Source organism: Chamaea fasciata, unplaced genomic scaffold (genome assembly GCF_029207755.1).
Source record: "Chamaea fasciata isolate MVZ Bird 193981 ecotype frontalis unplaced genomic scaffold, bChaFas1.0.hap1 SCAF_10, whole genome shotgun sequence".
Taxonomy (NCBI): Eukaryota; Metazoa; Chordata; class Aves; order Passeriformes; family Sylviidae; genus Chamaea; species Chamaea fasciata.
The window spans coordinates 31,627,262-31,695,040 of NW_027094095.1; the positions used below are offsets into that span (position 1 = coordinate 31,627,262).

General features: G+C 50.5%; 5 protein-coding genes and 1 long non-coding RNA gene across 9 annotated transcripts in view; 2 read left to right on the forward strand and 4 right to left on the reverse strand.

The window, feature by feature from the left end:
* Positions 1-15,801: 15,801 nt before the first annotated feature.
* LOC136294838 (biotin-dependent 3-methylcrotonyl-coenzyme A carboxylase beta1 subunit-like) lies at positions 15,802-25,613 on the forward strand. Of its 2 annotated transcripts, XM_066193017.1 has the most exons (12): positions 15,802-16,202; positions 18,104-18,300; positions 19,175-19,353; positions 20,093-20,173; positions 20,350-20,528; positions 21,243-21,435; positions 22,401-22,492; positions 22,676-22,832; positions 23,333-23,455; positions 23,844-23,986; positions 24,353-24,434; positions 25,390-25,613. In XM_066193017.1, exons 1-12 carry the CDS (start codon positions 15,802-15,804, stop codon positions 25,471-25,473), a joined length of 1,911 nt encoding a protein of 636 aa, XP_066049114.1. In that variant the 3' UTR covers positions 25,474-25,613. The 2 variants fall into 2 exon arrangements, with proteins under 2 accessions (XP_066049114.1, XP_066049115.1); XM_066193018.1 differs by lacking the exon at positions 23,333-23,455.
* Positions 25,614-26,359: 746 nt separating this feature from the next.
* On the reverse strand, positions 26,360-33,167 carry RPE65 (retinoid isomerohydrolase RPE65). The gene is made up of 14 exons (XM_066193019.1): positions 33,156-33,167; positions 32,303-32,385; positions 31,854-32,004; positions 31,467-31,574; positions 31,232-31,373; positions 30,249-30,396; positions 29,904-29,985; positions 29,574-29,706; positions 29,317-29,456; positions 28,333-28,462; positions 27,377-27,491; positions 27,180-27,274; positions 26,975-27,086; positions 26,360-26,513 (listed from the first exon to the last, which is right to left on the reverse strand). The coding sequence occupies exons 1-14, from the start codon at positions 33,164-33,166 to the stop codon at positions 26,362-26,364; spliced, it is 1,602 nt and encodes a 533-aa protein (XP_066049116.1). The 5' UTR covers position 33,167; the 3' UTR covers positions 26,360-26,361.
* Positions 33,168-35,145: 1,978 nt separating this feature from the next.
* DEPDC1 (DEP domain containing 1) lies at positions 35,146-46,784 on the reverse strand. Of its 3 annotated transcripts, none has more exons than XM_066193014.1 (12): positions 46,701-46,784; positions 45,209-45,474; positions 44,474-44,618; positions 43,677-43,795; positions 42,396-42,526; positions 41,898-41,945; positions 41,085-41,225; positions 39,820-40,620; positions 39,134-39,306; positions 38,364-38,540; positions 37,978-38,163; positions 35,146-35,863 (listed from the first exon to the last, which is right to left on the reverse strand). In XM_066193014.1, exons 1-12 carry the CDS (start codon positions 46,752-46,754, stop codon positions 35,723-35,725), a joined length of 2,382 nt encoding a protein of 793 aa, XP_066049111.1. In that variant the 5' UTR covers positions 46,755-46,784; the 3' UTR covers positions 35,146-35,722. The 3 variants fall into 3 exon arrangements, with proteins under 3 accessions (XP_066049111.1, XP_066049112.1, XP_066049113.1); XM_066193015.1 differs by lacking the exon at positions 46,701-46,784 and adding an exon at positions 46,135-46,152; XM_066193016.1 differs by lacking the exon at positions 39,820-40,620.
* Positions 46,785-47,391: 607 nt separating this feature from the next.
* On the reverse strand, positions 47,392-55,958 carry CTH (cystathionine gamma-lyase). The gene is made up of 12 exons (XM_066193020.1): positions 55,742-55,958; positions 54,138-54,219; positions 53,534-53,629; positions 52,430-52,539; positions 51,782-51,913; positions 50,564-50,621; positions 50,248-50,325; positions 49,470-49,622; positions 49,229-49,350; positions 48,556-48,608; positions 48,033-48,171; positions 47,392-47,951 (listed from the first exon to the last, which is right to left on the reverse strand). The coding sequence occupies exons 1-12, from the start codon at positions 55,901-55,903 to the stop codon at positions 47,943-47,945; spliced, it is 1,194 nt and encodes a 397-aa protein (XP_066049117.1). The 5' UTR covers positions 55,904-55,958; the 3' UTR covers positions 47,392-47,942.
* Positions 55,959-57,400: 1,442 nt separating this feature from the next.
* Positions 57,401-58,401, reverse strand: LOC136294325 (uncharacterized). Its single transcript, XR_010722365.1, has 2 exons — positions 58,053-58,401; positions 57,401-57,732 (listed from the first exon to the last, which is right to left on the reverse strand). It is a non-coding gene; the product is annotated as an uncharacterized lncRNA (long non-coding RNA).
* An 888-nt stretch (positions 58,402-59,289) lies between these two features.
* ANKRD13C (ankyrin repeat domain 13C) overlaps positions 59,290-67,779 on the forward strand; it is a 19,900-nt gene continuing 11,410 nt past the window's right edge. The window contains exons 1-5 of the mRNA XM_066193021.1: positions 59,290-59,709; positions 63,500-63,541; positions 64,930-65,034; positions 66,015-66,100; positions 67,100-67,145. Of these exons, the coding sequence (XP_066049118.1) occupies positions 59,403-59,709; positions 63,500-63,541; positions 64,930-65,034; positions 66,015-66,100; positions 67,100-67,145 (586 nt within the window). The 5' untranslated portion in view covers positions 59,290-59,402. The remainder of the gene's footprint in view (positions 59,710-63,499; positions 63,542-64,929; positions 65,035-66,014; positions 66,101-67,099; positions 67,146-67,779) is intronic.

Genomic DNA, 67,779 nt, shown 5'->3' on the forward strand with positions numbered 1-67,779 from the left:
CACACAGAGTTATCGGCTCAGGCAATCTGAAACTTTGGAAGTCTGGAGAAGTTAGAAATTTCAAGTTCAAAACCAAGCAATACAGGCCCAAAATGCCACCTAAACCCAAACGTGAAGCATGGATTAGGTTTTAGGATCTCCTAGAAAGAGAAATCTGTTTTGGAACAGTCACAAAGGGCTATGGCCAAAACTATCCCGTAATAGTTACGAGCTGCAATTTGACATTTTAGATGCACGTTCCTCTTGCCAAGCAATATCATATTTTGGCTCTTGGAGGAGAAAATAAAGAGAAGGATCTGTCCAGGATGAGTAATTTAGTACAATGTAATCAAGGCAAGCTGCCCCACAGACCAGGGACTCAATTAAAATTAGCAAGTCAGGGGTTTTATCCTCTTCAATAAAAGTGTGTGCATTAAATGGGGGGAAAAATGAGAAAGAAAAATGATTTTCTTATTAGACATTTTCCATCTGAGCCCAAGTGTGGGCTTGTACTCCAAGAGCAGCTGATTTGAGGTGGGGTGGCCGAGGCAGTTACTGGGCTGTGTTCCTTGGAGCTTTCCACCCCTGGAGACACATCCCAGTGAGGGATGTCCCTGTTCCCCACGCAGCACAGTCACTGAACTCGCAGATTTCAGACTGCCCAGGAGGCACAGGCACATCCCAAACCTCCGGGGGGGATCCCTGGCAGCAGAGTGCAGCTGGCACGGATGAATCCACCTGTAATCGGGAGTTCCTTGGAACTGGGGCAGTAAATTGCTGTCTCTGTGGCTGTTCCAGCAGCATTTCCCTGAGCTGGGACACAAACCCCGGGTGCTGCAAGGACTCTGTGTTTGTGGATCCTGCCACCCTCGTTTCACCCAGTCTGAAGCAGTTGATGAGGCAGAGGGACGGTTTAGGGGGGACAATCTGTGGTGTCCAGACCCCAGACAGGGATTCCTGTTCTTACCCAGAAGCCTGGGTGGTTGGTGAGCCCTCAGCCTCCCTTCTCCCACTGCTCTCAACTCCCAGATCCCTATTTAGGGTTTTTTTCCAACCTGAAAATCCCGTGGGTTTTGTGCAAACCCACCCAACAGCAGCTGTAAGGTCACACTCCTGTGTGGGGATTCACCAGAGCTCCGGTTCTTTGTGAGCTCTCTGCTCTGACTGCAGAGGGAAATGACCCAGATAGTTTTTATTATTGGCTTCTCTCACATTCTGGGTTTTTAAAATTTGAATAATTTCCTTGGTTTGCTGTCAGCATTTCTTTAAAGGCAAAGCACTCAGGGTAAGCGCATGTTATAAACCCTGAGATGGATTTTTTATTATTTAAGTGCTCATTCAGCTTTCTCAGAACACAGACCTGCAAATGTATTTGTTAAACACACTATTATTTTTAAGTCTTATGGTATGCTAAGAATGAACCAATGTAAGCAAAAGAAGATAAATGAAACAACATATTAAAATACTTAAATTAACTTGTACCACAATTAAGTGAACATTTCCCAAATTATACCACATGCTGATGCAATTTACCGTAGGTTTTTTTTTTACAATAAATCAAATTTCAGCTGGAAAGGACTAATTTGCTGATCTTGTGTGTTGCTGTTATTTCAGATTTTTATCCAAGTGTTTTTACCAGTTCAAGCAGTGGAAAACAGTGAGCTGAAAGGGTGAGAAAAGCAAACTCTATTTCTTAACTTCAACGCTGCTCATGGTTTAAGGGAATGAATGGATTTCTAGAGAGAACTCTGCTCTCACAACAGCCAAAAATCGTGCCCACCTGATGTCAAGGATTTCATATATTTTCAGGGGATCTGATTCTGTAATAAGCAATAAATCCTGGCTAAAAGAATAACGCAGAGTGTGGCACAGTCCAGCCACGTTTCCTCTCCAGGCAGAAAAGAGACCTGGAATCATTGTCCTGGAATGCACCGAAACCTCTCAGCAGAGTTCCTGAAATATTCATGAACATTAAGAAAACAGCAAACTTTTGGGGAGTGTGCTATTTAGCTGGGACTTGCTATGTGCTGCAATGCTCTGAGCTCTAAAATTACCCAGGGAAGGCTTTTTGCAGAAAGTAAATTAAGTACCAGAGACTTGGGAGTTTTATCTCCCAGCTGCCACAGACCACACAGTGCTGAATAATTCAACTCCTCAATTACTCATCCTAACTGGGAAGATTCTTATGTGTTTGCTGGGGTAGATCAGTGGGGAGCTCAGAATTTTGAGATGAGATTTACTGTGTGTGTAAACTCTTAGTAAATCGTAGAGGAAAGACCAAACTGCCATTTACCAGCTGAATTTACACTAAGTGAATGACTAAATTTACATTCGCCAGCTGATTTACATGAGCTTCCCAAACTGCTCCTGTATTTTTGGTCCGTTTGGAAAGTCTGAAGGCAAACACTTTTTGATGGAGGAAGAGGGGGGAAAAAAAGGAAGGAAAAAGGGGAGAAAAAGGAAGGAAAAAGAGGAATAAGGAAGTTCAGCTGCAGGTAGGAAACACAGACCAGTGCAGAAGTTTCTGTCACCACTTCCCATCCCTTCCCTGCCTGGATGTGGATCCGGGGATTGGATTCTGGGGATTTGGATCCCTGGATTGGATTCTGGGGGTTTGGATCTCTGGTTTGGGTTCTGGGGCTCCGTGATTCTGGTGAGGCAAGTCAGGAACTCCCCCCCCAGTGTGAATTAGTCACATTGAAGGGGGTTCAGGAGCACAGAAACAACAACTTCACATGAAATGCTGGGAATAAGAAACCTCTGATGAAATGTTTATGTGTTTCACGAAGACATAAATATTTGGAGAAGAGCAAAGGACACGGCTTGGCCTGGGCAGACTGGAAGCATTTACCTGATTAGTTGGCCCCAGTTGCAAAGACTTTTCCCGGGCAGCAGCCCCAGCTCTCCCCAGCCCTGGGCACAGGAGTGGCCCCTGCTCCGTGCTTGTGAAGCTGTTTGTGGTGCTGCACAGGGGAACAGAGGCACGCTGCAGGGAAGGAGAGAGGGAAAAGGGATGGGGGGGAAATTGTTTCCAGGTGGAGCCTCAGACTGTCTCGCATTCCCGGGCTGGGTTGCCTGAGGCAGAACTCAGCACTCCGTCCTGTCTGCACACAGCACAGACTGAGCAGCAATCTGGCTGGGAGAGCCTTTTTTGTGTTGGAATGGGGATGTGGAGTTCTGCTTCTCCAGCTGGATCCATTTCCCATCCGGTTCATCAAGAGGCTGTGTGAATTCTTGTGCAAGTGGGGGGAACGGGATGAGGGACTCAGCCGCGTGGCAAATACACAGGGGGTGCTGGGTGCTGGTGGTTTGGGGGCTTCTGGCCTGATTCACAGTACAGCTACAGCAGCCAGGCAGCTTTGCTTCTTCTCGGCGTGCTTGGAGACCAAACCCAGGAGAAACTGCAGAAGGACAGGAGCACAACCTGTTCTGAGGCAGCAGGAAGCGTTTCCCAGGGCAGGACTATTTCTAGCAACACTCTCCCAGCTATTGATCACAAGTCTGATGTTGTGAATAACACCCTGATCTGGAGTCTGTCTGCAACTGCTATTTTTGTAGGTGTAGGGACTTCTTTTGGATGCAGATATTTTGAAAAACAGCCAAGCTTCCCACACGGTGCTTAATAAAATTATTTGAATGTATAATGATGTCAAGTTGCAGCATCGTGGGGTTTCTGAGAGCTTGTTACTGCCTCAGAAGGTTTGGCTGATTGGAACATTTAATGAGAGGTGTTTGGCAGGGGGCTGGGACAAGATCATTGAAGTCCCTTCCATCCCAAACCATCCCAGGATCCTATAATTCCATGAATTTGGGACGTGGGGATTTGTTTACCTTTTTAAAGCGTATCATTCCAAAGTTATATTTCCTCACCGTTTTGCCATTCTGCGCCTTTGTTTTTGATGTCAGGGCCACTGCAGCCCCAGTCTGTGCAGAACAAGCATTTACCACACAGCCCCTGGTGCCAGGGTAACACAAGGTTGGGAATAAGCAGCTGGGAGTGGTGAAGGTGCTGTACCCTTGAGCCAGTGCTGCCACTGGAAAATGTCTCACAAAACAACCTGGGAGGAGAGAGGTGGAAAAATCAGAGGGGGCTGAGCTGAATAGCTGAATGACGTGGGGGAAGGGATTTTTAAATCGGCATTGCCACGGGAAAAAATATTTTTGATGTGTTTCTGCTGTATCTGTCGTATCCTCAGGCTCACAAAATTTGGCTGGGAAGAGCTGAAAAGGCCTTTTTGCTGCTCAGTGTTTTTCATGCTTCTGTGATTCTCTGGGCTTGTGTATCTTGTACATGCCTACATAAAAATCTCATATTTTAGTTATTTTTTTCTGTTCTTGTATTCCTACCAGTGAGGACTTGCTGGAGACTAAGCAGGCATTGTTTAAACATTTCCCCTGCAGCTCCATTGGGATACTTCAATCTGTCTTGCTAAAGAGAAAAAACAAACGATTAATCATTCTTGTTTTGTGTTTTTTTATTCTGAATGCTTGATTCTGACAGTGAAAGCTGTTTGTGGGCCTTAACTGTGATGCAGACACTTTCCTCCTGTTGTTTGAGTCATACCCACCTTATTTTATCCAAGTTTTTGGAAATAACTCTCTGAAAGGTCAATCTTAGTTTAGTAATTGGGATTTGGGGGGTTTGGTAGGAACCAAACTAGTTCCAAATCATTAACCTGGACGTGTTATTCAAGGAAGGGAAAATACCTCCCCCTTTCCTCTGGATGCCAGAGTGAAGGTGACACTGTCTGCTCACCTGTTTGCCTCTCTGGAGAGGTGAGGAATGAGCAGAACGTGCCTGAATTCCTCCTGCACAGGAGAGCTGAGCTGTGGGGGGAATAATTGACTGCAGATACAGACTGACAATAAATTAGCACACCCCCAAGAGTCTGGAAGGAACAGAGGAGGAGCAGTGAGTCATTCCTGAGTCATAGAGCCTCCCTGGATTTATCCTGGGATGAGGTACTGCACGCACCACTCCTTGATCTGGTCTGCTTCGAAAGGACAACCCTGAAAATAATTGTGGAAAAAGAAACGCTAGCAGCAATCATTCCCTGGCAGCAGCAGGCTTTATTATGTTTTGTAAGAGGCTCCCTGTATCAGGGCAGGGTTTTGATAAGAAATGGTGGAAAAGATGCAGAGCAGGTTGGTTTGGCTGCGGTCTGGGCTGTCCCATCACCCCTCTAACCCCTGGTGTGAGCTGTGGGGGCTCTTTGGGGAGGGCTTTGGGGATCAGTCAGAAATCCCTGCTTTGTTCAACAGACAGCTCTTTCTGTGCCTTTTCTCCCCCTCCTCTTTTCTGTAAAGCTTGTGCCAGCTGGGAGCATTTTCCCTGCTCAGCACTGGTGGATGCCTGAGGGCACAGGGATGTCCCAGCCCTGGTGTGCTCAGCTCCCATTCCTGAGGGCAGAGGGATGGAGGAGACCTCTGGCACAAACAAAACCTCCTGCAATCAAAACCAGCTGCGTTTTGCGCTGGGTGGGAACCACCCCTGGGGAATACCAATTGTACCAGGAGCTTTCCCAATCCAGCAAAACTCACAGAAGGGATTTGTCCTGAATTCCTTGTTCCAGGAGCAGAGGTATCTGGAAAGCCCTGCAGGCTCCTGTGCCTGGAGCTCCTGTGTGCTCTGCTGTGGCTCTGCTTTCACTCTGATATTCCAAGGATAGCGCTCATTAGAGTTTTTGGTGAGCTGATGATAAAATTCCCAGGTAAAAACTGTGTTTTCTGCTGGGTTTGCAGCTGGAGGGGCCCAAGCAGAGCCAGCACATGATAAGCTCCAGGAATGCAGGGAGGAGGAGGAGGAGGAATGTTCCTCCCCTAGTAAGGATCTATCAGATCAGGTTGCTCCATCTCTGTAACTTCACCCTGAACCTCCCACCTTGTTCCAAATAACTGTTCAAATTTGGAACAAGGTTGAACAGGCAACAGGTTAATTAAAAGTGAACAGGCTTTCAAACTCAGGGAGGGACCAGCAAGTTAAAACAACCCCAGAAACTCAGCTGAGGCTGCAAATGGACCAGGAGAGCTCTGGTTTCTCCTTGTCTACCAGACATCTTTGGGCTTATTAGATCTCTTTCCTTGTGAAAGTTTTATGAATCTTAAGTACATTTAATGGACCTCTCTTGGCAGGGGTCTGTCTTAGTGACAGTTCTATTTTAAAGATGATGGACGTCCACTGTAAAAATTTCTTTGCCTTCTTCCTCTTGACTGAGGGAGGTATTGATAAGACCCAGAAGATGAAGCCTTCAGAAATAAATGTCACAAGCTTTTAAAATGTTTGTAAATTAATAAATTTCCCTATTTCTATTTCTTTTGCACACACTAAGTGTAGTAAAGAGTGAGAGATTTGGGTTAAAGATTAGTGCTGAGTTTAAGATTTAATGAACTAACTGTGGTGGACACTGTGCTGAACCACTCAGTGTCACCAGTGGTGAATAAATCTGGAGGAAAAAAAGCCAAATTCATTGGAAATGTCATTGTACAAGAAGGAGCGTTTATTTCTGTGACTTTTCTATCAGGTGGAGTCCTGGTTCATGAGCATTTCTTAATTCCTGCTGCATGAGTAGCAGTTCTCATGGAATGACTTGGGTTGGAATTGACCTTAAAGTTCATCCAGTGCCACTCCCTGCCATGGCAGGGACACCTTCCACTGTCCCAGTCTGCTCCAAATCCTATCCAACCTGGCCTGGGACACTGCCAGGGACCCAGGGGCAGCCCCAGCTTTTCTGGGCACCCAGTGCCAGGGTCTGAGTAAATAAACAATTTAAAGAAGACAGAATTCCCCATAAAAATCTCCTTAAGAACTCAAGATCAGGAAAAGAGCAACAACTCCCAAGTGGCAAGACAGCAGGCTGGCAGTGAATCCTCCCTGCCCTGCTTTCTGTGATGCTGAGGCCCAGCATTTCAAAATATTCTCTTTTTGCCTCAGAGAATTTGATAACTCCAAAAAAAAAAATAACCCAAAAGCTGGAAGAGGGCGGTGCACTGAGCTTGGATTGCTCCTGTGCCCAACCTGGCAGAGGGAGCAGCACCTGAGCGACCCGCTGGGGCCAATCCATGTCCTGGAATGTTGGGAGCTGCCAGCTCCGCTCTCCTCTGGCAGCCTCCCAGCCCCAGCCGTGCCCAGCAAAGAAAGAGCAGGCGGGAATTCGCAGCGTTCCCGCTCGGATTAATCCCGGAGCTCCCGCTGCGCCTCAGTGAGCTGGGCTGGGATCCGGAGCTCTGCGGATTCCTCGGAGCTCCCGGGGACGAGTGACAGCGAGAGCAAAGAGGGGAGGCCAGGGGTGCAGAGCCCCTCAGCTCAGCCCCGGCGCTGCTCTGCTCCTTCTCCCAGGTGAGCCCCAGAGGAAATTCCAGGCTCCATGGCTGCTCCAACCCCTCAGCAGCTGCCCCAAACTCACCTCCCCAGCTCCCTCCTTTCCAGGCTGGACAATAATTAAATATCAAATTAGAGCGTTCTTTTAAATGTAAGAGTAATGGGAAAGCTCTGGAGGTGTTAAACTTTGTCAGAAACTCATCCCAGACTTGGAAAGTCACTCAGGAATCTGATTAACCAGGTTCCTCGGTACAATGTGGAAATGTGCATGGAAATTCTAATTGTTCAAGGCCAGGTTGGGCTGGGCTTGGAGCAGCCTGCTCTGTGGAAGGGGTCCCTGCCTATGGAACTGGATGAGCTTTAAGGTCCCTTCCAACCCAAACCATTCCAGGATTCTGTTCCATGACTCCGTGAAAGGTTCGGACTTCATGCTGGAATCTGCTGTGGTGACTCTGAGAATATTTACAGAACACATCCATAAGTAGAAATGCAAAAAACCAGAAAGCAAACAGCAACTGGCATCTGGGTTATTTGACCAGCTAGAAATATGAAGCACAATGCTGAAGTTTTGCACTGAAAAAATTCACAGCAGACACATTGTGATCATGCTGTAGCGTTGAAATAAATGAAAATTAATCATTTTAAACACTGTTGTAATTGAAATCTATGTACAGACACTGTGTAATCCACCTGCAATATTTCCTCTTTTTTAACATATTGGTATTTGTAGATTCTGATTAAATAATATCTTCCACTATTTCTTTTACCTTTATATGTTTCTCCTGAGCTCTGAAGAATCAAAAAGCTGCTGCAGTTCTGTGAGAGGAATTCCTGATGCAACAGCCATTCCTGCAGTTCATAATTATTACTCTGGCATTGATGAAGCTGTTAATTACACCACTGCTCTTCAGCTGAGACCAGAAAAGAACGTCCAGAGACCTAAAAATCAAAATTTTGGTTGTATTTTCAAAGCTAAAAATGTTACAACTGGAAATCTCTCGGAGGTTTTTGTGGAAAAGTTCCCTCTGCTGACTGCTATTCCCACCATGGTTTCTGGAATTCCTGCAGCATCATCTCTGGGAATATTCCAAAGCTCCCTGTTTGTTCCCTGGGTCATCAAGGCTGGGTTTGCTGGGGGGCAAAGAGAGCTGCACATCCCAGGCACCAGTTCCATGTGCCACAGGAAGCTCTCAGTGACACCTGCCAGCAGAACTGTTTCTCCGTCCCTTTTCCCCATCCCATGGATAAGTTCTGCTTTATTCACAGGAATTCCTCATCCAGCACCTACACCAAGACAAGGTAACCAAGTGCTGGGCCAGGTTTGGAAGCAGTGAATTTCCACACCCAGTTCCTGCCCTCACAGTCCTGATTTTACTGGATTAAAGTCTCTTGCCAGGACATTGACATTTCCTTCCAATTCTTTACAGTTATCCTTAGAAATAACTGTGCGCTTCCAGTTTGAAAGCCTCTCTTCATTTTTTTTTTAAACTTCATTTCTAACAAAACCAAGCTAAAAATATCTCCATCAGAATGGAGAACCCACTGTTAGGGGGGTTTTGTCACCTGAAATGATTCAGTTGTGGCCATCGAGGCTGAAGGCTGGAGAAAGGATCCAGTCAGACAAACAGGGGGAAATTTGGAGGCCTGTTTATTACCCCAAGGAGGCTGAGAGCTGAAATGGGTGAGCCCAGCTCAAAAGGATTTTGAATCAAAGGATCTCTCCTGTGCCTTAGGGGGTTCAAGGAGGCTTTTTCTTCCCTTGAGAATCCCAGCCCAGCTGAAGGGCTCCCTGCTGGGGGAATGTTTCTCACACACAGCTCAGTTAAACCAAGGCTGTCAGGGGGAAGATGATCCAAGTCTCCTGAGGAGGAGAGGTAACCCACGGGGGGGCTGTAAATTCCAAACCCTCCCACCAAGCCTTTAAGATGTACCTTAACACTTCACAGGGTGCTCTGACCCTCATTTTAATTTTTCCCTCTTTTTCTGGCATCATTGATTGTTCACTGGTTCATACCACGGCCATAATTTTCAGTGGATCAAACTTAGCTAAATATGTTACCAACAACTAAAATTAGTATTAATATATCAAAGCAAACCAGGGGTAAAACAGGTCCAGTCTGAAAAGGCAACAGAATTTTCACAAAAATCTAACAACTATTGAGTTTTTTATCATGATTCCATTTGAGCTGTAAATACTCACATAGGGGTTGCCAGCAGGAGTAAAATAAGCTGCTTGATGTGTAAATCCATGGATTCTTAGAGACTGGGGGGTTGTAGCCCTGACGTTTGCCAGAGGTTGAGATGCTGAAGTGATTTTTTTTTTTTTTTTTTTTTTTTGGAACCCCATTTCTGTTCTGTCACTGCAAAATGTGAATTCACATGGTACCAATTACTGGATCTTGGACAAAACAAGTAGCAGTGAGAAGAAACCCCTGTGGTGTTTATGGGAATAGTAAGTAGGAGTCAAGAAAACATTTCATGCCAAGTGGATCAGGAAAGCAGGAACTGGAGGAGGATTTTCTGGTGTCACTGCAGCGTCTTGCCTGTGATTTTCTATGTCTTTTTCATTAATATTCAGGTTTTTTGCTGAAACTTTGCATCATAACTCAAGGTCGAGATATTTTGCAAATCATGGCAAATTTCATGGAGTTCAAAACTCAGAAATGAGGTTTTTGTCTTTAAAAATGTGCTCCATGATTTCAAAACAATCCAGCTTTGCCGAGGACTTTGCTGTCCCAGAGAGGGGCTGCTGGCTAATGGGGTGTCCCAGCACCCACAGGGAGGGTAAGATTCTTCAGGCAGATTTATTTATCCACCAGGATCCTGGAAAAATGCAGAAGAGAGGACAGAAAACTACTTGCAGGGATTTTTTTCTTCCCCCCTGATTTTGGTACTGTATCACTCTGGCCTCTTTCTGTGGTGAGCAAATCACAGTAAATGGTATTTTTATCCTTTTATATATTACATGCTTGCAGAAATTGCTGACAGAAACTGCCAACAGGCTGCTCTAATCACTATAATGTTGCTTCACTGGAAAAAAAAAATTAAAAAAAGAAAGCCTTTTTGCTTTAACCCAGACCATCTGCTTTGGGGGCTTTTAATGATGCAACTATGCTGGCATTTACAGAATGAAAACTTCTCTGCTGTGACCTCAGAGTGGGGGATCAGTTCTAAGATGGGAGGGAGGGGGGATGTGAAACTCGTCTGAGTTTAAGAGATACATGAGGAAGGTGTGGAGCTGCAGATTTGGAAGACGTCTAACCTCAATTCTTCTTTCAAGTGACATTTTCCTGGAAACAAACTCGTCACATCCCCCCCAAAGGTGCTGTGAGTAACAGCAGCTCCTGCAGCATCGATAGGATATTTACTCAGTGATTCAGCCCCCTCCTGCAGTGTTTATCTGCCTGCCCTGACCACATCCAGTCACCAATTACTAGCTGGGAACGGCCTGACAAACCCCTGGGCAAGGCACTCCAAACAAGTCGGGCACAGGCTGAGGCTTTGGTGTCAGCACTCAGTGCCAGGGGTTTGCGCAGGGGAATAAATCCATCAGCGCTTTCCTGGAGTCTGCAACTGAATCTGCATCTCCTCTCACCCACAAGGAGCTTTTGGATTACCTCAGAGCACTCTTGGTGAGGCCTTTGAAACAGGAGGCAGCAGATCTGCACACAGTTGCTGCATTTTAAACCATCTAAGAGCAGCTGCTCAGAGATTTCACACACCTGTGCAGGGAAAACCAACAGGTTTTGGCCCATGAAAGTTATTTTTCTTCTGATGTGGGTATCATCACCAGTTACCTGCATTCTCAGAATAAAATTATGTTCTTTTTCAGTTCTTACCAGTTATTTGGGGTAATTATTAGGTTAATAATACCAGTTATTAGCAATTTAGGACAGACTGGCCCTGCAACAGGGAATTGAACACACCGTTAATTATGTACACACTATTAGTTATGTGCACGTTATTAATTATGCCTTAATCAGAAGACAATTCTGTTCCTTGAAGAGAATTCTTCTCTTTTTGCTCTGTGCATTTCTCAGTGATGGAAGCAAGAGGACACGTTGTTTGTCTTCTCCAAATCAGCTGTGATTCCACAATTAGAGTTATTAAGGGATTTTTCTTGGGTTTGTCATCCCTTTGTGACAGCAGGCTGAGAAGCAGGGAAGGCTAAACTAGAGTTAAAAGCACTGTGATACTGTTAAAGGATGTGGAAAATTATTCTGGCTCAGGGTTTGATGGTAATATATAATTTTTCGGAGGTGTTGTAATACAGCTGCTGTCTCATACAGCTGTGATGCACAAATGAGCACAAAACTTCCATGACTCAATGGATCACCCTCATCTTTTGGCACAGCTTGGGAAAGACATCCCTGGGTCTCTATCTGGGGGTTCAGAAACCCTCAAACAACCCAAAACATGATGCTGAGTATTATGGGAGCATCTGATATACCCTCAGTGGGAATGGCATTTACTTACTGAGGATCAGGCTCCCAACTTCTCCCGTGTCTTCCAACTTCTTCATTGAACTCCTTGTGTTCTCTTGGATCTTCCAGCTATTGAAATAAATAAACTTCTTAATATTTCATATCAAATCCAGGTTCTCCCTCAGCACACCTGCCCAGGCTCAGCTCTTCCTTTGGGGTAGATGCAAACACATCAAGTGAGAATTACTTTCTTATCAAATTTGGTTTGAATCAAATCTATTTTAGAATGATGTCAGTCCTGAAAAACGCTGCAGGACTGTCCAAGCTTGTTAGCACTTCTAAGTAAACAAATAAAATCTGCTTTAATTTAGCTCAATTTCCAGGCCACCACAGTCAGAACCCAACTAAAAGCTCTTTGGGCAGTAAAAAACAAAATCTAAATATGAAGCAGAAGCTCCACGAGGAGGAGGGCTCTGTGGGAACCCTCCTGCCTTTGGTCTGACAATCCAAAAAGTGTGTTCTGGTTTCCCCCGGCATCCGGTGCACTCCAGCAAAGTTTCTAAGTTTAAGCTTCACTCAAGGCTCTCAGTGTTCCTTAAATGGCACAGCTCAGCTTGGCTGGCAGAGCTGCAGCTCATGGTAAAGGAAGCCACCACCGCATGAACATTTTCCCTAAATGCTGCTCTATATATTCTCAATGCTCAGCTCGGGAGTCGCTAAAATAAGCTCCTAAAATAACAACTTCAAACGCTTCCTGAGGCTGCAGCCTCTCAGAGGGGCTGGGTTTTCCTACCTCAGGGTGTCTCCAACAAAGGATGCTCCGTGCCATGGCAGGAGAGGAAGCCTGAGCCCAGCTGCAGGACTGACATAAGTCAATTAGGATCCCTTGGCTCTTAATTAGAGGATTTGTTATTTATCCCAGCACAAACTGGTGGCTGCCGCCTTCTCTCTGGGATAAACAGGCACTCAGAAGTGTGGGGGCTGAAATGTGGAGAGTGTTTCTTTCTCCTTTAATCTGAGCAAACAGCATTTAACATTCATGAGAATGAAATTAAATTACTCTCTTAGGCCTGAGTGAAAACCCTTTCTGTTACATACAGCAAATTCTGCCTGTGATGCTGATTCTCTCTACTGGAAAACCTGTAAAATAATAAAGAATCAGAGAGTAATTCAGGCTGGAAAAGAGCTTTGAGGTCGTCAGGCCCAACTGTTAAACCAGCACTGCCAAAGCCACCACAGTATAAGCCAAGACAATAACAGCAAATGGTATTTATAGAAAAATCTGCACATTAAAATCACATATAATGAAATTGCTATGCAACACCAGTGGTTTAGAGATAATGTCTCCTATGGAAGACTAACAGTTATGGAAAATGAAATAAGCAAGAAAATTACAATTGGACAAGAGCCACTGATACATTCACAGAACAGAGAACTCAAAAAATCTTATGAATCCAGGGAAATGATATGTGGCTCGACTTTAAAAGGAGCCCAGAAACACCAGGGAGCCCAAATCTCACTTCAAACACATATCCAAGTGTTTGCATCTGCAATTCCTCCTCCAGGGAGCTGAGCACCACCACCAGCTCTCTGAAATTCAGACTTCTTCAAATGTATTCTGCTTTACACGGATTTCTGTCACCCCTCCCTCCTTCCCCATTATCACCTGCACTACAGAGAGCACAAGAATTCACATGATATCCCACAGGAAATGCAAAAGATCTCTGTAAAGCTGCACAGTGATTCTGTCTCCTCTTCAGCTCTTCACAAGTTTCTCAAAGTGTTGGGAGAAAAGAGTTCTGGCTACACCGGGGAAGGAGGGAAGAACTGAAATGAGCAACAACCAGCCCCCAAAATGCCCCAAAGCAGCCTGGATGGTGCAGCAGCTGCTGAATTAATGCATGGACTCCATCAGGAACCTCTCCTGGCTGGATCAGCTCCCATAACACGTCTGGATCAGTGGTTTTGTTAAATTTCATTGTTCAGCCTAGAGGAGCTGCTGCAGGGCTGGAGCCCCTCTGGAGCCGGGCTGGGAGAGCTGGGGGCGCTCACCTGGAGAGGAGAAGCTCCAGGGAGAGCTCCGAGCCCCTGGCAGGGCCTGAAGGGGCTCCAGGAGAGCTGCACAGGGACTGGGGACAAGGGAGGGAGGGACAGGACACAGGGAATGGATCCCACTGCCAGAGGGCAGGGCTGGATGGGAGACTGGGCAGGAATTCCTGGCTGGGAGGGTGGGGAGGTTGTGACAGTGGTGACCCCGCAGTGTCTGTGCTGCCCTTGAGCGCTACATTTGCTCTGGCACAGCATCTGTGCCCACGGCTCCCGGGGCTCTCCCTGTCCAGCACAGACCTTCTCCGTGTCACAGGGTTTGGGACAGCCAGAGGGACTCTGGCACATCCCCTGGGACAGCTGCACCACCTCCCACAGCTCCACCTGGACTGTTTCTTGCACAGCACTGTAAAGAGTCCTGTCTGCTGTAACAGCAAAAGGACAAAAAAACACATCCTTTTAAATTATTGTATCTCACGAAATCGTAATTATTCCCCTCAAGATTTTTAAATAATACATAGATAACTTATTTACCTATGAATCCCAGCCCTTGCTGATACTTTCACTCAGGAACATATTAGTCATCCCTTAATTATTGCTAACTAGACCTATTAATATGTATAATACAGATAAAGAGCTCCCTGGCAGGGATGCATTTTAATGAAGGCACTGAAAAGCAACACACAGTCATTTCTAGAAGGTTGTGCCGTGGTTGACAACAGCAAACTGAAGCAGCCCAGGGATGGGGTGAGGTGTGGAAGGAGAAAAATCAAATTTGTTTTAATATTCTAATGATAAGCTTGGTTTGAGAGAGGACACCTGAAGCACAGGACACACAAGGAAGGGGACACCCAGGGCACAGGACACTCGGGGCGTGGGACAGAAGGGACAAAGGATGCACATGGCATAGGACACTCGGGGCACAGGACACCAACGACAGAGGACACACATGGCACGGGACAGAGGACACCGAGGGCACAGGACACCAACGACAGAGGACACACATGACACGGGACAGAGGACGCACATGGCACGGGAACAGGACACCGAGGGCACAGGACACCGAGGACAGAGGACACACATGGCACAGGACAGAGGACACCCAGAGCACAGGACACCGGGGGCGGGCCGCCCTGCGGAGCCGCCCCAGAGGCGGGCGCGGAGCGGACGGGGTAAGGAAGGGGCGGTGGCGGCCGAGTGCGGCCGGGCCGCGGCGGGCACGGGGCGGGCGGGGAGCGGGGAGCCCCGGCGGGGAGCCCGGAGCCCCGGCGGGGAGCGGGGAGCTCCGGCGGGGAGCGGGGAGCCCCGGCGGGGAGGCCGCGGCCCCGCACTCCCTACCCGGCCCGGGCGGCCCCGGCCCCGCCGCGCTCCGCAAGCCCGGCCGGGCCCGCCCGGAGCGGGGCTGAACCCTCGCGGCCGCCATGGCACGGCAGGGACCCGTGAGGGCATGTCCCCTCCCGGGAACAGGGGGTGTCCCCACTCGTGTCCCCTCACGACTGACCGCAGTCTAAGTGGCTCCTCACGACCCCTGTGTCAAAGCTGGAACTAGTGGTGTCCCCTCACGAGCCCCGCGGGAAGAAGGGAGTCGGGAGCGTCCCTTCACCACCCCCGGCGAAGGACTGGAGTCAGGGTGTCCCCTCACGGCAGAATGGAGTCAGGGTGTCCCCTCAGGTCCCCTGCGGGAACAGGGGTGTCCCCTCACGGCAGAATGGAGTCAGGGTGTCCCCTCAGGTCCCCTGCGGGAACAGGGGTGTCCCCTCACGGCAGAATGGAGTCAGGGTGTCCCCTCACGGCAGAATGGAGTCAGGGTGTCCCCTCAGGTCCCCTGCGGGAACAGGGGTGTCCCCTCACGGCAGAATGGAGTCAGGGTGTCCCCTCATGTCCCCTGCGGGAACAGGGGTGTCCCCTCACGGCAGAATGGAGTCAGGGTGTCCCCTCATGACCCGCGCCCGAGGCGAAGAAGCCTCGCCGCCACTCAGCCGAGGGAATCCACTCTAATTCCTGTCGCTCGTTGTCCCTCAGGCTCTCGGGGCCATGTGGAGCCCGGCCCCGCTGTGCGCCCTGGGCCGGCGGCGCCCCGGGCCCTCCGCGCCGCTGCAGCTCCTGACCCGCCTGCTCCACGGGGAATATCGGGAGAAAACCCCGACCCGCCTGCTCCACGGGGAATATCGGGAGAAAACCCCGACCCGCCTGCTCCACGGGGAATATCGGGAGAAAACCCCGACCCGCCTGCTCCATGGGGAATATCGGGAGCTGTCGCTGCCGGGGCAGGGCTGGGGAAGGACGCTGCCCCTGCCTCCCCGCCGGTTTGTAAGTAATAAACCCAAATCCAGGCGGCATCCCAAAACATTCCCGGTCCTAGACGGAAGTGTGCCCGCCGCGTACCAACAAGCGTTCCAGGAGAATTTAAGGAACAGCGAGGCTGTGATGAAAAGGTAATAAACCGGGTTTGTGGGGTTTTTAAAGCGTTGCTATTTGTGACATAGTGTGAGAGACTTTTTATATGGGACAATATCTGCCCCATGGAACAGTGTAGCTGCCCAGTCCCTGGAAGTGTCCAAGGCCAGGTTGGATGGGGCTTGGAGCAGCCTGGTGTCCCTGCCCGTGGCAGAGAGTGGCACTGGATGAGCTTTGAGGTCCCTTCCAACACAAACCAGTCCGTGAAATGTTTACTGAAATACCCAAATCGAGGTGCGAACTATTTAAAACAGTGCCATGTGTTGTTTTGCATATATTGCCGAGAAATACCTTTTCCAGACCTTCGTAACGTTTGCTTCCTGTTGCATTTTGAATGCAAAGACGTAAATGGTGACTCACACGCTCCTGAAGGAGCAGGGGATGGGTGCTGCAATGCATCGTGATTTAGAGGTGAAACGACAAAAATGTGTTTTATGTGTTTGTCCTGAAAGATCAGATGGCAAAATTGCAAAGGCCTTTTGTTCAGGGGAGAGATCCGCGAGCTGGAAGCAAAGCTTTGGAAAACACACTGTGCCCTCCTGTGGTGGCATCGAGGACATGATTCAAACCCTTTTCCTCCAAAGTTTTTCCAGCCTCCACAGTGTGCAGGGAGCCACACTCGGCCCGCAGAGTCACTCGCAAAGTGCTGTGTGAGTCTTTGTGTCAAACAACATTTACAGTTAAAGGCGATGCGTCGGGGGGAAAAATGAAATAAAGGAAGAACTGAGTTTATTTAAGACCAAAGTGGAGATACCACGTTTGTTTAGTTTATTCAGTTTTTCACCTGTGCATGGTGCTGTCCTGACAATGACATTGGGTATCACTTCCTCCTTGTGACGCTGCAGTGTTCCCTGCTTTTAGTATGTCTCCAGATTTAGCAATTTATTCCACTTCCCAGTTACTGATTTTTGTCAGATAAACTGGTTGCAGGAACTGGCAGAGGAAGCTCTTGGCTGGATTTTTCTCAAGAGCAGATGGAACATGGAGGTTCAGGCTGGATTAGGACAGGCACGTTATGATAGCCTCATTATTATGTATTGTATTATTTGCTTTATTAAACAGCTTTTGGATAACGAAAGGGAAATGTTTGCTTTAAACAGTAGACCTTTGCTTTTTATTACAGCTTGTAAAAACATTAATCTGGAGATGTGAATTTATCTTCATTTCCCCGCCATTTGTGTGAAAGCTGTGCAATATATTTAAGCTCAGTCTGCTAAAGGGTAACTTGTAAGGAAAATGCTTTGGGTCAGGAGGGCCCTCAAAGCCCTTCCAGTGCCACCCCTGCCATGGCAGGGACACCTTCCATTGTCCCAAGCTGCTCTGAGCCCCATCCGACTTGGCCTTGGGCACTGCCAGGGATCCAGGGGCAGCCACAGCAAATCTGGGAATTCTATTCCAGGGCCTCCCCACCCTCCCAGCCGAGAATCTCCCATCCAGCCCTGCCCTCTGGCAGTGGGATCCATTCCCTGTGTCCTGTCCCTCCATCCCTTGTCCCCAGTCCCTGTGCAGCTCTCCTGGAGCCCCTTCAGGCCCTGCCAGGGGCTCGGAGCTCTCCCTGGAGCTTCTCCTCTCCAGGTGAGCGCCCCCAGCTCTCCCAGCCCGGCTCCAGCCCTGCAGCAGCTCCGGGGCCTCCTCTGGGCAGGGCAGGATGAGCTTCTCATCCACCCACACCCCAAATCCCCCCAGGGCTCCTCTCCCACAGCCTGTGTTTGTCCTCGGGATTTTCCCAGCCCAGGGGTTGTGTTGAACTCCCGAGGTTCCTCCAGCCCCGCTTCTCCTCTTGTCCTTGGCCCTCTGGAATCCACCCCTCCCCTCCAGCGTGCGGCCTCACCCCTCAGCTTTGTTCCCATGGCCCGAAGCTGTTTTTTTCTCCCATCAGGTACTCGGAATTGCTGGAGAAGGCGAAGAAAGGAGGGGGAGAAAAGGCCATCCTGCGGCACACGCAGCGCAACAAGAAGCTGTTCGTGCGGGAGCGCCTCAGGCTGCTCCTGGACGATGAGGATTTCCTGGAGCTGTCCCCGCTGGCAGGGCTGGGCATGCCCTACGGGGATGTCCCTGCTGCCGGCTGCCTCACTGGTAATGCCCGGCGGTGGAATATCGGGAAAGGGAAAACGGGAGGAAAAAACCCATGCCTTGAGTTATTTTCATGGGATATTTTAGTATCTGAAGCGCTTTCCTAGGAAAAGTGAACGCCGATTTTATCCGGTTCTTATTCCCAACAAAGAGTTCAGCCACTGCTGTGTTACTATAATTGCAAATCTGGGAGAAACCTTTGAAAAAATCAGTTTATAATTCCTTCTAGATTTAGTAATTCTACTTGCCACTTCCTAATTTTTGTCTCAAAGAATGTAGAGTGATGTGTCAAGTCAGCTGTTGCCTCTTAAAGCAGAGGGGACAAAGTCACTGTGAGAAACTGGAGCTGTGGGATACATTTTGAAGGGTTTCAAATCATAGACAATTGCATTTTCTATGCTAACATTGTCTCTTTAAACTGGAACTGCTCTTCAAAATGAAATTGCCTTGAAATTCAATGAAAGTCAATTTCATTCAATATCAGCAGAATTGCATTTTGAAGAGTGATTCTAGTTTAAAAGGTAACTAGAAGAATAGTATGAAACCCCTTTTTTTCATCAGATTCTTGTGGTTTTCAGTTTTATAGGGGTGATTTTTAACTGCCTTCCCTTTTGTCTCAAGGGTTGGGAGTCACAGTGTATTTTTTTTCTGTTACATTGTCACCAGAAGTAAGGAAATTTATTTGAGGTTCTTCTGTCACTTAGATCAATTTTTTAAATACTGTCATTCCACAGAAGGATGCAGATTTCTTCCCTGTGTGGCATTTTCAAGTTAATCTGGAGCTTCTTGATGTAACATTACTGCAAAAAAACTCCTGAAAAAGTTTCCCTCCCTCACTTTAGGGACTCCTGATAAATATCTGTGGTGCCACTTGCAGGAATCGGCAGAATCTGTGGGATCTGGTGTGTCTTCATTGCAAGCGATGCCACAGTGAAAGGAGGAACAATGTACCCAATTGGAGTGAAAAAACAATTAAGAGCCCAGGAAATTGCCATGGAGAACAGGCTGCTGTCCGTGCACCTCGTGGACAGTGGGGGAGCCTTCCTACCCCTGCAGGTACTGCTGCACCTCTTCAGAGCAGAAAATATCAGGATTTATTTCATCCCTTGGGCTAACCTTGCACCTCCCACCTAATCAGAGGTTAGAAACTCCAGTGAGTGTGTTGAACTGCTTTTGTGGCTAATTAATGAGTGTATAGTGGGAGGTGTCTATTTTCACTTCAGAATCTCTAAAGTGTTCTGTATTTTATTGTCCTGTTTGTGCCAGTGATGCATTAAGCTCTGTGGCCTTGAAAAGTGGACTTTTTGCAATTCTGGCTGCAAAATAAGGATTTGAACGGGTTCTTTTGTGAAATGCAGAGATCATCCTCTCATAGAGACTGTAGTTGTTCTCTCTCCACCCTGAGGGCAAGCCCACAGGAAAAGGTTTTACCTGGAATTGTGCCCAAAACTAAGTCAAAAAGGAAACTGCTGATGGCATTTCACAGATTGAGCAGAACTACCACCCTTCCCTTCTCCATGTTTACATCAGGTTGTGTAGAATATATAGATTTCAGAAAAAAAACACAAAACTTAACCTGTGCTTTCAAGGCAAATGGGTATTTTGGGGGGGGTTGACAATGTATAGAGGAATAAATACCATAATGAATGCTGTATATGAAAGGTTCAGGAGTGACTATTAACAGCGACCTTCCCCGTGTCAGTTTTGGTGTGTTTGGGAATGAATGGAGTGAAGAGGAAGCATCACCTTTCACGGTTAATATTGAAAACGCCTTTTTCTTTCCCCTGTCCCTCAGTCAGAGCTGTTTCCTGACAAGCTGCACGGTGGCAGGGTTTTCTACAACGAGGCAATCATGTCTGCCATGGGAATCCCTCAGGTACAGTGGCATGGGGAGTGCAGGGGGGTGCAGGAAAGGTGTAAACCTGTAGTAAAATTTGCTCTGTCTCTGGTTTGTTCCCCAAGCTGTGATTTAGCACTTCCTGCATTTCTGGAATGACTTGGCTTTGCCTCTCCTGACCCCTGTGCAGCACTGGTGTGTTTGTGTCCCCTCAGGTGGCCGTGGTGTGTGGCTCCTGTGTGGCTGGAGGTGCCTACATACCCACCATGGCCGAGGAATCTGTGATCATTGATAAAATTGGGACACTGTTCCTTGCTGGGCCACCCCTGGTGAAAGCTGCCACGGGAGAGGATGTCTCTCCTGAGGACCTTGGAGGAGCCAGGCTTCACTCACAGTACGTGGGGTATCCTCAAAATTAGGGAATTCAGCATGCTCAGCCTGGCAGGAATGGGGCATTGCAGAGCAGGGCTAAGAGTGGAGCCTGTGGTTACACTGCTTTGCCTCCCCGGGTTCAGGGGTTTGGGTTCAATCAGCCAAATGGAAGGAAAACTAAGTTATTTATGGGGTGAGGCAGGGACTGGACAGGTTGGATTTGGATCTCTGTTGTTCCACATACTTCTTGAACAGCTTCAGGCAAGTAATTTCCTCTGTGGCTCACAGGGAGCAGCTACAGAAGAGGGATGTTATCTCCTCTTTTCCAAGTGTTTTCCAGAATACACATATTTACCCCATTATGCTACATGGAATACATTCTTGTCTTTATATCTTGGCTGCAACCACTTATTTTGAAATAATTCTTGAAGTTTGCTTTCCTCTTTCCCCTTTTTTGATATTGTCTGCAGCAACAGCATTACGAAAATAAATTCCAAGGTTTTTCTTTAATCCAGATAAACACAAAAGTCACGGGGAAGAACTCCTAACTGTGAATTTAATTTGGGATTGGACTGCAGAGAAATTGCACTGGGTGACTGCTTTCAGCTCATTCATACAGAACCAAATCACACAGCATTTCCACAGGGCATTTGGAGAGTCTCAGCTTTTTTCCTGGGGTTTTGGTTTTCCCTCAGAACTCGTGAATTCAATGCTAATTGATGTCTCTCTCTCCTAGAGTCAGTGGCTGCAGTGACCATTTTGCAGCCTCAGAGGAGGAGGCCTATGTGTGCATTCGTAATATTGTCTCTACCTTAAACTGTCACCCAGTGCCAGGGGAGGACAGGGAGCCTGACAGTCCCCTGTACAGCCCTGAGGAGCTCCTGGGTCTGGCACCACTGGATTACAGCTGCACTCTTCCTGTCAAACTGGTACGGGAGCAGGGATTTCACTCCTGCATCCTTCCCTCTGCTCTATCCCACAGCTCCAGGTGTTATTTTGAATTATTATGTCATCTGTTGCCAGCTTGTATTGAGCCTGAAACAAAGCTGGATGGCAACAGAATTATAAAAGTTATAAAAATGTGGTGGGATTATAGAAAATATTTAACCTGAAATCCTGCTGGAGATAAAATAATCCCAGATTGTGCCAGTGCTGCCAGCTGTTCCCATGCACTGTTGGGGTGCTTTATGTCTTGCACTGTGTTGGCTGCCTTGAGAACATACACCCCTTTGATGTCTGTGTTTCCCTTCCCCTGCCTTTTTCTTTCCTTCCCCCTAAGTGTTCAAGATGATATAAAAGAAATGGTGAAATTACTGTCTGAAAAACAACAGCTCAAATCAAACTTGTCTGAGGTAGGGACAGACACTAAAGCTTAAGCAGAGACATGCAGAGCTGCCCACGCTGTTTTCATTGTGCTCTACATGAGATTTTTGTGGATCTCCATGGATGTGAATCCAGCATCTTTTCCAGTGGTAAATCCCTGCACTTGAGGGAATTGACTGCAGAAAGCTTTGAAGGCAGCTTTTAACTGTGTTGGATAAAAGCATGAGCTGTATAAACCAAGAATCTCTTATGCACAAAATCTGAAGCTGCCCACGCTGAGGTTTGGTTTTTGCTTTTTTACATTTTTATGCACAGGAACAACTGTGCTTTGTAAAACTAAAATAATTTGGGAGTTGGCCTTTGTCTTAAAATACACAGTTGGTAATCAAACTAAGCACAAATTGGATGGTTTGTGCATACTGAGCATTTAGCAAGTCACCCAAAGACCCTCAGTGCTCTTCTTGCATAACTCAGGTGTGCCACTGTTTGAGCAGAGCATTTCTTTTAGCAGAACTCTCCTGTTTTCATCTCAATTTCTCTAGTAAAATCAAGTCTGTGTATTTCTCTGCAGATCCTGAGCCGGCTGGTGGATGGAAGCAGATTCCAGGAATTCAAGGCTACTTATGGAACAACACTGGTGACAGGATTTGGCCATGTGGAAGGGTATGGGAACATTCCCCATCCAAATAACGGATGGACATGGATTTCCCAACAGCTTTTGTGTCCTCAGCAGGGTCTACACCATTCCAATCATTTCTAGGGTTCAAAAGGGAGAATCATGGAATTGCTGAGGTTGGAAAAAACCTCTCAGATCATGAAGTTTAACAGTCCCTGTTTGTTCTGCAGGCACTTGGTGGGGATAGTGGCCAACAACGGGGAGCTGGCTCATGATGCTGCTCTCAAGGGAAGCCACTTTGTCCAGCTCTGTGGCCAGAGGGGAATTCCCATCCTCTTCCTCCAAAACACTGCTCCACAGCCAGCAGGCCCTGCAAGCATCTCACAGGTATGGCACGTTTGCTTCAGTGTATTCCAAACAGCTCTTAGTTCTTGTTGTGCCTGAAGTTACATTTTCAGAATCATTAACTGTTAGGAAAATTATTTTTTTAACCACTTTCGATGAAGCTTCGTAAGGACTTTGCTAATGGACAGGTTTAAGAACATTCTCACTTGAATTTTAAGTCGGCCTGGATGCTGATACAAAATGATCCTGTTGGCAAGGCAGGCTGGAAAGTTTGGGATTTGCGGTGCCTTTGACATTGAAATATGGCTTATTGATTCCTCTGCTGACTCTGCACTCCAGAAAATTGGCTATTTCTCTTTTTAAAATGAAAGCATTAAAGCCCAGCGGGATTTGTCCTGGACTAGGGAAAGTAAAACCCCCACTAGATCCCAGATCCTTTTCTGCAAAATTTCAATTAAATAAATAAATGATTTAGCACTACAAGTTTGATGGGAGTGGAGAGAATCTAGAACAAAGATCTAAAATTTCTATTTTTATTCCAGGCAGAGGCTCATTCCAACAGGCTGAAGGCCCAGGCCTCCATGATGGCTGCAGTTGCCTGTGCTGCTGTTCCCAAAATAACCATTGTCATTGGAGGCTGTTTTGGGAGTGACAGCTACGTCATGGTATGGGTGACAACCAGCCCAGGGCTTGGGGACACAGCTGTCACACTGCTCAAGTGGCACTGCGGTTCTAAAACACAGCTGGGGAACTCGAGCTCTCAACTAATATTTAAGTAAGGAATGCAACACGGCATGTGATTGCTGAAAAGTAAACATGGAAGAATTGAACATGGAAGAATTAAACATGGAAGTGCTTGGAATTCAAAATGAAACGTTCAAATAGAGCTATTGAAGGCAGTGGGGAGGTGATGGTTCCGAGCACAGGGTGTCTGTGCTCATACAAATCCACCCGTGCTCCATTCTGCCTGGCCCTTGGTTGTTTCATCTCCCAGACACCTTTTCATGATTCATCTCAGCGAGTTTGTTCTGTCCTTTGGTTTTTTCCCTGCAGTGTGGGAGATCGTTCAGCCCAAACTTTCTGTTCCTGTGGCCCAATGCAAGAGTTGCTCTTGTGGATTCTCGACCTTTCCCCACAGTTCCACCAGCCGGGGACTGGACAGGAGAGGAACTGCAGCTAAAACAGCTGAAGGCAAAGTAAGGACATTCAATATAAACCTTACAGGGCTCTCATTGTTAAATTACCTACTTTTGTTCACCTTACAAAGCAACACTTCCTGACTAATGAAACAAACATGGATCTATTGAAAAAATATTTTACATTTCCACGTAATTCCATGTCTTTCTGTTAGAGTCTCCCCATCACTGCAGAGTGGTCAGCTCTGTTATTTGCTGGTTTCTGATTAATTTTAACAGCAGTGTTGCCCATTCTCTTCAGATGGCTGGATTTGCCTGTTTCATCTGTAATTTTTTTTGTTTGTTTGTTTTTTGTTTTTTTTTGTTGCTGCTCTGCTGTTTTTATTGTGGTTTTAATTCAGTTGTTCAATTCTGTGCCCTCTCCAGGCTAGAGGAAGAAAGCAGTGCCTTTTACTCCTCTTCCAGGCTCTGGGATGATGGGATCATTCTACCTCAAGACACCAGGAAGGTGAGTTTTCCTTTCAGGCCATTTTATTCTCCAGTCTCACAGTGGGTGACCATGACTCACTCAGGGTTGGCAACCTGCTGATTCCAGACCTGGGGCTCCCACTTCTCACTCCATGGAATTTCTCTCTGTAATTCACATCCTGTCTCTTCAAAATTAGTTTATCAAGAAAGTTTCTCTTGAATTCTGCTTACTTGACCACAGCATTTCCTCACTGAGCCTCCCCTTTGACTTCACCATAATTTGAATCTGCACCTAAATCCTTTTTTTTCCCCATATAATTACCCATATCTTCACTCTTTGAAGTTCAGGCTCCCCAGAATTCCTTTTGTTTCCATTCTTTTATCCTGGGACGTTGCTTTTTGCAATTTCCTCATCCTGCTTTAAATTTGCTGTGCACATTTGGGATGCTCCCCTGCCTTTTTATTGATTTGGAATTGGCAGACATCCCTCGCTCCATTTGGTTCTTTCTGAAAGCTGCTGCCTTTGCTCTTTTATTTTTCCCTGTTAAGATTGTTTATTAGCAATAAAAATCTTCTCTGCACTTCTGAAGTTTGTTTACTTGAAGATCTCAATCTGTCCTGGTTTCAGCTGGGGTTAAATCATAACACAACCCTTCTAAATATGGTACATATTTATGGAACTATGTAGATGGTAAATATTTTCATGGAGTTTATGGGAACTTTGATAATGGGAGAGCACCAAGAATTTTTTTTAGTCCCAAAGCCTTGAAATTCCCACTTTATGAGCTACACATGAAAATAAGTGAGAGTTAAACTGTTCGTTTTACAGTGTTTAGTGTTTCACAAAAAGAAGGAACAAATAAGTGCAGAACTAATGAGCTTTACTGTTTGGTTTTTTGTTGTTATTTTTTGTTGTGCTTGTTTGTTTGTTTGGGGGGAGTTTGTTTGGTTTTTTTGAGGCTCATTGTTTATTTTGTTTATTTGTTTTTAATTAGGTGATTGCCCAGTGCTTGGAGATCATGGAACAGAAGTTGTTCCAGGCTGTGTCTCCCCATCCCCATCCCATCATCAGGATGTAACTGCAGCCCCCTCCTACCAGAACCCTCTACCAGAACTCTGAGTATAAAGATTTTCTAATTCTTTGATACAATTAATAAAAATGTTGAACAATTGAAGACAAACAGGAATCCCAGATTTTAAATCCGCTGGCAGAAAGTTTTTATTTTCAACAACAGCCTCTTTGAACATCAGCTGAAAGTTTATTTTGGGAGAAGGAAGGACTGAACTGAACATCTGTAGCACTCTAAGGAAGCAAAGTCAGCCCAAGGGGTAACAATTGCTTGATTTTTTCATGTCCATGTTTTAACATGAAATCCAGAAATCAAGGAACTGCACTTGGACAAAAGAAAGGGAAAAGAGCAAACACACAAGGGAAGGTGTGCAGTTTGTACCCTGGGTGAAGAACAAAATTCTACCGGCCACCCTCTTGGGATTCCTTGAGCAGCTGTGGAAAGGCTCCACTTGGATTGCTCTGAGGATACTACAGCCACGATCAGGATGATGTTTAAATCCAAAATCCTTCAGTGTAGGCTAAAAATTCTCAACTATATAACAGCACAGCCTGTTGTACACAATGTTACCACATGTAAAAGTGTTGAGGTTACTTTCTGCTCTTTCTGCTTCTTTCACTCTGCTGCGGCTACAAAGTTTAATTTTGCATAAAACAGAACCTCTCCAGCACCCCAAACTTGTGGTTTAACTGGAATTGATCCCAAAGGGTGCGTTTAAAAAAAATACCTGATTAACCATTTTGAAGAATCATTGACAAGACTGAACTGCTTGATCTGAGTGAAGCAGCCCCACAAAAGCAGCAAAGGGCTGTGGGAGGAGTTTGGGTCACCTGTAAACGGAGATTTGCACCTTTTTGGGAGCTGGAAGAAGCCCGGGCCAGGTGTTGCTGTCTGTGCTCACGCTCTCTTGAAGAGCCCATGGAACGTCACGGGAATGTTCACCTCCACCTCGGCCCTGGCCACCTCGCTCATGTCTTTGGCGTTGAGGATGAGGAGGAAGGCGGGCTTGGGGCCCGCCCCCGGGCTGATGACGATGCTCAGCACCACCCCTGCAAGGTGAGACCGCGATGGGTGTGGCCCAGGTGGGTGTGGGCCGTGTCTGAGCCCGGCCGGGCAAGGGGAGAGCAGCCCTGGCACTCGGGCCGCCAGAAATCCCGGGAGTGTCATCGGTGCTGAGGGACACAGGGAAGCTGTGGCTGCCCCAGCCTTGCAAGTGTCCAAGGCCTGGTTCAAGGCTTGGAGCAACCTGGGATAGTGGGAGGTGCCCACGGCCATGGCAGGGGGTGGAACAGGATGAGTTTTAAAGTCCTTGCCAACCCCAGAATTTCATTCCTCTAGTTTTAGATTTCCCGTGTTTCCTCAGGAATCTCCCACTGGTGTTAGCACCTGTCCCATCTCATCCAGGAGCTGGCTCTGCCCTGCCCAGCTGTGGCACAGCCCTGCAGCCAGCCTGGCACAGCCCTTCCCAATCCCAATCCCAATCCCAATGCCACCAACCCCCCAGCATTACCATCATCTTCCTCCAGCGCATCCGGGTGGGAAACGAAGATCGGCTCCGACGGGTACGCGTCCGGCTCCTGCCACACCCACGTCTCCTTGGTTTTAACGTTCAGCTTGCAAAGCTAAAGGTGGGGACAACACAGAACCACAGAGCTCAGGAATACTCCTTGTCGTCCCCAAACTGGGGACGCCTCCCCCTCCTAGCTGGTAGTTACCCTGTCTGGGACAAAGTGGTTCAGCCCCAGCCCGTAGGTGTAGGTGTAGGGCTTCCCACCGTACTTCCTGTAGTTGATCTGGGGGAATTCAAAGGCTGCAAGGGAAAATAAGTGTGTAAATGCTGAGGGTTAGTGGGACACGGTGTGCGGGCAGCATGGGGCTGCTGTGGTCTGGGGGAGCTGGGGTGTCCTTGTACCGTGACGTGGCCCTGAGAAAATCACCTCTGGCTCCAGCCAGATGGTCTCGTCACTGCGCAGCGTCGCTGTGGCTGTGGTGTAGGGCAGCGTGACCAGGTTCTTCCCCGTGTCAGCCTGTGACAAAAGAGAAATAAATCCTCAGAGATTGGAGAAAAGGTTTGGTTTATCTGCACAGCACTGTGGCGAGCAGCAGTGTGGCAGAGCCCCAGCGAGTGGCAGGAGGCGACTGCTGCCCTGTGCTTGGCAGGGCTGCAAGAACTGTCCCGTTCCTCAGCCTGAGCACAGCCTCCCTCCCTCCTGAAGGCATTCAGGGTTTCATTAAGCACTGCCACGTGGGCTTGCACTTCCCACTTGATCCACAGCCCAGTGAGCTCCGCGAGAGGCTCCGCTGACCGGCAGCCCCGGCAGCCCTCGGCCCACCCGCCAGCCACCACGAGCAGGGTCATGGAAAGGAACCTGTGAGTTCTTTCTGAGAGCTCTGTCTGTGCCAGGCTGGCAGCTCCAGGGACCTCACACCGAGGGCTGGAGGATTTAACCACACGTGCTTGGCCTGTGGCTGCTCCCTTCTGTGCTATGAGCAGATCCAGTACCAACTGCTGCCCCACAGGCTTTGGCATGAACGGTAACACATGGAGTCATCAAAGAGTTTGGGTTGGAAGGGACCTTAAAGCTCATCTCATTCTCCTTGCCATGGAAGGAAGGAACTGTCCTCTTGGACACTTTCCATCAGACCAGTGGCTCAGAGCTCCATCCAGCCCAACCTTGGACACTTCCAGGGATGGGGCAGCCACAACCTCTCTTGGCAGCCATATAAACAAACCAGAAAAACATCGATCAGCTAAAGAAAACACAAAGTTTCTCTGAAGGCCCATACTTCAGGTTTGCCCTGTTAATTGAAAGGCTGAATTTGCAGTGAATGGGGCAGGAGTGGCAGGGAGTGGAGCAGGCTCAGTACCTTGTCAATGCTCAGGGGCAGGACGTATCTGCGGGCCTCGGGCTGCGGCGCCTTCTCCGCCTGCCGCTTCACCTCGTCCCAGTTGGCCCGAAGGTTGGCCAGGTACAGGTAATTGTAAACAAACTCAAACCTGCACCAAACAGCAGCACAGACAGAAACACAGCTGGGCTTTTGCAAGTGTAGGGGAAGTGTAGGTGTTTTTTGCCTGAAATTCTTAGAAGCATAGAATGGTTTGGGTTGGGAGGGGCCTTAATGTTTGTTTTGTCCCAGCCCCTGCCATGGGCAGGGACACCTTCCACCCACCTAGGGTGCTCCAAGCCCTGTCCAGCACTTCCAGGGATGGGGAAAAACAGAATGACACAAATCCCAGTCCAGCCCCTCAGCAGAGCTGAGCTGTGCGTGCGCCACAGCCCCTGTCAGCAACTGCCGGTGTTCAACACAAGCACGGGAAAGGGCTTGGAGCAGCCTGGGGTAGTGCAAGGTGTCCCTGCTCATGGTGAGGAGTGGAACAAGATGAGTTTTGTGCTCCCTTCCAACCCAAAGCAGTCTGGAATTCTGTGATTCTGTGCCAGGATCAGCTTAGCTCAGGGTGTCCTGGGTATGCAGCCAACACAGGGTTGAGCTTCATCATTTCAGTGCCACATTTCTGTGTTTACATGAAGAGCTGCATTCAAACCTCACCCACACCCTGCTCATTGCAGCCCCAGGAGCCAGAATAGCATCAACCCTTCAGCAACCACTAACATTTCTTAAAGATGAAAGTAAATAAAAGATAAAAATATATTTTTTCCTGGAAAATGAGTGTCAAGCAGGCTCCCTGCACCTCTGGAGAACTCAGTGCTGTGTAGTCTACATGTCACCACGTGTTAAACGTTAAATGGGTTGGTGGAAGGGCCTGAGGCCCCAGCAGGGATGTTCCAGGACAGGGAGTGGTGTGTGTGGTGCAAGGGGCAGCTGTGGTGCCCGGGGAGCCTTGGGCCTCACCCCTTCCAGGTGCACAGGTCCACGATCAGGAACCCATTGTCCTCGTAGGTGTTGATGTGGTGGAAGAGGTTGAAGGCCGAGGTGCGGTACTTGAGGTTGAGGAGCCTGCCTTTCTTCTTCTCTGCCACGTGGAGCCACACCTGGAAACCACACAGCAGCTGGGCTTAGCCTCAGGGAGATGAAGGTGAAGCTAATGGACCTCCCAAGCCAGGTGTGGCTGCCCAGTCCAGCCCGGTTTGGGATGACCCCAGGCTTACCCCCATGGTCTCGTTGGACTCGAAGCAGTCCATGTAGTTGGCTCCCCAAAGGCTCCAGGAGGAGAGGAACTTGAGGAGGTTGATTTTCACTGGTGTCTCCACAAACACGATGTAGTTTGGGGTCAGCCCAAAGCTGTTGGGAAAGGCAGGGGAGCACATCAGGCTCGCTGGGGTCAGTTTGGACAAAAACCATGGAGTTGCTCCTCTTAAACACATGGACCATCACTCAAAATGACCCTGATTTTGGTGAATCACTTAATTTTCATTGCTGATTACGTGTGAGAGCCAGTCCCTGGTTCCAGCTGACCTGCTGACCCCGTGGAATGTTACCTGTGGACATAGGAGGGCTTAAACCTGTCACTGCAGGGGAACTGCACCACCACCTCCGACTTGTTCATGGGGTCTTCCTTGTCTGGAATGGGACAGGTGAGAGGTTATGGAGGTCTCATCCACACTTGGCCTGTACTTACAGCATCTACCCAGCGAATTTCTGTCTTTAACACAAAATTAGTCATTTAGAAGCCACCTGGAAGTGGTTTAAATACAACATTAAAAAAAAAACAACAACTCTAAAGGAGCTTGAAAAAAACTCGATGACAAAATTAATTTAAAGGATAAAGAAATGATTCATAAGGGAAAAGTTTCCCGGCTGGCTCAGAGGTGGGACTGACTGACCTGCCTGCAGAGGAGGAATCCTGATGATGTTGTAGGCCAGGGCAAAGTTCTTCCCAAAGCAATTCCCGATGTTGTAAACGGTGCCGTCGTTCTCGATGTGGGGATGAGCCGTTGCCCCATTGACAGACACGTATTTACAGAGATCCACCTGGAGAGCAGCAGGGACAGAGTCAGGAGCCTCCCTGGAAGGCAGGAGGTGGGAAGGCACGAGCTCTGCAAGGTGTTGGGAGTCAATACATCCTTGCTCTGCACGTGGGAAGATCCTCCCAGAGTCTGCAATTAAACTTTGATTTGCAAACTCCGACCCCAAACTTGGAGATGCTGCAGGGGCTGGAGCCCCTTCTGCCATGGGAGAGCTGGGGGTGTTCAGCCTGGAGAAGGGGAAGTTCAGGGGCACCCTGGCAGGGCCTAAAGGGGCTCCAGGAGAGCTGGAGAGGGGCTGGGGACAAGGCATGGAGGGACAGGGGGCAGAGTTAGATGGATATTGGAAAGAAAATCTGTGAAAGTGAGGTGAGGCCCTGGCACAGGGTGCCCAGAGCAGCTGTGGCTGCTCCCGGATCCCTGGCAGTGCCCAAGGCCAGGTTGGACATTGGAGCTTGGAGCAGCCTGGGACAGTGGAAGCGTCCCTGCCCATGGCAGGGGTGGCACTGGGTGGCCTTTAATCCTTGCCAACCCAACCCAATCTGTGAGTCCACGATTTTCATTTTAGTTTTATGACTAGAATTTAACTAACTTTGCGAAAGGCAAAGTTGAACTTTAAACCAGGCTTTAGGGTTTGTCTAACTACCTAATACAGGCACTTAAAATCCTCTATTTATTTAAAACTGAACTTCATGTCGTGTGGATTTATGTATTTTAATTTCTCTGAAGGTTCGAATTCAATCTTCACATTTCTGGGCACCCCTGTGGATTTGGCCCAAGGGGATTCATGCTCCAACGGTTTTATTCCTCCACAGCTCTGTCAGCCCAGGACAAAGACCCACCTGCTTGATGGTCTCCAGGGTGTCTGGGTTAATCCTGGTGATGAAGTTGGTCTCAGTGCAGGCATAGTAATCCTCACCCACGGGGTAGACATTCACCAGGGCGTTATCCGTCACCTCCACGCCTTTGAAGTAGGAGAAAAACCTGAGCAGAGAAAAACCAACAGGCGGTCAGGGGCTCCTGGGAAGCAGAAGCTCCGTAGGACATCCCAGCAATGTCTGCACCACACCGAGGTACCTGGAGAAGATGTTCTTGCAGGGGTCAGGGTAGGCATAGGTGCCAAACTCCGTGATCACAATCCTCTTCTCCGTCATGGCTCGCACGTAGGCGTCAGTCCTCACGAACCTGGGAGGGCCAGGAGGGGAGAAGCTGTTAAGGTGGCCCCAGGCTGTGCAACAAGTACAAATATTCCTCTGGTGATTCCTCGATGAACCTCCCAGAGCTCTCCACAACCTCACACTGCATCCGGAGCTGGGTGTTTAATGATATCACTGCTAGAGCTCTTCCAACAACCACACGGACTCAAAACAAGCAGGGTCTCCTCCAGGCACAGCCTGTTCCCAGCACTTCAGACAAGCAAAGGATTCCTGATTTATTCCTTTTCCTTGGCAAACCGGCACGAACCTTCGGTGGTAGGTGACGTGCCCCTCCTTGAAGTCAAACTTGTGCAGCAGTGCCTGGCCGTCGAAGAGGTGGTAGAAGGGCTCTGAGCCCACCTCAAACAAGCCAGGACCACATCTCAGGAGGCTTCCTCGCAGCCACGTGGGAATCCTGCCTGTGGGAGAGGCGGCATTGGGACAGATTTTATTGTGACAGCAAGAAAATCAGAACTTCAGCTCGTTTTCCAATTAAACTTAGTGTCTAAACACACATGAGCTCTTTCTGATTTCTTCACCTCCATACCTGCTGCGGGCCAAGACATTCAGTACTGAAATGTCTAAAGAGTTCCCCACCCAACCTGACCTTTCTCTACCCCAAATCCAGCCCCTGAGAGCTCCTTCACATCCAGCCTTGTAAAGCCTCTGAGCTGCGAAAACAAAGGAGAGCAGGAGGAGATGAGGCCCCAGACCAACCTGTGACGTGGGCAGTCACTGGAGAGGACAACTCCTCCACTGTCTCAAAGAGCTTCTTGTAGCCTCCAGCAGGATGCTCCACCCTGAAAGGGGCACAGCTGGGTGAGCCCGGAGCACGGGCACAGCTGGGAGCCCCCTCCCAGGCGGGGATGGATCTTTCTGGATGGAATGACCCATGACTTGCAAGGAACTTGAGGAAGGAGAAGCACTTTTCCATGGGAAAGGCTCTGAGGCTCCAAACAGCCACTGAGAAGTGTCCTGAGCACGAGGGACAGGGACACTGAGGAGACAGCCCATGCTGCAGCCCAACAAACCCAGGATACCCAAATCATCAGAGAGCAAAATCCAGCTTGTATCCCCCAGCTCTTGGAAAAGCCTTTTTTCTTTTTTTTTTTTTTCAGCAAAGAATTATTTGTTGGGTTCCAATTTTATCTGCCGCAGCCATGAAGACACACCAGGCACAGGCTGGTGAGCTCTGCCCAGAGAAGCTGTGGCTGCCCCTGGATCCCTGGAAGTGTCCAAGGTCGGGTTGAACAGGGCTTGGAGCCACCTGGGACAGTGGGAGGTGTCCCTGCCAGGGCAGGGGTGGCACTGGATGAGCTTTAAGGTCCTTCCAACCCAAACCATTCCAGGATTCCATGATTCTACTCCAAATTCCGGTGAATCCTTTGGAACCTGGAGCTGAGCTTGTTCCCCCGGACCAGGACCACAGCTTGGCATGGGATGTGCCAGCATGGACACACGGAGACCTCCCCACTTCTCCTCCCCTCCAAACCCTCCAGCCCCAGAGCAGCCCCAGCCAACGCTCCAGCTGGGATGTGCTCCCACGGAGAGGAGCTTCAGGAATACTCACTGGCTGTACATCCTCCCTGATGAAGGGCCTGAGCCTCCCTCCGGAGCCAGAGCTGTGCTGGGTATTTATGGGGTGCTGAGCCCTGCCCAGGGCAGCCCCATCCCAAACCAGCCCCCCCCAGTGAGAGCACCTCGGGAACAGAGCCGGCTTTCAGCACCAAAATCCTCCCTGGGCTTTGGGAGCTTTTGTCCTGCTGTTCACACAAAAAGGGGCTTTCAGCTATTTTTCTGAGACCTAAATTCTTCCCAAGCAGAAGTGATTATAGGGAAAAAAAAACCCCAGGGAGGAGTGAAACGGAGCGTGCTGGAGCCGTGCCGGGAGCTGGCACCAGCCCTGGATTCTGCAGGGACCATCCTGGCTCCTCCAGAGCCTCACCAGGAGTCACTGACACTGCAGACACCAAGAGACAAGAGAATGCCAGTGGCAAACATCAAGAGGTTTCCTGAGTTGGGAGGACTCACAGGGATCATTGATCCTGGCCCAGCACAGACACCCGACATTCCCACCCTGGGCATCCCAAACCACCCTGGAGCTGCTCTGGCAGCCTCGGGGCCATGCCCATTCCCTGGGGAGCCCAGGCAGTGCCCAGCACCGTGTGGGGGAAGAACCTTTCCCAAAATCCAACCCAACCCTCCCCTGGCACAGCTGCAGCCGTTCCCTGGCTCCTGTTCCTGTCCCTCAGGAGGAGCTGCAGCCCCTTGAGATCTCCCCTCAGAATCCTCCAGACTCTTCATTAGGACCCACCTCTAGGAAGAGTCCACGTTCATGAAAACAACAGTGCTGGAAAGAGCCATTTCAGGGATTTCCAAGGTCTGAGGTTCCTGCTGTCCCCTCACAGGCAGAGGGTGAAGGTGTTTTGTCACCACGTCCATTCCCTCCCGTGCGGATGGGAACAGCTCCAGGCATCCAAACTGGGGTGAGGGGACAAAAGGGGACGTGAAACATCCCCCTGTTCCATTTGCTGCCACAGCCAGCCCGTGGGGGTTGGCTTCTTTCCCTGCTTTTGTTTGTTTGCTCCCTCTTTCAAGGCAGTGTTTGGACGAGGGTTCATTTGAGGCTTCTCACAGAGAAACCAGGATACTGCACTGAGATCTTGGTTGAGACCTCCCTTTAACCCTTTCTGTTAAATAACCAAAATTGTAATTTCTCTATTTATTCCCATTTGAGCTACGTTCTGTCAAAACCTCAGAAGGGAACATTAAATAACCTGGATCAAGGACAGGGAATAATGAGGGCAGGCCTTTGAAAGCCAAATCCTGGGAAATGTGAGCTTCTCACCTAATAAGTTACTTAACTGGAACACTACATAAACAAAGCATTTATGCAAGGTGGAATGGCGTAGGGAAGCACTGGAAGCAAGTTCAGGCCGGTGCTGAGGGTTGGGGGTGGTTGGTCACAGATGTTCCAGGGGAGGAAGAGCTGCCCCCTGCCCTGAAAACACAATGCTCCCCACAGGACATTAAAGCATCATTAATACAGGGTCAAACGAGGCTAATTTGGGGGGTCTCATTTACAAAATCTTTTTTTTTAAGGAGAGGGATGGTATTTTCCTCAGGATCCCAGCTGTACCAAGGAATTCCTGGCTGGCAGCGCGGGCAGGCCCTGGCACAGGGTGCCCAGAGCAGCTGCGGCTGCCCCTGGATCCCTGGCAGTGCCCAAGGCCAGGCTGGAACAATCTGGGATGGTGGAAGGTCCCTGCCCATGGCAGGGGTGGCACTGGTGGGGATTTGAGGTCCCTCCCAACCCAAAGCAGTCTGTGAGCTCAGAGCCATGCAGTAGATTAATTATTATTAATTATACTTTCCCCAAAATATTCCTGCGCATTAAACTCCTGCAGGGGAAACTTGATCTTGTCATAATTAATAAGCAAATCCCTAACTCTGGAAAAAAACAGGGAAAATTAGATCTCACTTCATGGATCATCCATCACTCCCATTTTGAGAATCACACCAACAGATCCAAAATGAATTTTCCATGAAAATGTCAGAAATCCACTTCAAGTCCTTTAATATAAATAAACATCAAAAAGTTGATGAGGCTTTTACAGACGATGTGAACAGAAGCATTTATGGAGTGAGATAATCATTTATTTAGGATGAACTGGCTCTCCTGGCCCTGACCTCATGGAAGCTCTTTTGTTTAAAGACAAACATTTTGAGAACAGAAAAAGGCACTTAGTCACAACACACACACACACACATATAAAAACTGCAAGAAATGGCACAAATTCCTGACCAGACATTTCAAGGTTATAACAAGAGCCAGGTCATTAGTTTCCTGTAAAAAAACATATATAAATTTTTTTGGTTAACAACAGCTTAATGTGTACTTTCACATTTTCCTATTCCAATATATTGTAATAACTCGTAAACAGATAAATATTTTTCTTTGAGAAGTTATTCCAAAGTATCTGCACAAAAAAAAAAAGGTATTTTGGCACCTTGCAGCACAGAGTCCATGTAAACATTTCCTCCTCCTCCAGTGCAGCCATCACCAAACTCCTGCAGCAACTCCTTTGGTGAATCCCTCAGATTCCAGCGGGGAGCAATGGCTCAGGTGTGGTGAAATCAGTACCTGAGGCTGCGAAATTTGGGTTTCCTGAGGCTCAGCATGGGCTGTTTGATGGTGGGTTTGTTGTCCAGGAGCTGAGCTTCCGACTCCGTGGTTGGGAACCTGCTCCCGTAGATGTGGGGATATTCCTTCTGGAACTGCAGCACACACAGGGAACCAAATGACAACAAAATCCCACAAAAACTCCAAAATTAACCTTCTGTGAAAGTGTCAGAAATACACTTCAATATAAATATCAAAAAGTTAATGAGGGTCTTACAGGTGATATCAACAGAAGCATTTATGGAGTGAGGTCATCATTTATTTATAGAAAACTGGCACCAATGACAAGAAAATCCCACAAAAAACTCCAAAATTAATCTTCCATGAAAATGTCCCAAATACACCTCAAGTCTTTTGATATAAATAAATATCAAAAAGCTGATGAGGGTTTTACACATTATATGAATAGAAGCATTTATGGAATGAGGTAATAATTTATTTATGGTGAAGTGGCATCAATGACAACAAAATCCCAGATCCCACAACAAACTCCAGCTGTGCCAGAGCACCCTCCATGCCTGCTGTGTGCCTGCAGAGCTGCCTTCCAGGAATTCCTTGGATAAATGTGTTTTAGCCAACAGGGAGCCAAGATTGAGCCTGCTTTGGAAGGGTTCTCCCAGGAAAGCTTACCACTGATTCCATGAAAATGAGAATACCTGGAATCAGAGCAGTGATTTGGACATTTTGCCTGTTTCCCCATGCAAGGCCTCAGGAAGGGATGGAAAGTTGTAAATACATCTGGACATGAGCCAAACCTTTCCACTGAGGGATTCGAGCCACCTTTGTAACTTCTGGGGTTGACACAATTGGGACCTTACCCCCTAGGAATATGCCATGAATTTGGCTTTTCCCAAGAATTCCCAACTTTTCCCAGGGCAGTGCCCATCCCTGCGCTGGCACTGCTGAGGCACCTCCAGTCCTGGCATCATTTTTGGGTTTCATTTCCTCCCTCCCCTTTCCCCTGCTGCTGTCAATCATTTCTTACTCCTCACTTACTCCAAGCCTTAATCAAGTAGAATTAACCATTCTCCTTTACATTCCCAAGTTCCGATGGGCTTGAAGCAACCCACGCTCACTTTGAGAGGCCCAGAAAGTTTCCAAAACACACGTGGAAGGCAGAGCTGCAGGAGGGGCACCAGAGCCAAGTGTGGCTGCCCTGAAAAGCTGCTTGTTCAAATGGGAGTCACAAGACCTGCTCAGGAGATTCCAGGACAAGTACAAAACCGTTCCATTGGGCAGAAAGACTTGCCAAAGGAAAGAAAAACCCTCCAGGATTAAATCCTGCCAGGAGTGCTGTGTTTTAGCCTTGACTATTAGGCAAGTTGTTGGTAGGCCAGGGGAGTGCAAGATAATCTTGAGTTCTGTAAATGTTACAAAACACAAAGCCAAGGCCACCAAAAAAAAAAAAAGTTTCAGGATTCTCCACAGAGAGAGTTTGGGCTCTTAAAGGCAAAAATCATTGCTCTCAACACCTATTGAGTTGAAGCCCACCTATGGCACATTAATGGGATTTGGATGGGCAGTGCAGCACAGGGATCCAGGCTGCAATTCCATCACAATCACTGAATGGAGAGCAGGAGCTCCAGCTGAATCATTTGATGTTGGTTTTACACCACTGTTTGAACATCACTGCTGCCAGTCAAAGGCTGGATTATTATGGAGTGGTTTGGGATGGAAAGGACCTTAAATCCCATCTCATTCCACCCCTGCCAGGGCAGGGACACCTGCCACCACCCCCAGTGTCCAGCCTGGCCTTGGGCACTGCCAGGGATCTAGGGACAGCCACAGATTTTCCTGGAAATCCATCCCAGTCTCTCCTCACCCTCCCAGCCAAGAATTCCTTCTCAATTCTACCCAAATCTCCACTTTTTCAGTTTGAAGCCATTCCCTGTGTCCTGTCCCTCCATCCCTTGTCCCCAGTCCCTGTGCAGCTCTCCTGGAGCCCCTTCAGGCCCTGCCAGGGGCTCGGAGCTCTCCCTGGAGCTTCTCCTCTCCAGGTGAGCACCCCCAGCTCCTCTCCCAGCCTAGATCCACAGGATGCAGCATTAAAAACCATCTTTAAAATTCCAAGCAGAGCACATGAAGCACTCCAAAGCTCTTGAGCACAAACATTTCTCGGCACATTCTGTTCCTCTCCTGCCCGGGGCTCTGGTGCCTCAGCCCTTCCCTCACAGAGGCACTGCAGCAGAAGCAGATGAAATAAACTCACCTGTTTTAACTTTTTCTTTTTGTCCTTCACAGAGAGGTTTTTATCCTTGATGATGTTCTCCAGGAGCTCTGCCACTGCAGCCTGTGAGGTGGAGACCTTTTGTTCTTCAAACTCCTGAGGAGTGATTTGTTTGCAGTAGGAATACGTTGGCAAGATGGCAGAAATTTCTTCTTTTTCCTCTTTGCACTGGAAGAAAAAGGGCTCTGCATGCACTCAACTAGCTCTGTACTGTTTGAGTAAATACCTAATGAACACCCACGCCCACTCACAAGCTGCAAAACATAATTAATATCTATACACTCAAATTGCCCTGGGCTTATTTGCATCTTCCCAACTTCAGAAGCAGCAATTAACAAATGAATTTGAACTGCTCTCGTGGCACCAACCTGAGCCATCTTCATGTACTCCAGGTGATCCCACACTGCGAGCTGCAGGTAAGTTGGGACTTGGAAGATTTCCTGCTGATGGTCCATCAGGAAGGAAACCAAACGTGTGGAAAGAAGCTCATCCAGGTCTTCCTCCTCTGCACAGCGCAGGACACAGCGGGAAAACGTCTGGATCAGCTGGAAAAGTTCAGCACAACTTCCGTGGGTAAAGCTGTGGGATTGATTTCCCTCCTCTCCTCCCTACAGTGGCACAAATCCTCCAATGTCAACTTCCAAGTACGGTCCCCCAAGGAGGAAAAGTGTGTTCCCTCATCTGAATTCAAGTCATTTCTTTGGAATTGAACAGCACTTTCAATTAAAAAATACATGTTCTAAAAAGGTAGTAGCAGAAAAAGGCTTAACCCATAGAAGAATGGAATTCTTCCCAGAACTGGAGAACAGAATCCTGGAATGGTTTGGGTCGGGGCAGGGACACCTTCCACTGTCCCAGGGTACTCCAAGCCCTGGCCTTGGACATTCCAGGGATCCAGGGGCAGCCACAGCTTCTTCCTACTCCTAATCTAAATAAAAATCTTCAACTGATCATCTTGAGCCAAGCGAGGTGATTAAAACCTGCAGAGCCAACCCAGACCAGGTCTAAAGTGGACTGAGATGGGCTTTAAGGTCCCTCCCAACCCAAACCAGCCTGGCATTCTAAACGGCACCTGGGCAAAGAAATCAGACCGAGGAATCATCTGCATTCTCTGAAGAAGAGCTTTTCCTTCCCTTACCAAGGTCCTGGTGCCCATGGCGTCGTGCAGCCGGGGCATGTCAACGTTGCCACTGATCCTGGCCATCATCCTGAGCAGCAGCTGCAGCTTCCTGCGCCTCGGCGGTGGCAGCAGCAAACAGCAGATCTGCAGAGCTTCCACTGCAATTCTTTCCAGGTGAGGCCGCAGGAGATCTACAAGTTAACCACAAGGACACCTGGTGTTAAGGTTTGAACCAGCTTCCAGCTTATTTTTACCTCAGTATCGCAGATTCCTTATTTTTCAGCGTGACTGTTTATGTTTTAGAGAGATCAGAAACACGGAGGAGAATGTACTGGCCTTTCTTTGTGTGGTCATCTTCAACCTCCTTCGGTACGGTGCAATTAGGACCACGAGACAATTAAGGAATGGCACGAATTATTCCCAGAAAACACCAATCTCCAGAAGAGAAAAAGACATCTCCAACAGGCAGGTGTGTGCAGGTTCCCCGCCCCCATCACTCACCTGAGCAGAAAGGCCAGTTACTGGCACACCAAGCTCATACTCCGCAGATACTACACACCACTATTTGTTAGCAGAGCTACAGCAGTTTAAACAACTTAGCCAGCAGATTTCCTTTAAAAACCCCACCTTATCCACAAACCCAGCAGGAGTGGCAGAGGTGAGGGAAGCAGGGGTTAGTACGACATGCTGCAGAGAGCCCTTACTTGTGGCAGCCAACACACAAGGGGAGGGGGGGACAGAGCCTTCTGACAGTTCTGTGCTGCTCCTGCAGAGTCTCTTTTGGACGCTGATGGCCACGGAGGGGCTGGCTTGTCCTGGTCCCCAGGGCTGTGGCTGCACTGTGATCTCGGCACTGGGTCTGTTGATGGCACTGCAGCTCCTGGAGCTGCTCCTGCCCAGCAGGCTCAGGCAGCGCCGTGTCGTCCCCTTGGATCCGCGGCTGCCATCCCACAGCTGCTCCCCGCAGGGAGATGGGCCAGGCTCCCTCCTGAGGCCTTGGCTCTGGCTCTGACCTGACTTATCCCAGCCCAGCTCCAGCCCTGAGGTCACTCTGTGCTCCTCCAGCAGTTCTCCACTTCTCGTGGTGCTGAGGAGGGCACGTCCTCCTTTATTACACACACTTTGAGCAGCAGCTCCGATTCTTTCCAGGGAGCGACACCTTGTCCTAAATGCTGCACGTGGCTCTTGGTCATTCCTGAATCCTGCAAGGTTCTGGCAGCTCCCTCCCATCAGGGTCCCAGCACTGCCTCGCTGACATGGCAGTTTGTGCTGCTGCCATTTCTTCCCATGTTGGCTTTGGGCTCTCAGCTCTTCTGGGGAAAACCTCCCGGAAGCTTCTCCTTTCTCCTTGTCAGACTCTTTGAGGAGCAGGCTTAGGAGAAGACACTCAGTGGACTTGAAAGAGTTCAAGTGAGGAGTTTTTGAAGGCTGAGGGTCACATTTCTCCTCTTGGACAGAACGTTTTCCGCTGCCCAGATCAGGAATTTGGATGTAGCCACAAATAACTATCAGGAAATGAAAGAGATGTTAAGGATGCAAGTGGTATGAAAATGAACCAGTTGAGAGAGCCGCTAACTGGGCAGACAGAAAACAAAGCGAAGATATTAATTAAGATATTAATTAAGAAGACTTTAGTTCAGTCTCAGAGCAATTCAACAAGGTCATTGCAACCAACATGCAAGAACAAAGACAAAGGTAACGCTGCAGTAGTGAGGAGCAGGCAGAACAAGCACACCTTTTAAAGTTTTTGTTATTAAATATGTAGAACGTGAGCTGAAGCAGCAACTTAACGGGAAATCACGAGGCAGAACTGCATTTTCATTAACACTAATAGGGAATGGAGCAGTGATGATCCTCCTCAGACTGGAGCTCCCACACAGATCAGGGGGCCAAGCTCTGCTGTGGGTCACACATTTGTCCCCCAGCTGATCTGAACTCAGAGCTCCCCTGGTTCTAAACTCATACATACCTAAGATATTAACAAAGAGCTCATAGTACTCAAAAGTAAGCAATGGCTCAGGAAGACTGAGAAAATAATCAGCAACTGTTCTGAACACGTCCCTCTCGAAGCCACTGTAGGTGGCTTGGCTCATGTCATTGTTCCTGGGCCCTGGAAAGAGGGGAAGAAAGGAAATTCACACCAAAATTCCACAATCCCGTTATAAAAGACATTTCTGAAGATCAGCCTAAGTTTATTCTTGTTTCACAAGCAAAGAATCCTCTCAGCAATCCACAAATATTGTCTTTGGCACAATTTGTAAGCAAAACCAGCCTGAGAGATTCCAGCAGAGCCGTGCTCAGTTCTGTTCCACACCAAGAAAATAAATAAAGAAAAATTAATCTATGGTCTTTATAGGTTCCTCAGCAAAACGATCACCCACCCTTGGGTATGTCCCTTCATTTCCACAGCACAGTGATCCCAGTTCTCCCACAGGGAGTTCAAGCTCCTTGAGCAAAAGGAAGCTCAGCACATGGAAAAAAAAAGCTCATTATCTCTGGTTTCATTCGAGGCACTCATTTAATTAATTTATAGTTGATCATTTAAAAACCAAAGAAAATGGATCTCCTCAGAAGTGTAGGAAATGTTTTGGTCCAGCTAAAAGCCAGGGGCTGGAAAAGCAGAGTCCCTTCCACTCCTGAAGAACTGCATTAGAGGAAACCACCCGCAGGTTTTGGCCAGTTTCTGAACTGGAACATCCCAGCTGATTTCACACGCACACATATTTCCCTTTCAACTCTCAAGAGAGGTTTCTGGAACTTAAAAAGCTTTTCAGTGACTTACAGTAGGCCAAGCACTTCATGGCTGACAGCACCCAGTGAGGGAGGTCTTCTGGAATCCAAACAGATAAATGCAATATTTAAACGTGAGCCCAAAGAATTAATAATGGCTCATACATGTGAAATAACACTTAAAGCACAAAAGATTAAATTTAAACCTGATTTTAAATATTGCTACACACGTGATTTTGATAGGATAAAAGGGAATAACTTCAAGCTGAAGGTGGGCAGGGTTAGATGGGATTTTGGGGATTTTAGAGGGAATTTTTGGCTGGGAGGGCGAGGAGGGGCTGGGATGGAATTCCCAGAGAAGCTGTGACTGCTCCTGGATCCCTGAAAGTGCCCAAGGCCAGGATGGAGCAACCTGGGATAGGGGTGGAATGGGATTTAAAGTCCCTGAGCTGTGCTTTGGGGAAAAAGTGTAAACCACAGACTGCGAAACAGATCAACTGTTATTCATAAACAAAGAATCTTGAAGCAAATCCAGGGAAATAAAGGTCACCTGCTTTGTCCTGCAGGATCACCACCCCGTGTCTGCTGGTGTTGCTCATGTTGTACATGACAAAGTCAGGGATGATCTGGGCTGGCTGCAGAACCTCCTCCAGCGAGGGCAGCCCCAAAAGGGTTTGCAAGCTGGGGGGAGGAAAAGGGCAAAGATTTGCGAGGGACGAAGGAAAACAAGTTCTTTCCACATCTGTTCAAAAACTCTGGGTTATAAATGCATATTATCAAGTTGGCGTTTCTCAAATATTAGAATGAATACCCTATGTTTAATTGTCCTGTATCACTCTATGTTTAATTGTCCTGTATCACTCTATGTTTAATTGTCCTGTATCACTCTATGTTTAATTGCCCTCCATTGTGTTTTATTAATAGAGTTTAGAACGGTGAGGAATGTGTTTTCTGATTGTGACACAATGTAAAGAGTAAAAAGACTGAGTTTTTTTCCTCTTTGTAACACCTAAAGTGACCAAGGCAGAAGGTATGAGGGAAGGGTTGTCACCTTGTAACCCTGCATAAAAACCTGCTGACTTTCTGGGGTTTTAATCAAAACGAAAACAATCCAAAACCTCAAGAGAAAGATTTAAAAGACCCGTGTTACCAGACAGAGTGGAGCCACCCACAAATAAATCGGTCAGATAAGATGATTGAAACAAGATAAAAACTGGAGAAGAATGCATTAATATCTATTGAATATGTAAACCAGCAATCCTTAAAGCACAGCGATTGAAAGAGGAGTGTGTGCTTTCTGCTGAGGCACCCCAGCTGGAACTTTTTGCCTTTCTGTCTCCTAATTGTCTATTTTTTAATTTTTATTACACTTATAAATCTTTCCTAAGAGGGCGGAACTCATTTTTCACACTCTGGATGAGCTGAAGTGCTGTTTGACAACCTTCTCCCTTCCAGGAGGACAACCTGAGGACACTTTTCCCAGCAACAACCAGCAGGGAAGAGCACCTGTGGGGTTTAAAATCTATTTCAGCACCAGCACACCATCAGAAATTCCTTCAATGCAACATTTACAACAATGTTAATAAACAGATTAGGAAACTTGTGTGAACAACAGAAAAAAAGAGTTTTAAAAAGTAAAGCAAAAAGTGAGTATTTTTAAGTAAAAAAATCCTTAAACCATAGCTTTAAAAATTAAAACCAATTTGCTTTTAATTAAAATTAAAAATTAAATTAAAAATTAAGATTAAAAATTAAATTAAATTAAAAATTACAAACAAATTGGGCTGTTTCAGACGGAATGAGAAGGTGCTGGGTGTAATTCATCACTTACTGCACCCGGATGATATTTCTCCATGTTTCTTGCACATATTCCTGGCTTATTTCCCTCCTTTGCAGGGTGGCTTCCTTCTTTTCTTCTGTTACATCAGCTTTTGGCCTTGGCAAGTTTTCCTGAAAATGAGTGGTTTGTACTGTAAGATAAATTAGCCTCTTGAAACAATTTAAAATTAGAGAAAATTGGAATTAGAAGAAGAGGGCATTCTGTGGGACATTAAATTCCACCTGCAGCCTCAGCACTGAAATGGAAGCACACAACTAAAAAGAAATGGGAAAAAAAAATCCCCCCGATCAATCCAAAATCAGCAATTTAAAAAGTAAAACCACCTCAAGTCCAGCTGTATTAATATGCGAATCATCCTCCTTTAGGACTGGAGCCTAAATTCAGAATTTATGCATGCAAATCTCACTGAATCAAGGCCACACACACATTCTATCTTCTCCAAAAAGATGACTAATTAAATGATTTGTGCCTTTTATTTATCCCCCAAAGATAAATGAAATTTCAACAAGGCCACATTGTGCAGATCATTTCTAGGACTTCACCTTCCAGCTCTCCCAATCCTTTAAAATCCCTTAGCAGGGATAATTCTGCACTGAGACAAAACAAAGAAAAACCCCAAATAAAAACCCCTTTCATATGAATTTATTTCCTAATAATATTTCTCAGTTCCTGAAGTCCAAACTATTTTTGATTAGGGGCAGATGCCACAACAGAGCAGTGCCACTGAGTTTTAAAGAGCAAAGACAACACAAGACCACTGCAACGCTGGAAGGAGCAGAAGGTATTACCAGAGGCTGCAGCAAATCCTGTTTTTTCAAAGCCCTCTTGGATGAACTGGGCGGTTTAAAAAGTTTCCCTTTGTCTCCAGAGAAGTTTTCCAAGTTCTCCCTTGGTGGGCTTGGGAGAGGTTTGACTGGAGATGTCGGAGGAAATCTGTAATGAATGGGAGAGATGTTAAATCCATTCAGGATTGATCTGTAATCAAAACAAAACCTCTGATTCCATACCAGTGATTCTGCTAGATTCGCTAAAAACAGGGAGAACGCTGATTTTATTTGGGTTGTTTTTTTTTAATTTATGATATGATAAATTAGCTTTGGGCTGTTTTTCTTGATGCCAAAGTCAAGCCGAAGGTGTTGGCACAGCCTGAGCCCAGGACGTGAGACGTGAGGCCCATTAATACCTCGAATTTCAGAGCTCTCTGGCTCTGCTTCCCACTCAGACTTGGTGTAAAAGGTCCAAGAGAAGCAAACCCAGCAGGCAGCTCCTGCAAAACCCTCTGGCTTCCCTCCAAAGCACTGGGGTGCAGTTTGGATTCCAGCAAAAACCTCGGGCGGACAAAAGCACGGACACACACGGGAGCGAAGGAGAGCACTCAGAGGAGCAGAACGACGCCAACGATTAACTTCTTGCCCAACGTGCTCAACCCAAAGCAAGCCCTTTTTTTTTTTTTGCAAACCCGAGCATTTTTTAATTAAAACCCTCAACCCGAGCGGGGCACGGAATAACTTTAATCCCAGTACCTGTACAGGGCACCGTTGTCCTCCAGATTCTCCGTTCCCCACCTGCCCTTGACGTCCTCGATGACGTGGTTCTTGAGGAATTTCCGCAGGAGCTGCACGGTTTGCTGCCGGGTGACGTCGGGCCCGAAGCTGCTGCTGCTGCGGAGCACCGGGTGCAGCCAGTCGGCGGCCTCGGCGGCCGTGAAGCAGCTGCCGTGCGAGCGCAGCCGCTGCCGGTGCCGCCGCACGGGCATCCCCGCTCGGAAGTAGCGGGTGACCTCGTTCCACTGCGGGCAAAGGCAGCGGGCGCCGGCCCTTGGAGCCGCGGGCGAACGGCGGGCCCGTCGGGGGCCCGGAGCGCCCGCATGTCGCGATAGCAGCGCATCTATAGACCGTGACAGAGGGCAGCGCGTGGGAGGTGTCTAGGTACCCACGAGGGTAGGGGGGGTCCCAGGGCACCCAATGTCGCGACAGAGGGCGGGGGGGAGAGGTCAGGGCAACCACGGGGCGTCCCTGAGCGGCCAGTGTCGCGACAGCGAGCGGGCCGTCCCAGGGCTCCCCCATGTGGCGATAGCGGGCAGTGCATCCCCGGGCACCCGCAAACCGAAAGGACACGGGGCGGGAGGGCTGCAGGTACCCACGTGTCGCGACAGCGAGCAGAGGTCGCAAGGCATCCATGTGTCGCGAAAGGGAGCAGGGGTCCCAGGGCATTCACGAGTCGCGACAGCGAGCAGGGGCCGCAGGGCACCCACGAGCAGGGGGTGTCCCCGAACACCGTCACGACAGCAGCGGGGGGGGCCCATGACACCCAGATGTGCACCGCGCATCCCCAAGCGCCCCTCGGGCGTGACAGCGGCCCCTCGGGGCAGAGCGCCCTCCCGGCCCGCAGCGCGCCCCGCTCGCTCCACGGCAGCCGCGCCCCGGCCCCGGCCCCGCTCGGTGCTCACCAGCCTGGTGGCTCGGTACGGCCCCGGCCCCGGCCCCGTCCCCGGCCCCGCTCGGTGCTCACCAGCCTGGTGGCTCGGTACGGCCCCGGCCCCGGCCCCGGCCCCGCTCGGTGCTCACCAGCCTGGTGGCTCGGTACGGCCCCGGCCCCGCTCGGTGCTCACCAGCCTGGTGGCTCGGTAACGGCCCCGTCCCCGTTCCCGTCCCCGGCCCCGGCCCCGCTCGGTGCTCACCAGCCTGGTGGCTCGGTACGGCCCCGTCCCCGTCCCCGTCCCCGGCCCCGCTCGGTGCTCACCAGCCTGGTGGCTCGGTAACGGCCCCGTCCCCGTTCCCGTTCCCGTCCCCGGCCCCGGCCCCGCTCGGTGCTCACCAGCCTGGTGGCTCGGTACGGCCCCGTCCCCGTTCCCGGCCCCGGCCCCGCTCGGTGCTCACCAGCCTGGTGGCTCGGTACGGCCCCGTCCCCGTTCCCGGCCCCGGCCCCGCTCGGTGCTCACCAGCCTGGTGGCTCGGTACGGCCCCGGCCCCGGCCCCGTCCCCGTTCCCGGCCCCGGCCCCGCTCGGTGCTCACCAGCCTGGTGGCTCGGTACGGCCCCGGCCCCGGCCCCGGCCCCGGCCCGGCCATGGCGGCCCCTCCGCCGGGGAGCGCAGCGCCCCCTGCCGGCCGCGCGCCCAACGGCCGCCGCCGCCCCCGCCCCGCCGTTCGAATCCGCCGGCGGCCGCTGATTGGCCGAGACGGGCGGTCGCGGCGCGTGACGTCAGGCGGCGGGCCGGGCTGAGGGGGCGCCGAGGGCCGCGGGTTCGGATCCCGCCCCGAGCGGCTCCACAGCCCCTGGATTAACGATTAATTAATTACCCGACCGTGATTAACGATAATTACAGAAATTCCGGAATCCCACTTCGGCACTTTCCAGTCATTACCGTGTGGGACGGCTGGCCCCGCCTCATGTCGGAGCCGCTCCTGAGGTGCAGGGGTGGCACTGGAGGGGATTTACGGTCCTTTCCCACCCAAACCAGTCTGGGATGCTGTGGAATGAGGAGGTTTGGGTGGGACACCTTCACTTCGGTTTTGTCAGGATTTAATCCCTCTCTGCAATGAAGGTTATTCTGGGTGTGGCCAGTACAGAATTGTCCTCAGCTCCATCCCCTCTCCTCAGCTCCAGCTCTCCTGCCTTCCCACAGGAAGATTCCAACAGCTCCACGGTCACTCCATGCCCTGATTCAGAACGATTTTGAACACAAGGAGCACGTGCACATGGGGATATAAGCAAGGAAAGGAAAAGTGTGTTTTAATTAAAATGATTCCAATCATTCCCACAGCACATGATTATTTTTTCAAATGACAAAGATTCCTCTTTACAAAGTTATAATTTACCAGGTGTAGGGTTTCACTTCATTTTCAATAAAACATCAAGAGAAGAAAAAGCTCTTAAGCAAATCTCCAACCTAACTAAAATAAAGCTGAGCTCAGTCAAGATTCTGAGCTGAGCTGATGGGTGAGAAGAGAAAGAAAGACAGACCTGAGAGCAGCGCCAGGAACCAGCCCTCGTGCCCGATCCCTGCAGCAGCAGCAGCACAAACACTGAGCTGTGCTGGGAGAACCGGGATCCCGTTCCCGGGGTGCCCAGGGCTGCTCCCACACAGCTCCCGGCTCCAGGGAGAGCCCGGGCCGTGCCCAGCACACCCTGCACAGCCAGCGACGCTCCCAGGAGCCCAGGCTGCAATTCCCAAAGGCAAAGCAAGAGTGGTTTGGTTCTCCATGTCCTCGTCCGCAGCCACGTCCAGTTCCGAGGTCCTTTTTCACCCTCAAGGTTCATGCAAACTGCGGGGAGGAAAGGGAGGGGTCATTGTGCTCTGCCCCTCTAACAGCCGCACGTTTGGGGGAGAACACCCCACAACTCACCGCAGCCTCCAGGGCCTGGTCCAGGTCTGCCAGCAGATCCTCCTCATCCTCCAGCCCCACCGAGAGGCGGATCAAGGTGTCAGTGATTCCCAGTTTTTTCCTTTCCTCCTCAGGCACTGAGGCGTGGGTCATGATGGCCCTGCAGGGATAAAAAGGAGCCTTTCTCCTCAGAATGTGGGACTTGGGAAAAGCAGCCCTGAAATGGCAGCAGCATCTGACCCCTCCCCTGTGCCACCCCTGTGACCCTGGAGATGCAAAGAGCTCCTGGCAGCAGTATCCCAACGCTCAGCAGCTTCTGGGATTGTCCTCATGGACAGGAGCTGTGCCTCAGCCCTCCAGGCAAACTCCCTCCATCTCTGCCCCCCCACTGAATTCCCTCCCTCTGGAATCTCCCCTGGCCTCCTGCTACACAGCAGTCCCTGAGTTTTGCCGAAGAGAAACCAGCTTTGGGGGCTGGAAAACTGTGGGGATTGTGAGGTGCTCTGCAGGTTCTGAGGCTCTGCAGATGGAAGGATGAACTTACGGGTGCTCTGCCAGGCTCTCGTAGCCACCCAGACTCTCAGCCAGGGCAAACACCTGTGGGAGAGAGGGAAAGGAGTTGTTGTCAGGAGTGGAGTTTATGGACGCATGGAAAGAAAGTTCATAGAATCAGGGAATGTCCTGAGCTGGAATTGCCCCCAGGGATCATTGATCCAGCCCCTGGCCCTGCTCAGACACCCCAACAATCCCCCTGAGCCCCCTGGCAGTGCTGCCCAAACCCTCCTGGAGCTCTGGCAGCCTCGGGGCTGGGACCTCCTCAAGGACATTCAGGAAAAGGGAAAGTTCAGGGACTTTTTCCCCGAGCTTTTCTTGGTCCTTGGCAGGACCCAACCAAGCATTCCCAGAGCCAGGGGCTCCCTCTGAGGAGCCTTTCCCTGCTGAGGACACTTTGCAGCACCCGGCAGAGCTCAGCCCCAGCTCCCCAGCCCTGCAGAAACCCTTTGTTAGCAGCAGCTCTGGGCTGAGCCTCACCCTGGGAGCAAACAAACACTTCCAGGGGGCTGAGGAGTCCCTTTGTTCCCTCTCCTTAACCTCAGGGACAAATTATCCACTTTAGAGTGGGGCACACCCAAAGGACTGCCAAGAGAAGCCACTTCCACCCTCCCCTGAGCAGGGCAGTTTCTGCTCCCTCTGAGGGTGATTTTATTGCCCTTTACCTTCAGACTCTTGAGGAAGGCAGAGGCGTTTTTGATGTTCCCTTTGATGTAGAAGGTGATCATCCCAGGACAGCCCGTGCTCTGCCTCTTTGTCACCTCGTACTGCGGGTGGGAGGGCAGCCCTGGAATGGGAAGAGTTGAGAGAATTCCCGGTGAATTCCAGCGCAGAGCTGGGGCAGCTCAGTCCCACCTGAGTGACCCCAACCCCTCCCTGGGATGTTCCCAGTCCCTGCCCACTCACCTGGGTAAATGACTCTCTCCACCCGGGGATGGGATTCCAGGAACTTGGCCACAGCCAGGCCGTTCTGGAAGTGCAGCTTCATCCGGACGTGCAGAGTCTTCAGCCCCCGGTTGCAGAGGAAGCAGTCAAAGGGGGATGGAACAGCTCCCAGGGCTGTGGGAACAGAATTCCACAGATTCCCACAGAATTCCCCAGCAGTGCTGGTGTTTTGCATTCAGCAAAGGCAAACACGCTCCTCATCTCCAGCATCTCTGAGGTCACAACAAGGGGGAAGACACCGCAGGCAATCTCTGCTCCTCATCTCCCACACCGGGGAGCCAATTAACGAGGCCAATTACATTTCCTGGGATTACATTTACTGGGCACAAGGCACCTTCACTGCTGTAGGCAGAGGGCACAGCCCTGGACAGGGATTTATTCCTGACAGTGAAGAGGCTGGAAAATCGTTGGAATCATCAGAGACAGGAAGATTCTGCACTGGGCACGTCCTGATGGGGAGTGAGTTTCAAAGTGCAGGTGCCGGGCACCTCAGTGGATTCAGGATGTGCCCCAGCACCTGCTGAAGTGCCGAGGGAGTGCAGACCAACGTCTCTCGTTTCATTGGAGTTTTTATTGGAGATTTTATTGGGGTATTTATTGGAAGATTTTGTAATTGAACTTTACTCAGTTCTGCCCATTAAAGTCACATTCCCAGGCAGATTTCCCACTTGTGTGCATGCCCAGCAGGAGCTGTGGATGTGAGCAGGATTCCTGCCAGGAATTCCCTGCCTGGACTTACAGTTCTGCAGGAATTTGAGCCTCTCATAGAGATCATCCCGGTTCACAGAGACCAAGCCCATGAGAACATCACTGTGCCCTACGGACGACAGGGGACAAGAATGGGATCAGCCACTCCAGGGTCCTGCCACAAGCCCCCAGTGTTAATAAAACCCCTGGGACACCTCCCACCACCCCAGGCTGCTCCAAGCCCCAGTGTCCAACCTGCCCTTGGGCCTCGCCAGGGATCCGGGGCCTCCCCACCCTCCCAGCCAGGAATTCCTTCCCGATCTCCCATCCAACCCTGCCCGAAGGATGTGCTGAGCCCTCACACCCACCATTGATGTATTTGGTTGCAGAAGTCATACAAATATCAGCCCCCAGGGACAAAGGACGCTGAAACAAAAGGAAAACAACATCACAAATCAAGTTTGGCTTCGTTCCCAGCCTTTCCAAAGGGCTGTGAGCTTACACAGGAAAAAAGAGTGGAGAAGCAAACACAGAACCCTGAGGATGACAAGAGCACAAGTGCTAACAGCAGCAGGGCAGGGAGGCACTCTGGATTCAAGGTAAGCACAAGAGGAAGGGATTTAAAAGCACTGCTCCAACTCCCACAGGCTCCAGGGAGAGGAGATTGAGCACACCCAACACCCAGAGCACAGCTGGGGCAGGGACACATCATGGCACTGACCCCAAAGAGGGCGTTTCCATGGCAAATGAAGGACTCAAACTGCCAAGGAAAAGAATTGCTCTGTTTGCCAGGCGCTGGAGATCCTGCCCTGCAGGAGCTGAGGGCAGGAGGAAAGGAGGTTCCTTTCCATGGGCAAGAGGTGGTGAGCAGTGCCAGATTTTTAATCAGCCACTAATTAAGGGACTTTGCACGTGCTATCAACACAAGGTGATGAGCAGTGCCAGTTTTTTAATCTCTCACTAATTAAGGGACTTTGCACATGATACCAACACATTCTGAAGAGTTTGGGGGCATCCCTGTTAAAACTTACCAAAGCAGGCAGGTGCAAAGACTGCTGCTGCCACGTTAAACAGACTCTCACCCAGGAATGTGGAGATGCGCAGCCAGAACCACCGTGGAAAAGGCCTTTTACACTCAATATTGATGGACAGAGCGCTGGGAAATTCTCCTTTCCTTAGCCTAGTGTGGTACCCCAGCTACTGCTTCCCACCAATTAATCATTAGCACTGGCTTTTCCCCCATGCCAGGCTGCTCCAGACACATTAACCACCACCCTGCGCTCTTCCACACGGCCCTTCCTGGAGGAAACTGGGAATTCTGAAGTGAGTAACACACTGCAGGGCAAACCCCCAAGCCTCTGCTATGTCCCAGGAGAGCTGCCTGAGCTAAGCATTAACACTTTCTGCACAATTAATTACGCAAGATCAGAGTACCCTGAACAAAACCAGGCACTCTGCCCTCTTCAAAAAGGAGCAACTTTACACCTACAACACCAGGGCTTAGCTTGGCCTCCTGAGAAACACATCTGTTATAATCCCTTTCCAACCCCTTTCCCAACCCAGCTGCCCTGGGGCAGGTGACACACCTGGAAGTAGGCAGACATGAAGGTGTTGTCCACTGCCAGCAGCACCCCCGGGTGCCTGTGCACCACGTCTGCGCAGGCCTGGATGTCGATCACCTTCAGCGTGGGGTTCGTGGGGGTCTCCAGCCAAACCAGCTGCACAAACCCAAAAAAACTCCAGGTCAGAGAGTTCCCAGGGCTGGGCTGAGCCCCGGGGCTCTGGGTGCTCAGGGGGGCAGCTCCCCGTGGGGTTGGTGCACTGGGCACGGGCAGGGGCCCTGCCACAGCCAGGGGAGGCTTCAGCGGCTCCCTCCAGGCTCAGGGAGGTTTCCCTTCAGCTGGGCTGGTGCCATCCAGAGCATCCCAGCTGGAGAAGGGCTCACACAGCCAGGACACAGCCTCTTCCCAAAGCCTTCCCAGCTGAGCTGCCTTCCCCTGAGCAGGGATCACCCACGCAGTGCCCCGGAGCAGCCCCGAGCCCGGCGTTCCCTCTGCTCCTTCTCCCCTTCTCCCTTTGCCCTCCTCTCTCACTCCCGGGGTTTTGGCCCTTCTGAGGATGGATCCAGCTGTGCCCCAAGCTTCCCCCCTCACCCCAACACATCCCCTGAACCCAACAGGAGCAAGGATCAAACAGTTTAACATCCCTTTAAACTCCATTTCCCCCTCCCCTACCTTGGTCTTTGGTGTAATTGCAGCTTCCAGGCACTTTGGTTTTGTGCAGTCAACAAAAACGACTTGCAAATTATTTTCCAAGGCTACTTTCTGGAAATATCTGTTTGTGCCTAAAAAACCCCAAAAATCACAAAATTAAACAACTTCCTTAACTTTCATTCCCTGCTCTCCAGCCTCTTGCCTCATGCAGGCACAGTCAGGAGGGCACAGCTTTGTGCTGCACACCACAAATGGCACTTTTATATTTCCTTTATTCACAAAGTTTCAAGATTGCTGCAGTTTTAATGATCATGAAATAGTAATAATGTGAGTATGGGATCAGAGTGATTTAGGAAGCACTTGAGATCAATGTGGGGTTTATGATCAGGAAATGAATCAGAGAAGAATCATTCCATTAGAAAGGATTCCTTCCTGTCTTTGAAGCCTTTCCCTGGAAGACCAGAAGAATCCAGCAGCAACAGCTGATCCCTGGATGAGCAGCACTCACTGCCAGGAAACTCAGCCTGGATCAAACATTCATTGCTCCCCAGGGACTCAGTTTTCCACCTGAGCACGGATGGAACACGGAGCTGGGTTCTGTGAGCTGAAGGAAACATCTGAGTGATGTTTGGGTGGTTCTTTGGGAGAAGCCCTTTCTTTGTAACAAACCAAAGCAGAGGAGGAGCAATGAAATTCCCCCCTGCAGAAACCAGCCCAGGCTGAGGCTTCAATGGGAACGGGCTCTGCCCGCCAGAGCCACCCCGAGCCCCCTGAATGAGGAGCTGAGCCCCTGCCCTGCCTTCATGGCTCTGATAATTCACTGAGTGCTGCGGGAGGGCTGGGAGGGAGAGCAGCAGAGGTTCCTGCTGTCCCCAGGGTGCAGCCGCGCTCTGGAGAAGGTCACCCGGCAGGGCAGAGCTGAGAGAGGAAAAGCAAATGTGTTTGTGTTGGATGTGCCCAAGCCCAGGGACTCACTGGCCCACAGTCACCGTTCCCAGGGAGGGCAAAGGGGATTCCTTCCATTTCCCATGAGGTCCTGGCTGGGAAATTCAGAGTTCCCGAGAGACACAGACAGGTTGGATCCCCTGCACAGTGCAGACTGAAAGCACAGGGTGCTGTACTCACCTCCATAGACATCATCCATGCAGATAACGGTGTCCCCTGTCTTCAGCAGGTGACAGATGTTCAAAAGAGCTGCTAAACCAGAGGAATAAGCCAAGCCTGGAAGAGACAGGACTCAATGTTTGATGTGACACAACGAGTCAGGTTTGCCTTGGCCTCCCTCACTTTGTCTCTGAAGAGAACCTGATCTGTCACTGCCTCACTGGGAACGTGGAGCCAGCGAAAGCAGGAGCTTGATGTGCACAGCACAGAACCAGCACGGACACTGGGACAGACTGGGAAGGGACTGGGAACAGGGGCTGCCTGCTCCCACTGCCTCCAGGGCTGCTGCACAAGGCCGGATCCAGCTCAGCCCAGGATCCATCAGCCACAGAGAGGAAGCAGGAGAGAAACCCAGGGATGGAGCTGGACTTTCCTGCACAGGAAATGTTGGGCTCTTCCCCACCCTGGAGCTGCTCCTGCCCACAACAGCCAACAGCCAGAGCCGTGGTCACAAAACCATGGGATGGACCCCAAAGCCCACCCAGTGCCACCCCCTGCCATGGGCAGGGACACCTCCCACTGTCCCAGGCTGCTCCAAGCCCTGCCCAGCCCATGAGGTGCTCACAGTATTTGGCTCCATCCAGGGCGGCCACGGCCTTTTCCAGGCACTCACGAGTGGGGTTCCCAGAGCGGATGTATTCATAACCCTGGGGTGGGAATAAGAAACAAACATCAGAGAGAGCACTGGGAAAGGCTGGCATAATAACAGCAGCTCTGGGTTCCTCCGAGAGCCCCGGCTGAGGGCATCCAGCTCCTCCCAGAGCAGCAGGAGGGTGTCCTGGCACAACGTCCAGCTGGGCATCCCCAGCGGAGAAAGGGGCCTGGGGAGCACTGGGGCAAGGAGCCACATCTCCTGCCCCTCCCCAGACATCCCTCTGTGGGCTCCGGGTGAGGAAGGACCTGGGCTGCACAGCGCAGCCACCCCCAGGACGCCGGGCTGGCTCAGGCTGGAGGGGACCATGAGGGTGCCCTGGTCCCACTCCCCGCTCAGCAGGGCCAGCCCAGAGCACCGGGCACGGGGTCGTGTCCAGGCAGTTCTGGGCATCTCCAGCGAGGGAGATGCCACGCTCTGTTTGGAGGGAATTCTCAGGAAAAACGTGTGTCCATCTCCACCACACCTACAGGGTACTGGCCAAACCCTCTCACCAGTTCTTGAGAACCCACATGCTTCTCAGTGCCACAGCCTTTATGCAAATTCTGGGGAAATGTAATGAGGAATACACCACTCATGCATGCACGGATGCAGTTGTTACCAAAAGAACCTGCTGAGCACCCTGGGATTTGCCTGCTTTTAGGATTTCTCTTTAATGTCAACTTCCTCATAGTCAGGAATCCTGCAGATCGCTCTGGTAGAGCTCCCGGCAAGAACCTGGATCCTGTCATCAGGATGTGGATACAGCAGCGTGACTCCTCCTCAGGGCCTCCTCAGCACAGCTGCGATTCTGTGTGGAATGAGGAATCACAAGGCAAATTCCTCCTGCCCGACCAGCACAGCCCGAGTTTGGAGCAGGTGCTGATTTAGGAGAGGCAGCTTTGTGTCACGTCCCGTCAGACCTTTCCAGCGCTTTCTACAGGGCATCCACAAAATCCTCAGGAAACATTCCCTCGGTTTGGAAGGAAAACCTGAAGCAGGCTCTTACACAGAGTGTGTGTAGTGGAACAGGGATCCTGCCCGGGCGCTGGGGCGGGTGCAGGGCAGGGAGAGCCTCCCAGATTCCCGGCTCCGAGCAGCCCCTGGAGCCCGGGGCACCGGGTGCTCCGTGCTGGCCTTTCACCGCCTTTCACACGGCGATCACCCCAACCTCATCCCAACCGGATCCCAGGCTCTCCCGATCCCGCCCGCGGCGGGAACACAGAAGGCAGGCTGGCTCGGGCTGGAAGGGAGCCCAGCGGCTCCTGCGGTGCCACGGCTGCTCAGCAGGGCCGTCCCGGAGCACCGGGCTCGGGGGGCGAGCGGGCGGCTCTGGCCCGGCCCCGCTCCCCGCGGAACGACATGCCCGCGTTAGCCCGGCAGCTGCCACGTGGGGAAACATCGGCACCGGCAGCTCCCTCCCCTTCCCAGGGCCCGCCGCCTCCCGTTCCCCTGCCGGGCCACGCCGGGTGCTCGTGGCCCCCCGGCCGCGCACAACCCGCAGCGGGGCTCGGAGCCCCGGTGCCGGCCGCGCTCACCGTGTGCTCGCCGGGCGCCCGCTGCTTGAAGGTGGTGGAGAGCGAGATGGGCGGCACCAGGGCCCCGGAGCGCCACTGCTCGGGCTCCTGGCCGGCGTGGATGGCGCTGGTGGCGAAGTGCTTGAAGGGCGGCAGGAAGCCCCGAGTCCCCTCGCCCGCCATGGCCGCGGCTCTGCGGGACCGGCCCTCAGCGCTCCGGGGGCTCGGCGGGGACGGGGCTTTCGAGCCTCCTCATTGGCTGCGGCGCCGGCGGGGCGGGGCCGTTCCGCCCGCCCATTGGCTGCCGGTGGGGCGGGGCCCGCCCTGCAGGGGCGGAGCCCGCCCGCTGGGGGGCGCCCGCGCGCCGCGCTCGGCGGGGCCGCTCCAGGGGCAGCGGCGCCTTTCCCGGGGAATAACCGGGAATAACCCGGCGGATCCATAGGGGAGCGGTGTGCTGACTGCCCGGCAGCGCCGCTTGCATTCCTCAGCGCCGGGGAATAACCGCAGGCACCTCACAGGGGCTGATCCTGCCCTGTGCCCAGCCCCGGAGGCACCTCTGGGTGCTGTGTCCAGCCCTGGATCCTCAGCGCAGCAGGGACAGGAGCTCCTGGAGCTCAGGAACGGCCTGGAGCATCTCCGTGCCCAGGAAAGGTTGAGGGAGCTGGGGCCGCTTAGCCTGGAGAGGAGCCCCAGTGAGAGGGGCCCTCAGCCCTGGGTGTCCCTGGGTGTCCCCAGGTGTCCCTGTCTGTCCCTGTCTGATGCTGGGTGTCCCTGGGTGACCCTGTGCGTCCCCAGGTGTCCCGGTGTCCCCAGGTGTCCCTGTGTGTCCCCAGGTGTCCCTAGGTGTCCCTGTCTGTCCCTGTCTGATGCTGGGTGTCCCTGGGTGACCCTGTGCGTCCCCAGGTGTCCCGGTGTCCCCAGGTGTCCCTGTGTGTCCCTGTCTGATGCTGGGTGTCCCTGGGTGACCCTGTGCATCCCCAGGTGTCCCGGTGTCCCCAGGTGTCCCTGTGTGCAGGGAGGGTCAGAGCAGGCCCAGACACTGCTCCAGGCCCAGCAGTGGCACCAGAGGAATGGGCAGGGATTGATCCCAGGAATTTCCCCTGCACAGGAGGCACAACTTGTGCCCTGGGCAGTGCCCAGCCCTCAGCAGATTGTGCAGAGAGGCCGTGGAGTCTCCTCTCTGGGGAAATTCCAGAACCACTGGGACACAATCCTGTGCTCTGGGTTGTCCTTGCTGGAGAAGGGAGGTGGCCCCAAAGGAGCCACTGTGGTCCCTTCCAGCCTGACCCATCCTGGGATTGTGTGATTAAAAATTAATTCACTGAGTCTTGCTGTCAAGGTTATCCCCCATGGATTGACGTCCATGGAACAGCCCTTTGACACCTGAGGACAAAGGGCACATATGTGCTGAAGGTCACCGAGGAGTGATTTTTCTGTTAGATTTTGTAAGGAAACATTTTCTTTACAACAAGACTATGGATAAAATCTGAGCAAAGCTGGATCTAAGAAGAGCAGACCTCCGGATGTGTGCAGGGCCATGCCTCAGCCTCAGCACACAAGCAGGAACCTGGGATTTTGGAGGGAGGAATTTCATCCCATGTTGACAAATCTGTTTGCTGCAGGAAAGTTCTGTTGATGGACAGACAAAAAAAAAAAAAAAAAAACAACAAAACAACCCCATTCTCAAGAATCTGTAAGTGTAAAGTTATCCCTCAGTTGGGATTCCTACAAACACCAGTTTTCTCAGAGCCCTTCCCATGAGTAATGCCTTGGTTCCTTTTCTGGGGTGAATAAGGGAGGCCATAATGAGCTGGTAAACAGTGACTTCATGCCTTCAGTAATTAAAAATGCAGCGTGAAGCTTCCAACATCAGCCACAACCTGAGCCAATCCCTCCACTCCTACACGACCAGCTGTGCTCCGTGTGTGTTTCCAGCACGGGAGAACAGGAGGCATCAGAACTGCTGACAGCGCCAGCCTCTCACACTCTGCCTGGAAACGCGTTCCACTTTCCTTAAAAAACAAGGAGAGACAGAAAATTCTCATTAGAAACACCACTGGAGTAAAGAGAAAAAAAAAAAAGAAGTTGTTTCTTTTTTCCCTGGAATTGCTTCGAAACCTGTATTACAACTGTAAAAAGCTGTGTGGAGAAGTAGTAAAAAACCCAGTTCACCAGGAATTTGGGACATCATCATTTTAACAATTACTCATCCCACGCTGGAAGCAGAAACTCGCAGAACTGGCCGAGGAGAGGGAGGTGCAGCGGGAAACTGGGGAGCTCGGACCCAAACGGGTCCTCTCGGAGCTGACAGTGCACCCACGAGGGCTCTCACCGCGACAGCGGGACCGTCCTGCCTTTCCCTTTGAACGGGCTTTTGAGGAAGACCTGTCCAGGTTCCATCATTTCCCAAAGAGCTTTCCGGGGAGGGTGGGAGAGCACCGGCACAGCTGCTCAGAGCTGTGGAGTCTCCCTGTCCCGGTCTGTCGGGTTGTGGCCGTTGGGATCGATCCCTGATCCCGCCCGTCCTTCAGATGTGCCCGTTGGGATCAGTCCCTGATTCCCGATCCTGTTCCTCAGAATGTGGCCTTTGGGGTCGATGCCCGATCTCGTCCCTCAGGTTGTGTTTGTTGGGATCGATCCCCGTTCCCGCTCCCGCCCCTCAGGCCGTTTGTCGGGATGGATCCCCGTTCCCGCTCCCGCTCCCGCCCCTCAGGCCGTTTGCCGGGATGGATCCCCGTTCCCGTTCCCGTTCCCGCTCCCGCTCCCGCCCCTCAGGCCGTTTGCCGGGATGGATCCCCGTTCCCGTTCCCGCTCCCGCTCCCGCCCCTCAGGCCGTTTGTCGGGATCGATCCCCGTTCCCGCTCCCGCCCCTCAGGCCGTTTGTCGGGATGGATCCCCGTTCCCGCTCCCGCCCCTCAGGCCGTTTGTCGGGATGGATCCCCGTTCCCGCTCCCGCTCCCGCCCCTCAGGCCGTTTGTCGGGATGGATCCCCGTTCCCGCTCCCGCTCCCGCCCCTCAGGCCGTTTGTCGGGATGGATCCCCGTTCCCGCTCCCGCTCCCGCCCCTCAGGCCGTTTGTCGGGATGGATCCCCGTTCCCGTTCCCGTTCCCGCTCCCGCCCCTCAGGCCGTTTGTCGGGATGGATCCCCGTTCCCGTTCCCGTTCCCGCTCCCGCTCCCGCCCCTCAGGCCGTTTGTCGGGATGGATCCCCGTTCCCGTTCCCGCCCCTCAGGCCGTTTGCCGGGATGGATCCCCGTTCCCGTTCCCGTTCCCGTTCCCGTTCCCGTTCCCGCTCCCGCCCCTCAGGCCGTTTGTCGGGATGGATCCCCGTTCCCGTTCCCGCTCCCGCTCCCGCCCCTCAGGCCGTTTGTCGGGATGGATCCCCGTTCCCGCTCCCGCCCCTCAGGCCGTTTGTCGGGATGGATCCCCGTTCCCGTTCCCGTTCCCGTTCCCGCTCCCGCCCCTCAGGCCGTGCCCACTGGGGCGGATCCCGCCCCGCCCCTCCCGCTCACCCCGCGGCTCCTCCCGCGCGCTCTCGCGGCGCAGTCTCGCGAGAGCGGCGGCCGAAGATGGCGGCGCGGAGCCGAGGCCCGTGAGGCGCGGGCGGAGCTGCGGCCGCTCCGGGCGCTCCGGGCGGTGACCGGCCCCGCGGGCTCCGAGCGCTCCGGGCGCTCCCGCCGGCCATGACCGGCGAGAAGCTCCGCTCGCTGCGCAGGGACCACAAGCCCAGCAAGGAGGACGGGGACCTGCTGGCGGCCGGCGAGGACGAGGCGGCCGCGGCGCCCGGCGGCGCCTTCACGGGCGGGAAGGGCGGGCGGGCCGGGGGACACCGCGGGCCCGGCGCTCACCGGCACCGCCCGCCCGCCCGGGCCGCCCCCGCCGGGCCCGAGCGCGGCCCCTTCCCCGTGCACGAGTGCGTGTTCAAGGGGGACGTGCGGCGGCTCTCGGCGCTCATCCGCACGCAGGGCATCGCCCAGAAGGACAGTCACGGTGAGCGGCGGCAGCCGGGGCTCGGGGCCGGAGGTGCGGGCGCTGGACCGGGAAAGAGGGAATTCCCGGCTGGGAGTTTCATAAGTGTGTGCGAATCCCCGTTAGGAAGGACGGTGGGCAAGGGATGGAGGGACGGGACACAGGGAATGGTTTGCACTGACAGGAGACGGGGGTGGACGGGAAGGAATTGTTCCCTGAGAGGATGAGGAGGCCCTGGCACAGGGTGGCTTTCCCTGGATCCCTGGAAGTGTCCCAGGCCAGGTTGGACCTTGGGGCTTGGAGCAGCCCAGGACAGTGGAAGGTGTCCTTGTCCATGGCAGGGGTGGCACTGGATGGGCTTTAAGGTCCATTGCAACCCAAACTATTCTGTAATTCCAGGATTTTTGTGGTAGGAATGAGCATTGTGAGCTCCAGTATCAGCGCCGCGCTGGCTGAGCTGTCTGATCAGGCGTTGCTCTGTGTCCCAGACCCCACTGCATTTCATAGATTTGCTCTTTTTTATGCTGTCTGAGCTGTCACCTGTTTGCTTTGGGGCATGCTGAACGGTTCCTTTGGCTGTTGGCTGAGCAGTTCTTGATCTTTCCCCAGGCTACAAAAACCAATCCTTTTCCCCCTTTGTATTTAAATGCCGTGGCTCCGGATTTCCAGAGAGTTGTTCTCAGCTGCTGCTCTGAAATTTGTAAATATTGAATGTCTTGCCAGGACATTTCAGAACATTTTAATTTGGCGAGTATTTTATAGCGTTAACAAATAAATCAGCCTGGGGGGATCAGCTTGACCTTCATGGTCAGGTTTAATCTCTGTTTTTAGTACACCTTTCAAGAGTAACTGCATCCATTTCTGCTGGAGAATTCCAAGGCCCTGGTGTGTGGTGTCTGAGGAGTTGTGATAAGGGGGATGCTGGTGTTGTGTTTGTGATAAGGAGAAAGGCTGTGCTCGGTTGTGCTCTGTGTATTCCAAAGGAACACGGAGGTGAAGGATCCCCGGGACTGGCACGGGGGCAGGAGTGATGGAATTGGGAATTCCAGCTGTGTGTGTGGTGGTGTTGGGCTCTGAGGGATGCACAGTAACACAGGGCTCAGCTCCCAGGCAGGATGGGCAGGAGTGTTCCCTACAGCTGGCACAGCTCTTTGCTAGGGGCACAGCTCCAAATCCAGCTCCAGATCTGTTTATCCTGCCACCTGCATCCCAGCAAATCCTGCTGGAATGAAAGCAGCACGCTCGGGGAGGGTTTTTCCCACTCACTGTTCCTGCTGCTGCTTCTCCCTGTTCCTCCTCCAGTTCCCCTTCAAGCAACTCAGCAGCAGCTCCAAATCTTTCCTTGAAGGCATCTCCTGATCCTTTAATTCTGATTTTTTAATCCATCTATAAATCTCCAATTCATACCTCCCTGCTTTCCCAGCTCTCTTTAGAGTTGGGACACTTTGGGGATCTCTGACTCATCATCTTCCTCTTGAGTTTTTTTTTACTTGAACTGTTCAAAAAAAAAACCAACCCCACAACAAACTTCTCGGTGGCTTGACATTCCAAAGGGCTGAGTAACATTTCCCTGTTATTGTTTTCTTCCTGCCTGATCCCATCTGTCGCTTGTTTACAGGCTAGAACTGGGAATTATTTGGGGGACACTCCAGCTGATGGTTGGCTCAGGAATAAGCCAGAAGAACCCTGGGATGTGACAAAGATTGGGCAGAGGGGAAGGAGAACTCGTTGTTAATAATCCACTCCTGTTCTACTGTCGCTTCAGTGCAGGGAAGCCAAATCCTGTGGAATGGGAGACTCCTGCTGTTCGGCTCAAAGCAATTGAGTGTTAATTGAGTGCCTACCCAGCTTCCTAAATTAACCTCCAAATCGCTGCCCAGAGGAAGGCCAGTGCCATAATTCCCCAACAATGAGTTTCCTGGGAGAAGCCTGTAGCTACACCTAGGAGATGACTTGTATAGTTTTATTAGAACGTGCGTTTAAGAGCTTAAATCCTGAAGCAGACAAATCCTCTGGCTGGAAAACAGCTGGAAACCAGCCCTGGCTCCCTCAGCGGAGGTGAAAGGCCACACGTGTGTGGGCACAGGTGCTGTGTTTCAGGTGTGCTTTTGTGCCAGCACACCTGGATGTGCATGGGCAGGATTCCTGATTCCTGGAGCTCTGATTTCCTGGGTAGAGGGGCTGTGTAGCTGTGCTGGGCTTCACCTCAAATCCTGGGGTCAGTCCTGAGGTTCTCACTCCGATAAAGACATTGAGGGGCTGGAGAGTGTCCAGGGCAGGGAATGGAGCTGGGAAAGGGTCTGGAGCCCCAGGAGAGGCTGAGGGAGCTGGGCAAGGGGCTGAGCCTGGAGAAAAGGAGGTTCAGGGGGGACCTGGTGGCTCTGCACAACTCCCTGCCAGGAGGGGACAGCCGGGAGGAGTCAGGGAACTGGGATAGGACGAGAGGAAATGGCCCCAAGTTGGACACCAGCAGGAATTTCCCCATGGAAAGGGTACTCAGGCACTGGAACTGCCCAGGGAATTTTGGAGTCCCCATCCCTGGAGGTGTCCAAGGGTTGTGGCACTCAGTGCTGGTGGGAAATGGGCACCTGGGGGGCTTTTCCACCCTCACCCATCCTGCGATTCCGGGATTTTATGGAAATGTTTCCCCTCGGGTGACACGATTTGCATTTCCTGAGCACGCGGCCGTGTTCCTCAGGAAGGTTATTTCCATCCCCCTGCCAGAGCCTGGCAGCATCCAGGATTCCCAGAGCTGCTCTGGCTCCCAGATGTTGGAGCAGCTATTAATAGAAGCAGGAGTTGAGCTGGGTTAGTGTCTAATGAGCTGGGCTGTGGCTGCCAGTGTCCTGCAAGGATGAAATTCAGGACACATTGAGCAGCCCTGTCAGCCCCTCTTGGACAAGCAGGCCACAATTCCCATCACCATCCAGAATTCCCTGCTGGAATTCCTGTGGCAGCCTCTCCCAGATGTGCAGCACATCCTCTGCACAGAGCAGGTTCTTCCTGCTGCCAAAATGGGAGCTGGAAAATAACTCTCAGCCGAGAGTGTGTGTGTGTTAGAATCGCACAAGAAATTTGTTTTCCAGCGTCGGCTGCTGTTAAGAAAGTGTTTAATGTGCAAAATGCAGTTAAATGGAAGAACTTTGCATGCTTAGGCTCCCTAAATAAAGAGTGTCGTGAGCCTGGTGGCAGCATTAATGCAGGAAAAACAGCTCTGGGTGCCTCCCGGTGAATCTTTAACGACACAAATGCCACCTGTGTCACAGGAGAATGGGGACAGCTTTGAGAGGCTGCAGATCATCTCCAAAGCTTCCTGTGGAAACAACAGAAAGGCGGCTTTGTAGTGAAGGTGCTGCTCCTTCTCAACATGCCCGGTGCTGTAGTTGTAAAAAACGAGTACTCGAGGCTTTGAAAAATTAATAAAACAGGCTGTTAAATTTTTAATCAGGATCATATCTGTGAGTAGCTTTTAACCCAGATCTGTCAGGCTGGGAAGGGATCAGACCCTTCAGCCCGTGGGGAGCAGAAGGGTTTGGGTTGTGCTTTTCTCAAAGGCACCTCTGGAGCTCTTTGCCTGGAGTGAGTCTCAAGATATAATGATAAAACCCCCTCTCCTGGCCCATGACATGTGTCTCAGCGTATTTATTTTGACAATTATAATTCTCGTGGTTGCTTAGAAAAATGTGACTCCTCTGGTGAGTGTCGGTGTGTTCCTGGGTTGGAGCAGGAGCTGGAGTTTCCTGAGGAAGGGATTGCAATGCATCCTGGTAACTTCAATCTAATTTTCTTTATTTCTATGGTTTCTTTTTAGGAAACACTCCTTTACATCTTGCTGTGATGTTGGGACATAAAGGTGGGTAGAACCATTTGTTTTGTTACCTCTTCAGTGATGCTGAAGATTTGGGAGCAAGAGGAAAAAAGGGGTTTTTTATTTTTTCCATTTTTCTGGATGTGACCTCGTGTTTCAAGCTGGTGAGGTTTTCTGGGAAGAAGATGCCACGTGGATTTGGAGAAGAGTGGGAGAAGGAATCTGAGCTTTATTCCCAATATCCCACCTGGCAGTGGGAAACCATTCCCCCTTTGCTGTCTCTCCTTGTCCCTCTCCAGCTCTCCTGGAGCCCCTTTAGGCCCTGCCCAGGGCTCTGAGCTCTCCCTGGATCCTTCTTTTCTCCAGGTGAACTCTCCCAGCCTGTTTATTGAGCTGGAAATGGAATCTGGTGATCCCAAACTGATTTTCCTGCTCCCTGCAGAGTGATGTCCTTGTCCTGGGCACCGTTTAGGGAACCATGAAAACCCCTCAGTGCCTTGGCTGGGTTAGGCAGGGCTTTGTTTATCCCCACAGGAGACAGTTTATTCAGCAGGAAAGTGTCTCCTCCTCCCCAGCCTGCCCCTGACTCACAGTTGCTGCATCTGGAATGACCAGTGCAGTTTCCTGTGGCAGGAAAACAACCCAGGAAGTTGCTGTGTTGGTGATGAGACAGCTAGGCCCTGCTCCATCACCTCCTGAGAGGGCTCAGGGTGGCTTTAGTGCCACGTGCTGAGGCTTCCCTGGGGCTGGAAACTGAAGATCCATTTCCAAGGAGCCCATGGGAACACTGAAACCTTCCCCATCCCTTTCATTTCTTCGTGTCCACCTGTGGATGGGGAATGCAGCTGTTGGTCCCACACCTGCCCTGAGGTTTTCCTGGTGCAGAGGTGCCTGTTTTGCCCTCTTTAAATCCCACATTCCCCAGGATGTTCTGGCACACAGGGATGTGTTGGTGCCTCACCCTCCTCTGCCTCCCATCGCCCTGATGGGAATTGCCCAAATCTGTGTCCCCATGTTCCATTCACCCCTTGGGGAGGGATGAAGTCCCTGAGGTTCTCTCTGTGTGCAGCAGAGAGAGCTGATGTCATATCAATTAAATATAAATATCCTCCTTCCACACTGGGGTGTGTCCCTGACATGCAGAATTACAGAAAGCAGAATCCACGTAGCAGGAGGGACAATCTTCAGTGTTACATAACTGGTGGCTGATCACCAATTATTTTTGGTGGTAATATTGAACAGGGAAGTGCTGGAGGTACTTGCAGAAACGGCTTTGTTTGTTAAGAGTGAGTCAGGAGCCAGATACGTGTTTTGATAATCCCTGTGACACCTCTGATGTGAATTGCTTTGGTAGGGTTTTACTCTGACTGCTCCTGCTGCATCCTTTGCTGTAAATCAATCACTGTTAACTAACTGTGGATGTTTTGTCCCAGAATGTGCCCACCTGCTTTTAGCCCACAATGCTCCAGTAAAGGTGAAAAACGCTCAGGGATGGAGCCCTCTGGCCGAAGCCATCAGCTATGGAGACAGACAGATGAGTAAGCACCTCTTCATTCATCCCAATTTGCCAATTAATCCCAAACTGGGGCTCATTCAGAGCAGGAAAGCAGCGCTCTCCAGCTGGGTTATTTTCCCACAGCCCTTTCATCTCTCTCTGAAGGGTTTCTCTTCATCAGCTGAAGGTTTTATATCTGAACACCATCAGGCACATCCATCGTTTCCTTGATGAGGAATTGCACTGGGTTACATAAGCAGACTGTTAACTCTGCTCAGGCTGAGGGCTTTGGGAAAGCTCTGCACGAGCCTTTTCTGGCTTTGGGATGGGAGTGACAGCATCCAAATGGATCTGAGCTGGGTGGGATCATCCCCTTGGAGCTGCTCCCTCTGCTCACAGCTTTGTTCATCTGGCAGTTGCCAGTGGGATGTGGCTTTTAGGCTGCTTCTCAATAGGCCAGTGTAAAGATAAATAAATATAATTTATATATCACGTATTATTCAAATGTTATTTATTCACCTCAGACACGGAGTAGCAGAAGGAAATGATTCTGCTGCTACTTACTGGTGGATGTTAATAGTGTTTGGCATTACCACGTGTGGTGGTGCATTCCTGCAGCAGGAAACTCACTGTATATTACAGATATAAATGTTTTATTAATATATTAATGCACTAGTTTATAATCCACCAACAGCGTTCTCATGTCAGCTCCTCACTATTGATTTTCTCAGTGGAGTAGATGTTACCCATATTCAGTATATTTGTATCCACATATTTACTAATACCTGTGTAAAAACCCTCTTGACATGATTATATAGTTAATTTTACAAACAGTTACTGAGGCTTTTCAATAATTGGGGTTATTCCCAATAACCGAGCAGGTTAATGTGCAGTTCCTGAAACTGGGATTAATGTCCCAGGTCTGATGAAATGTTCCATTGCATCGTTGGGTACAAGACCTCAAATAGAACACAGAGCTCTAATTACCAAACAAACAGAGCTGATGGATTAATTCCTGTCTAGTTTCAGCACTCCTGAGGAAGCTCAAGCAGCAATCCAGGGAAAGTGTTGAAGAGAAGCGACCTCGGTTATTAAAAGCCCTGAAAGAGGTGAGTTCTACTGACAAAACCAGATGGGGTGGAAAGAATGACTTGTGCTCTGAGTATGGACACTCTGGATAACTGCCAGGAAGTTTTTTCCATGTGTTTTTTTTTTTGTTTTTTACCCATCTTTTGCTCTTAAAAGCAATCTTGGCACTGTTTTAAAGGGGTCGCAGAGTTCTGTTTATTTTAAGATAATACTTCCTTTCAACTTCTAGAAATTCAAAGGAAAGGTTTGTTTAAGACATCCGTCTTTGCAATCTCAGAGTTAAAGAATCTTTATTTCATAAGATTTTTTAAAGCTTTCTTAAATCTTCTGGCAATGAATAATTTCCTGGTCTGTTCAGTCCCCAGATGACTCCTGGCCCAGTGATGGAGGAGATTTTTGGTTTCATTCTCCACCAGCATCCAGCGGCCAATTCCCCTTGGGCACAGTGAAATACTGCTCCGTTTGGGGACAGCAATTTGTAGAAACCCAGTTATTTATCAAAATATTGAATTAAATTGTCCCTGTGTGAGCTGAGCTGTTGGCTCTGGCTCACGCACGTGCTCTGGGGGCACAGGAGTCAGAGCTGATGACTTCAGCACATTTCCACAAGTGGAAATTGGTGTTTGCAAATCCTCCTGCCTGAAACTTGACTCATTAATTATTGTATAATTAATTCTAATTCCGTGGGATTGGATGGGATCAATCAAAGCAAGCAGAGAGCTCCGTAAGTGTGTTTTGAACACGTGTTTACAATAAATCTTTTGCAATCCAAGGGTTGATAGTTGAATTAGTATTAAAAAAATGATAATAAATATGAGTTCAGATGAGTTACATCATTTTATCATCATTGGTTCTGCTGCAGCCAGGGCTTCGGTGATGTTTAAGCTCAGTACAAATTCAAGTACAACATTACTGGAAGTTTTCTTTGTTTGCCAAACACAACTTCTGCCTGTCTTTCAGCAAATTTTGCAGTTGTTTACCCTGAAGAGCTTGTTAACACATTCTTCTTTTCTTCTCAGCTAGGTGACTTCTATCTAGAGCTTCACTGGGATTTTCAAAGTTGGGGTGAGTGCTTCCATGTCCCTTCCCCGGGGAGATAACGCAATCAGCCTGCAGCACGCTTCTTCTCCTCTGCTTTGTGCTGGAGATCTGAGTCCTGAGGAAAGGACACACAGCTTTTTCCAGATTTGTTTTCGCTTGTTTACTCTTGGAGCTGAATTCTCCTCTCTTAGCCAGTGACTCAGTAAGGGGAGGCTGTAGCTCTTGGCTTGAAGAACCTCAGCCATGGCAGGGAGTGGGATGGGATGATCCTCAAGGTCCCTCCCAACCCAAACCAGTGTGGGATTCCATGATTTTATGTGTTTTATTAATTTAGTCGTTAATACTTCGGACCATTCTTATGCTTGTGGCTGTTGTGCTTTAATTGGAGCCAGGCTTTCCCTTGGTGCATTGTTTAAACTGTTAAATCCCAGAATTCAAACTGTGAACAGCCACGGTTATTGGGATTTATAACTGGTTTACCTGTGGTGGAAATACAAATTCTGTCTGATATTGCGTGCAGTTACAATTACAAAAAAAAAAAATCAATTTTATCAAATAGAAATCCCCCTGCCGTTGGCTGTGTTTGATTGAGATGGTGATGATGGAAAATGCTTTTTTTTTTTTCTGCATTAAAACACATCCAGAATCAAACTGATGG

Excerpts from the sequence above, each read along its gene's own strand:
- LOC136294838 (XM_066193017.1), top strand. The coding sequence starts at position 15,802 with ATGTGGAGCCCGGCCCCGCTGTGCGCCCTGGGCCGGCGGCGCCCCGGG. Across the intron at positions 20,529-21,242 it reads GGAGCCAGGCTTCACTCACA|AGTCAGTGGCTGCAGTGACC; the intron begins GTACGTGGGGTA and ends TCTCTCTCCTAG. Across the intron at positions 23,456-23,843 it reads GGAGTGACAGCTACGTCATG|TGTGGGAGATCGTTCAGCCC; the intron begins GTATGGGTGACA and ends TTTTCCCTGCAG.
- RPE65 (XM_066193019.1), bottom strand. Across the intron at positions 31,575-31,853 it reads CACGTCACCTACCACCGAAG|GTTCGTGAGGACTGACGCCT; the intron begins GTTCGTGCCGGT and ends TGGCCCTCCCAG. Across the intron at positions 27,087-27,179 it reads ACCACTTTGTCCCAGACAGG|CTTTGCAAGCTGAACGTTAA; the intron begins GTAACTACCAGC and ends CCCCACCTTTAG.
- DEPDC1 (XM_066193014.1), bottom strand. The coding sequence starts at position 46,754 with ATGGCCGGGCCGGGGCCGGGGCCGGGGCCGGGGCCGTACCGAGCCACC. Across the intron at positions 45,475-46,700 it reads CGTACCGAGCCACCAGGCTG|TGGAACGAGGTCACCCGCTA; the intron begins GTGAGCACCGAG and ends CTTTGCCCGCAG. Across the intron at positions 40,621-41,084 it reads GCTCTTTGTTAATATCTTAG|TTATTTGTGGCTACATCCAA; the intron begins GTATGTATGAGT and ends ATTTCCTGATAG.
- CTH (XM_066193020.1), bottom strand. The coding sequence starts at position 55,903 with ATGGCGGGCGAGGGGACTCGGGGCTTCCTGCCGCCCTTCAAGCACTTC. Across the intron at positions 50,326-50,563 it reads TGCAACCAAATACATCAATG|GGCACAGTGATGTTCTCATG; the intron begins GTGGGTGTGAGG and ends TGTCGTCCGTAG. Across the intron at positions 48,172-48,555 it reads GAGAGCCTGGCAGAGCACCC|GGCCATCATGACCCACGCCT; the intron begins GTAAGTTCATCC and ends TTATCCCTGCAG.